The sequence below is a fragment of the Hyaena hyaena genome, unplaced genomic scaffold (assembly GCF_003009895.1).
Source record: "Hyaena hyaena isolate Hyena2069 unplaced genomic scaffold, ASM300989v1 scaffold_457, whole genome shotgun sequence".
In the NCBI taxonomy this organism is placed as follows: domain Eukaryota; kingdom Metazoa; phylum Chordata; class Mammalia; order Carnivora; family Hyaenidae; genus Hyaena; species Hyaena hyaena.
The window spans coordinates 23,152-95,240 of NW_024081088.1; the positions used below are offsets into that span (position 1 = coordinate 23,152).

The window sequence follows — 72,089 nt, forward strand, 5'->3', positions numbered from 1 at the left end:
TATCCTTATTTTTCTCCTAAATATCTTAGATAACTTGTGTTTTGATAGCTACCCTATCTTATATTTATTGCTTTTTTTCCCATTTTAGTTTTATGTTTAACACTCTGTTAAGATATTTCTTCATGGTTCTATGTAGTCAATTTTTTCCTTAAGTATATATATTTTTTCAAAGCTTATTTATTTATTTTGAGAGAGGGAGCATGAGCAGGGGAGGGACCAAAAGAGAAGAGAAGAGAGAATCCCAAGTAGGCCCAGCACAGGGCCCAACAAGGGGCTCGATCCCATGCAACATGAGATCATGACCTGAGCTGAAATCAAGAGTTGGACACTTAACTGACTGAGCTACTCAGGCACTCCCATCCCCCACCTTAAGAAGAATTTTGAAAACCTATGTATCCTTCACATATTTTTTAAGGTAACATCTAAATTTCAAATATATGTTGAAATACGATATATAGTACTTTTTGACACATAATACATTTTGATATATCACTTTTTAGAAAATGTAACTGCCAGAGGCGATTGGTAATGCTATAACAGAATACTATACACCAAGTGGCTTATAAACAACAGGATTTATTTCCCAGTTATGGAAGCCAGGAAGTCCAAGATCAGGGTATTGGTGAATTCAGTGTTTGGTGGGAGCCCACTTCCTCGTTCAGAGATGGCCATCTACTTGCTGTGTCCTCACATAGGGGGAGGACAAGGGAATTATCTGTCTTCTTAGATAAGGACACTAATCCCACTCATTAAGCTCCATCCTCATGACGTAATCACTTCTCAAAGTCCCCACTTTCTAATGTCATTACACTGAGAACTAAATTTCAGCTTATGAATTTTAAGAGAATGAAAACATTCAGTTTCTAGCCATAACCAATGAATTTTAATACTACATAAATTTGGTATCCACCATCATTAAAAATACATTTTAAAGTGCTTCCTAAATTGAAATTTTACATCATTTTCCATCTACGTGAACTTATACTTCCAGTATACTTACTCTCCCTGACAACTGAATTTTATAACACATTTTTGTATTCACAAGTTTTTTATCACCTTCACACATTTCCCTGCAACAAACATGTATATAAACTGAAGTTTAATGTAATTTTTTATATTTTCTTTGAGCATAAGGCTCTAAGTGTTGAAATTTTTCTTCCAGATTAGTTGCCATTATATTTATTATTAATAACAAGGAACTAAAATAATTTTCGTATGTTAAAAACTTAACCAAAACATAAATATATTTTAAAATTCGATAAGTAACTCTTAAACACAAAAACTAACATTTTATTGAAAGTTCTTCTCTTTAAGGCAAATGAGAAGACTTTTTGTCAATTATTTCATCCATAGGTAAATGTTACTTATTCCCAGATTAAGTTATAGGAAATATAGGCCATTAATCATATTTTTATTTTTCGCCATTATACATATGTATTAAGAAAACTTATTCTCATAACTAAGTAGATAGAAAGGGAAGAATTTTAAAGCAATGCCAGTCAGCTCCTTGAACTCCTTATGAGTTGAAAAGTAAAAAAAAAAGAGTCACATAAAGACTGATCATAAGAAACATAATTATCATATGACAACTCAATTTATTAGAATCAAAGAACTAGAAATTTCCTAACTTGCAAAAGGGATTTTTTATCTGGTTATTAGAATCATTTTCCCCCTTCAATTTCTGGGAAGTACACCAAAAAAGCTTTGCCAAGACTTAAATGAATATAAATTATACTTGCTATTCTTTCACTTAGAGGAATTTTGTTTAATCCAAAATATCCAGAAAGAAATTTAGAAGAGTGAATATTATTCATTTAATTACACCTTTGTCTACACAATATGTTTGATGAGATGCTATCTAATCATGCTTTTTTCATTAAACTTCTTATTTTGAGGTAACTCTGGATACAAAATGGAGTTGTAAAAAATTACACAAGTTCTCCTCTGCCCTGTATTTGGTTTCCCCCTCTAATCACATGTTTTTAATATGTTTTCATCAGCACCTCCAAGCTGTAGATTTAGCTCCTTCAGTACATGGAGACAGTCTTCCACACAATCCAACTGACAAAGCCAGTACTGAATGTCAAATCAAGCAACAGAATCAGAATTAGTTTCTTTCAGAAGTTGACCTCATTTTAAAATAATGCCATATATGTATTTTTAGGATATTATTAAAATATGAGAAAAATTGCAGCATGTTTTGTCAACTAGATTTCTTGCTTCTGCAGATGAGATTTTTTTTTTATTTTAAATGTTTTTATTTATTTCTGAGAGCTTACAGCCCAAGTTTTTCACCTTAAATATCTTGAAGAATCACTAACCTTAAAAAGCATTCCACTGATATTTATAAGAATCAACATCATAAAGCTATTCTACTTTATTTATTTCTGAGAGAGAGAGAAAGAGAGCGTAGCAAGGGAGGGTCAGAGAGAGAGGGAGACACAGAATCTGAAGACAGGTTCCAGGCTCTGAGCTAGCTGTCAGTACAGAGCCCCACACAGGGCTTGAACCCACAAACCATGAGATCATGATCTGAGCCGAAGTCGGACGCTTAACCGACTGAGCCATCCAGGTGCCCCTGCAGATAAGATAAGATGCGGTAGAATTAATATAATTATTTCATGATCATTTCTTAGTCAACTATAATAAAAACAAGATAATAATAACATTGTTTCTCAATATTTATTTTTAATAGTGCAGTGTAATGATTAGCTGAAATGGTAAGTTTTTTATGACATGAGAAATGTGATAAAAACGCATGGCCCTCTTTTGGTAAGTGAATTGCGCACATGTGTTAAGCTTTGTGTTTAGTCTTTTCGGAATGTTTAATGGAAAATTAATATAAAATCAGAAATAACTCTTTTAATTTTATTAGACACAGTTATCTTAAATATAAATGAATTTATTAATGGAAAAAAATACATATTGCAAAAATCTCACCAGTCCAGCAGCCAAAATATAGTATTATTTTTTGTTAATAGGAGGTAGAAATCATCAAACATTTTATAAGATGAAATAAGATGAATATTAACAGTAACTGGAACACACATTTTGCAATTTGCTAAATGATTTATTTTTAACTATCTTACCAGAAAACACACATGAGCTTACAGCCCACTTTTTTCATCTTAAATATCTTGAAGAATCAGTAACCTTAAAAAGCATTCCACTGATATTTATAAGAATCAACATCATAAAGCTATTCTACTTGGGCAGTTCAAAGGTTCTTTTTGTTTTAGCAAATAAAAAGTCCCAGAAATGGGGGGAAAGAGTTGCTTTCCAGGGAAGGGACCTGACAAGCACTACCTGAGCCAGGTGATCAAGGTCGACATCAACAGTGGGAAGTCATGTTGATTGTACACACCGTGGATATGTGATAAAAATGGCATGTTACCTCTACAGCCTTCCTCCCCAATCCCTATAATTCCAGTGTAATTATGAGAAAAACATTAGAAAAATCCCAACTGAGAGACATAGATGACCAGTGTCCTCAAAACTGTCAAGACATCCAAAGCCAAGAAAGAAACTATCATAGCCAAGAGAAGACTAAGATGACATGATGATGATTAAATGTAATGTGGGATCCAGGAACAGAAAACTAAGAAAATCTGAATAAAATGCGAGCTTTAGTTAATAATCCTGCATCAATATTGGTTCATTACTTGTAAAACTATGCCATAACAATGTAAGATGTTGATAACAGGGGAAAGTGGGTATGGGTATGTATGAGAACTCTGTACTATCTTTGCAATCTTTCTGTAAATCAAAAATTGTTCAAAAATGTAAAAAAAAGTGTACTTCTTAAAAAAGTACTAGGGATAAGTATCTTGAATCCCTAAGGTAAAAAAAGATTAAGTATATAAAAAGTATAAGTGTATGTGTTTAATTTTCAGCATTTTCCCCCTTGCTTTGCTCTTCTACAATTCCTCCTCCAGACTGATAACAGACCAGAGGTAAAAGTGGCAGAATCATTAAACAAAAGTCGTTAATACCACCACCCCATTTCTATCCAATATCTGACTTCAGGACATCCCAACGTGGCACATTATTTATACTTACCCTGTTTATAAGACCATGTTCCCCATAAGCCAGAAACCAGGAAAATCTTACGAGTTTTAATTATTTTTTTAACTTTCCCAAAATTAATATTTTGATTTATTATTTTATTTGGTACCCTAAGGTTTTACAGTCCAGTTGAACACACCCTAGTAAGATTTGGGATTAGTGAGGTATATGCCTTTCTCATGTGTAGCAGGTGAAGGAATATGATAAATGCCTGTGAGTTCTCAGGTACATAAATTTAAGAAATATAATCAATACAAAGGTTGATGGTTTCCTTAAAACTATCTCCGAACAAGCCTTTCCTTTGGGAAATCTTGTACTTTATCGCCACCTGCTTTGAAGACCACTGGAATGACGAACTGTGGAATCCCAAATGCATAAGGAGGGAAATACGGACGAGAGGGTGATTATCAATGGAGAAAAGCGGTAGTCCACTGGTTTAAAGGGCTTGTTCGAGTCGAAGTGGAATTCCTGGCAAGGTTGGAAAAGGACAACACAGAGAACAAGAACAAGAAGATGAGAAACAAAATCTGCTTTAAAAAAAAGAAAGAGGAGTGCCTAGGTGGCTCAGTCAGGTAAGCCTTTGACTCTTGATCTCAGCTCAGGCCATGATCTCACAGTTCGTAAGCCTGACCCCCCATTGGGCTCCACACTGACACTGTGGAGCGTGCTTAGGATTCTCTCTCTCTTCCTCTCTCCCTGCTAATGTGCTCTCTCTCTCTCTCAAAATAAATAAATGAATGTTAAAGAGAGAGAGAGAGAGAGAGCACATGAGTGAGAGAACTCAAGCCAAGAGTTTCTGCATGCTATTTGGATAGGAGAAAGTACCAGGACCACCAGCATGTTCTGGAAGGTCTGTTTTCTCAGACATCCTCATGATGACCAAGTCCACTCCTACTCAAGTCTATCTTGTTCATGACTGTGTACAAGTTCCTGGCACATGGGAAATGCTCAGAAATTATTTGTCGGCTAATTGAATGGATTTAGGAAGTTTACACTGCAAGGCATTATTCAGGGAAAATTTTCTCTACCTAGTTGCCTTGTATATCAGTGCTAGAAGTGGAAATAAGATGACCATAGTTATAGCTTAATAGCACCATTTTCCAATACATATTAATTACATGTACTTTGTATAGAAATGCCTCCTTGGGCTTTTCTAAAAGACATTTTTAACATGTGGAAAAAATAGTTAATCCTCCAATAGTAACCCTATTGGGTCTGCTCCTCTTCCCTCCCTTTTTCCTGAGGGGCTAAGGGAAGTCTCATGCTTTATAATTCTGCACACGAAACACTCTGCTCATATTTACTGTATTGAAAAAATCAAGGTCCAATTCTGTTTTCTTCTTTTCTTGACTTAAGAGCACATTTGCTCAAGATGCATGTTTTCTCTGGCTACTGATTACCGATTCATTTTCACCTGGATGTCGGGGGAGGAGATGCCTGCACACCAGCTCTCCACCTGACAGTCAGTGCTATTCACATACAACAATCTTGATAAGAATTCCTCTGAGTAAAGTCATAAAATAAGGCAAAAGATATAGCAGATGTGCTTAGCGCAGGAACATTTCAGTAACAATCTCTGTTTTCTTACAGATGGTCAACTCTAGAATTGTTAAGCTAGACTGCTGCTTTTTTTTTTTTAAGGTAGCTTCCACACCCAACGTGGGACTTGAACTCACCCCGAGATCAAGAGTTGCATGCTCCACCAACCAAGACAGCTACCCCAGACTGCTGGGTTTTTAGCTGTTCTTCCACAAGAGCAAATATATTTTAGTCATGCTGAAGGTTCCTGCCTAAGTAGATGTTCCCAATAGTATTTGAGGGTTGCACTGAGAAATGGATAGCAAAACTATTTTCCCAGGCACTGGGAATTCCCAGTGCTAGATATTATGGGGTAGAATTCAGCCTAAATATTTCACACACCTTTAACTCTTCCCCAGCTCAACACCCCCCTTCCCCCAATTTCTTGCTAATTCATTCTAAGTTAGCTTTTCTATCTTAATACCTCCAGTTGCCATTTTGCTGCTATGAAATTCTAATCCACGTCAAGGAAAACCCATCTTTGAGAAGTACCTAAGTGGCACATTATGAACTGCAAAGCTCCCACAGAGCAATTTAAAATGATGAATATCCTTTTCAAACATCCTTTTCAAAATTGCACATGGACTTCAGCCAGTCACAAGACAGAGATGTGGAGGATGCATTAAACTCCCCATCTGCTCCTCACATTGCTCATCATTGATTTATAACCCACAGTAAGTCATTTGGCCACACAAACAGAGCTGACGGGCAAGTGCAACACCCAGCAGCTGAGGTGCAAAGCCCATGAAAAGATGTGCTCGTGGCATTAATATTTTTTCCCTCCCTGCACCCTGATGTGACACATTGCCATTCCAAATACAGTTCTACCCACTGTTCTCAGAAAAACAAACAAACCAACCAACCCTAGGCTACATTTTAGACTTTGAGAAAATAAAGCTCTTTAGGGATAACTTCAGACTTCTGCTTTCATTAAAGCAGCTTCGACACATTTTCTCTCCCTTCAAACACAGCAGCAAGTGTAAATTCCTTCCTTCCTGTGTCATGTCTTATTAACAGTATTTTTTTTTTTTTTTGCTTTCTAGACTGTGTACCATTCACTGATTAGGTGAGACATAAAGATATTTCCTTTTTCACAAGCCATGAAAGGGCACCGTATGTTGCAGGAGATAAAACAAGGTCACAGATTCATGCAAGTAACTCTAAGGCGTAATTAATCTTGGTGTAGTTTCCGAGCATTATCTCCAAGTAGGTATATGCGATGACCATCTTCTTTTGCCACTTCAGCCCTGCCCCATCTTCTATAAGAGCTGAAGGGTAACAAAAACTATGCAAGGTCATACTGTGGAACTGACAGAAGGCTGACTATGAAGTGGGATGTTTGGTGTTAGTGTCCATCTTGTTGCATGGCTGCCAATTTGGCCCCACCGTCTCTTCACGTTGGCTGCCACCAAGATCTTTCCTTTTGGGAATATTCCATAGGACAGTCCTTCAGAATGTTCCAGGGACCTCTCAGAATGTTCCAGGGACCTCTCACTGCCATTTTCTATTATCTACTCTCCACCCTTCCCTCCCTGTGCCCAATCTGTCTGCTCTACACCTAGCTTCACCCCTAAATCTCAGACCCCTGAGAGTTCAAATTTAAGAATGAACTCATACGATCTGCTCAGATGCTAATGGCTAATATAGAGAGAAATACCTCTGGCTTTTCACTCCCACAAGAAACAACAGTACATTTTAAACAGGGGCTTCTAATAAACCATTAATTTTAAGCCTAGAGAAAGGTTCTCCTGCTGGAAATTTCAAGTAAAACAGGAAAAAAGAAAGTATATTTTTGGAGAGGAAGGTCAGTGACTTCTGAGATATACTATTTGACTATTGTTTCCTGGTTCCTAGCCGTATCATGCCTGCAATCGTTGGAACCCTTTGATCATAGAGAACAGAGTCTTATCCTGGTTACTTCAAGTAAGAAGGGCGTTACTATAAGGATACATATCACAATAAGAGCAACTGGAATTTTGAAGGATCCCAGAAATAGCCAGGGTTAGTTGGCTTCACAGAAATAAAAATGTAGTTTGGAAATTGGAAAATAGTTCAGGATCCAAGGCAAATCCAAGGACTGGGTTAACCTGGAGTCCCCTTGAGAGCAGGGGTTCATCTATTCCCTCACCATCATGGGGACTCAGTTCCCGTTGGCTTCTGTTTCCTTGCTGCTCTGAGCCAACCACCTCTTCCTCTCCTCTGCATGTATGTAGATTTCTGCTAACTCATTACTTTTGCTTATTCATAACTTCTGCTTACTCATAATTTCAGCCTACACACGGTCCTTGCTGTTTCATAGTCCAAGGGCTGTGTTGTTAGCTTCTGCTCTGGATTCCAGTTGACCAATCTAATATTTCCAGTTTGAATGTCCTAGCAGGGGAAGTTACCTGAACCAGATAATTAGCATTCTTCTTATTGAGGTGGAGCCTTTATACCAAGCTTCAGCCAAAGTATTCTTAGTAGCTAAGAATCAAGTTGGCTGGTTGAAGCAAAAAAGGAATTTAATGAAAAGATACGGATCAGAGAGATGCTCAGAGAATGAACAGATGAACAGAAACAGGGAGGCTGAGGACCCAGAATCCCAACCACTCAGACCTACAGATCAGACATGTGGGAACACTACTGCCATCACCAGACAGTAGGAGCCACAACGTGTAACTGACACCTAAGCACTGGAGACCCAATGTCACTGCTTGTCCCCCTTCCCCTGCTGGCCCTGGGAACTGGATGTTGTTGCAATCACTGCCACAAAGCGCTCTTATCTCAGCTCCCTTGTAGGACCAGTTTCCAATTCTATCTCTAAGGAAGGTACATTTGATGGGCCAAGTCTAGGTCACACACTCTTACCGTAGCTCCATTGGGGGTTGGGGTGGAGATGAAAAAAAATGAGAATGTGTATATGGCTTTTTTGGCTTCACCAGTTAAGCCCATCTCATCTGCTCAGGAGGCCGAACATGGCTCCTCACTCAGCAGAGGACTGTGGGTAGGGTGGACATTTTGATTGGCTGGTCCAAGAGAACCTCATAACTGAAAAAGTAATGGAAATTCTTTCGCGTGTACTATTGGCTTGAAGCCCCACACAGCACACTCAGATTCAGTGTAGGTATTTATATGTCTGTCTGCCTGATTGGACCATAAGCATTTTAAGGCAGAGACTGTCTTCTTTATTTTTATCTGCCCAGTGCCTGGGGCACTGCTTGACGTATAGCAGATGCTCTAAAAATGTCTGTTGAATTTAATAGTACTTGTGGTCCAGGAATTCTCCATAGCTTTAGATAACATAAATTTCTCCATGTTTTGGGTAAGACCATGATTTAACAAACCCACAAACAAAAAAACAAAGGACTTATGGACACAACATGAAAATGCAAAAGAAGTAAGAATTTTTATGACCTACCCTCTTCTCAGAGTTACCTCAGTTCCTCTACAGGGCAAAGAGCTGTGAGATTGTGGAATGTGAGAACCTCTTGAAAGAAGAGAGATTAAGGCATGAGAGAAAGGATGGAGTTGGGGGAGGGAACATCAAAAGGGGGCAGAGATGAAGGAATCAAAAAAGGGGGCAGAGAATTAGTCTAGAGAGTATTAGAAACAGAACACAAAGCCTTCCTAGAAGGAAATTTGAGACTGGACAAAGTAATTCTGAACGTTGCTTTGATGACAGCATTCAGAAGGAAAAGACAGAGGCAGAGTTTTATGCACTTATTACATACAAGACAACAGCTAGGAACTGTGTGTGTGTGTGTGTGTGTGTGTGTGTGTGTTTAAGCTTCACAGCAACCTATAAGAGTGGGAACTATTATTTCTATTTTATACATAAGGAAAATGAAGACTCAGAGAGGTTAAGTGATTGGCTTAATCACACAGATAATAAGTGACAGCATCAGAATTTAATGATTCTCTGTCCGATTCCAAATTCAACAACAGCAACAAAAACAAAACCAATCCATCCATCCCTGCGTAAGACAGAAAAGGATCAGATCAGAGGGGCAGGTGGGATGACCCTTCTCACTAAAATCTAGGACTGTGTCTCCAGACTGCCTGCGAACTCCCAGTATGTAAATAAATCTGACAATAAACATTTTTGAGATATTTTATATATAAAATTAAAAAAGGAATAAAGACAAAAGAAATTTTACCTCTCATATTAGCTTTTTTTTCTTCATAGTTTGTGGTCATTTGCTTCAGCAGCCGTAAGCCATTAAGTTCAGGAAATGTCAAGACAAGCCTTACAGATTACGTATTTATTACTTGCTTCTTTCGTATTGAAACACAATCTGTATACAAAAACCAAAGATTTCTTGGATATTACTACTTATGATGAGGCTAAGTAAAGATCTAAGGTGAACCGCTAAAGAATAGATGGATGTAACAAAACTCATAGGAGTGGCAGGTGAATGGGTCAAATTTAGAATGCAAAGGGGGCTGCGCCTGGGTGGCTCAGGTTAAGCGTGGGACTTCAACTCAGATCATGATCTCACCGTTCGTGGGTTCGAGCCCGCCGTTGGACTCTGTGCAGACAGCTCAGAGCCTGGAGCCTGTTTCTGATTCTGTGTCTCCCTCTCTCTCTGACCCTCCCCAGCTCACGCTGGCTCTCTCTCTCTCTCTCTCTCTCTCTCTCTCAGAAATAAATAAAACATTTTTAAAAATTAAAAAAAAAATAGAATGCAAAGGGAAGTGTGTTGGGAGAAAAGCAGGTCTCCGGATCTCTTTTCCATTCAGCTCATTGCACTGCGCTGCATTTTACATGATACAAAAGATTCACACAGAGATGATGAACACAAACTCACAATTCCCCTGGAGAAGGAAGAGGGAGCCATCGAGCCTTTGCCCACTTACCAAGGGAGCCTCAAGAGTCCGTCTCTACCCAAAGAACCACTGAACATGGGCACAGCCAACCTCATCCTAGAAGGGCCCTGGTAAGTAGGAGTGGCTGTGCACGTTTAAATGGTCACCAAGACTAGCCCATCATCCTTCTCTATTGATTTGCACGATTCATTTTCCTAGCCGCAGGTGGACCCGGCTCAGGGTGAGAGCAGCAGACAGGAGGGGCAGGGGCTGGAGGCTGAGAAGCCATACCAACATGCCACAGGGGCTCAGCCCTTCACCGAGCAAATGGGTCAGAGCCAGCTGGACTGTTGAACGTCAGAGCAGAAGAGACCTCAGACATCTTAAATGATCGAAGTAACAGTTTCACGGTAGTCAAACGGGAGTCCAGAGTCTTTAAGTGGAGATCACGAGGCTGATTGGTAACTGAAGTTGGTCTTGTCGGTGAAAGGCTCCCTGCCCAGAGTTCTTTTAGGGTCTATGACTCTCTCTAAGCCAGTTACCCGGTAGGGGCTTTTGTGGTCGCCGGTTTCCCGGCAGTGATGGAGGCTGCAATCCTATTCATTTCATCCGGTGGTTTGGCAGAGGATTCAGAGGGGGAAGAAGGGAAAGGCGCCGAAGGAGAGACGCGTAGGGCGAAGCCCAACACAGGCTGGGGCGATGCCCTCCCGCAGCTCAGAGCTGGGCTGGCTGTGACCGACCCCGACCGGGGCTCGTGGTTGGGAGCGGGGGCTGCGCGGGACTCATAATGATATTTAAGAGGGTTAAGAAACTTGGCAGAAAGTAGATGCTTTCGCCTGCTGAGAAGTCCCTGAGCCCCCCCCAAAGAAACTGCACTCCCCCACGTACCCCCCCCCCACACACACAGAAGTTAAGGGCACCACACCTGCCTTCCCCAGATGGGGCTCCCTGCGCGAACGCCTCCTCGTCCTCCAGGATTTTCCAGCGCGGGCTCAAGCTCCTCCCTCGCGGGAGCGGGGCTGCTGTCCTGGAGCCAAGCGCCAGCCAGAGCCGCGGCTGGGGGGCGGCGGGGAGTGGGCCCCGCTCGCAGCCATTGGTTGCGCGGACCGCAGGGGCGGAGGGAGACCCGCGGTGCCGCCGACTGGGCGGCCGGGGTTTCACTCCAGCTGCGCGCGCCGCCCGCCCGTGCGCTCCGGCAGCTCGCCGCACGCTGCGCGCGACGTTCCCGCGGACGGCTTCGCGGGCGCGGATCGCAGAGACCCGGGGGCCGGAGAGGAGCTTGGCGCGCGGCCCTGGTCCCACCCGGGGCGCCGGAGCGCGGCCGGAGAGGTCGGGGCGTCCGCACCCGCAGGTCAGTGAGAGGCTCCCGACGCCGCCCGCGCGCGGAGGCAGAGCGGGGAGCGCGAGACGCGCGGGGTGCCGAGCGCTCGCCCTGGGCGAGGAGCGCCCCGACTCCTCGCCTGGGGCGGCCCCGAGTTGCGGAGCTTCCAGTCCCTCCGGAGCCGCCTCGCAGACTCTCCCCGGCTGCCCGAGGTTTGGCTCCTTCTCTGGACACCCCAGATCTATCCCACTTTGCGGCTAGCCGTGTCTTTTAGGGCCCCCAGCAGCCTCCGCAGGTTGGCTTTCCAGATTCTCGGGGTGACCCCGCTGGGCGACGTAATGCCCATGGCCCCGGGAGGACCTGCTTCTGTCCCGGACCCAGAGAGCAGGAGGACCCGCCCTCGCGTGCGCTGCTGCAAAGACTGACTCTGTGCAAGTGTAGACAGTTCTACACTGTGCAGAACGTGTTTGTAGGTGCATTGTTTGCTTTCGCCTTTGTGGTGCGTGCGGTCATTTCTGGTTGTTCCGCGCCTCTCTGGATTTCCAGGGTCATCCGTCCATTTCGCCACGCGCACGCTGCCCGCTCTGCATCTTACTGTGCTCTCGGGAGTCCTTCCACCCATCTTGGGTGGCTTCAAATCCGGGGAAGTTTTACCTGGTGCTGAGCACTTGCGTTCCCCAGCGGCGGCTTCCGAGTTCCCGAAAAACCTAGTAGAAAGCCGCGCCAGCCACTCTCCCCTTTTCCCGGGTCTGTGACATGCTGGAATCCTGTGTGTCCCTGTCGAGGTGCGTGGCGTATGGGCAAATGGAATTCTAAATGATTTGGGAGAGCGGTGTGTGCTGTGCCCGACTCCGAGTAGCAGAAAGGTCCATTCATTCACAGAAACATCTCGTTGAGGACCAGGTTTGTTGCTGTACCTGCGCGCTCTCTGCCGCTGGATGTCTGGGGCCCGCCAGGCTTGGGTTGGTGTCAGACTCCGGGGACAGAGGTCTGTTTACTAACCTCCTTCGTGTCCTCTGCCTGCTAAATTTCCTTCGGATTTCTCTTTTCTTTTTCTTTCTTTCTTTTTTTTTTTTTTTTTTTTTTAACTAAAGCGTGTAAGTACTTAGGTGGTTCTTTGTGGTGGATAATAGGATCCTGTGGTTCTGGACATTCTCAAAGCCATCGCCTTTGGTCCAGTTCACGCTGTAGGTGCAAAGGGCGAACCCCCTGGCGATCACGTCCTGGGGCCAACCCCAGGGCCACTCTTCAAGATGTTTCTCCTCGGGAGCTCTTTGCTTTACATTTTCTAAATTCATTGTCAGAACACAGCCGATCAACAGGAAAAAAAAAAAAAAAAAGATAAGTGATACTATTTTCGTAAAAGGTTTCTCTCTTAATGCAGTCTTGCTGCCCAGTGCAGCCCCCTTTAAAAAGGGGGGGGGGGGCGGTATTTAATTAGCTTAAAGTATGCAACGCGTCCGACTGTTTTGGCTTACTTGTACTCTAGCTCGTACAGATTTTAAATCTGTTTCGTGACTAAAATGCTCCATTTCGCTAAGTACAGAGGCGTCTGGTCCCCCTACCCAGCCATCCCACATGTACACACTTCATAATCAGCACCTAGTTGATCCTTTACTGCACATCGCTTTTTGAAGTGTGTATTAGTGAGTCCACCTCGTAACCAAGTTGCACTGCCACGACTCCCACAGGGCCCATCCTTCAAATGCTGGGCACTGTGGGGACGGAGAACCATCTGCCAGTCTCCCAAGTATTCTGGGAATATGGAGCTCCAGAAAATGGGTGGGGTATTACATTTCTGTGTCTTGATTTTGAGGCTTATTACTTATTTGGGCTATATATTTATTATTTTTGATTCTTCTACATAAGGCAGAGGGCTCTGAAGAGCTCGACACATGTTCGTGGTTCTCATTAAAGAAGATTCATGTAAGGTAAGATCCATTCCATTTTCCCTGCTGTTAGTACAATTCAGATTTTGTTGGATGTCTGTGATGTGTACAAGCTTGTCAGGAGTTAAGAGATAAATAATGATGACATGTGGCATCAAATCCATCAGAGGGTTTATTTGCAGGTTTCCTGTGACTTTTTTTTTTTTTAATGAGGGCAGATGAAGGATGGCAGTTGATTGTTAAGAATGATTCATCATGCTAATCATTAAGTAATGTGGAGTCATATTTATTCTTTTTTTTTTAAGTTTGTTTATTTTTATTTTGAGAGAGACAGAGCACACACATGCACACGAGTGGGTAGGGGCAGAGAGAGAATCCAAAGCAGGCTCCACACTGCCAGTGTACAGAGCCCGACATGGGGCTCAAACTCATGAACCATGAAGTCATGACTGGAGCCAAAATCAAGAGTGGAACGTTTAACTGACTGAGCCACCCAGAAGCCCCCATTTATTCTGAAAATGAAAGATTAACCCATCACGAGCAAAACTCTGTGATTTGACCTCTATGTAGAGCGAGTCCCAGCCCATTTGATAATATCCATTCTTCTCTAGGCTTGCTCTTCTCCTTGCACTTGTATGTTAATATCCCCTTTTTTAAGTTGCAGATTTTAAGCATTTTTATATTTAATTTGTTATTAGGGAGAAGCAAAACTCAAAATTATGATTGACTTTTTTGTATATTGCTCATTTGGGTTTTTTAAATAGTAATTTAAAAACCTGGAAAAAATACATTCCTAAAAGGCCCTTGATGCCAGGCACTGTATAAGGCCCGCTTGCCTGGCTTTTGCAACCCATGAGCCATTCAGTAAACATCTGCTAAATGAAACCAGAACACAAACAGTAGTGTTGCAGAAGAATGCCGTTTTCTTCAAGTAGACATGTGTGGAGCATATTGTATTATGATATTACTACACCAATATAAAGCGTCACAGACTTTAACTTTTATTATTATTATTCCTAGTGACAGCTAAAAAAAAAGCCTTTTAACTTAGTTAATGGAATAGGGAACATAACAAAGAAACAGCTCAAACTAAGTGCATGAGTTGGCAGGACTCCTTTTAGCTAACAGATGGACCTAGAGAAATCAAGCCAGAGGCATAGGTGCAAAAGTCTGAGATACGTATACGTGTGGACCAGCCTTTGATTTAGAACGCAAGGAGTCTATCTGTGCATTCACTGACCATTTCAGATACAGGAGGGCAGGCTAATGAGCCAAGTTCTGGGACCCCTTCACTTCTGATTCTGATTTGTCGGGGGCTGTCTATGGTATATAGTGTTCTCGGTTGCTCAGCCTCAAGACACAGTATGCCTCCTCAGGAGTTCCTTATGTATAGGATCCGTGTTCATGTTCACATTTGGAACCAGGAAGTAATCACTGTTTAGTCTAATTAAGTGTTTTTGGCAACAGAACAAAAACCATTAAAAAAAAATGGAGATTCTGAATAGTCAAGTAGCCATATACAATGTAAAAGTATCTCTAAGCATGAAATGGCACAATCCAGCCAAAACAGTGCCAATACTCCAAAGCTCTGAATTTATATCAGGAACAGGATAGGCTGTCATTAGTATTTCCTGAATCCCTAACTTTTAAATTCTCACCTATTAAGTTATATTAAGATGGGAAATCAGTTGCCCAGATTTATAATTTGCATTATGGGCTTGACCGTTGATGTTGTTGATATTTTTAACTGTTTGATAGTGTTATAGACAATAGTGAATGGGTCTGGGAATTATAAGTCTGTGATACTTGTTAAACAGGGTAACTTAAAGTAACAGCCCCATGCATAATTTTTGATGGGAAACAAAAGGCTAGGTGGCTGTTAGATCCCATGTCAAATTCAGAAAGACAGGAAGATGATTTACACCACAGTTAAAACACTAAGACAATTCACTCAACATATAAATTTGCTACTTTGCCGAAGTAGCAGCTTTCCTGATTAATTTGCCACAGTGGTCTCGTACTGATTAGAAGTGCCTGATAACCTATTAACTATTGCCCATTAAACCGGTATGGTTCTTTAAGCACTTTCAATTTCCCCTGTAACCAGGATTATAGCAGAGGGATCTACTCTTCTTTCCTAAATAAGACATTCACAGGATCCCATAAGATGCAACTGTAATACAAAGAGCAGTTAAGCCCCACTGGGCAGATTGACTTTTTTGTCTAAGCCTGAGAGTCTTAAATTTGGAAAGAAAAGGTACATATGAACCATTTCAAAGGTTTGTGTTAAGTATATGCAATACATAAGAGGGGGGGAGGCAGGAGTAGGGGGGAAGGCAGGAGTGGGGGCGGAGGGAGGGAAAATGGAAGGGGAGGAGAAAGAGTTCCGGGCTTAAAAACCAGTTGCCTTTTCACTGCATATGCTGTCATTAACTTTTATTTCTAATTTTTTCTAATGAAAATATCTTTATTGGTTTTTTCCTGATTATGAAACAATATATTTTCTGTGTACCAAGATTCACTTACATGCACAAAATAGGATGTAACCAGACATACCCACATTACCTGGGCTAACAAAAAAATGTTAATAACTTGGTGGATAATCTCTTGTTTAGTTGAGTTTACTTTTGCAGGGCTCTGATATTGTGTATGTATGCCTGGACTAGTAGTAGCAGTGCTAGTAGTTGTTATTTTGTGAAAATGGAATCATACAATGCACATTCGGAAGCTTACTGTTGACTTAGCTATACGTGTTAGCCATACATCCTTCAGGTTAGAAAATGTAGTCCTTTTTATTATATCAGGGTCCTCCATTGCATGAGTCTTCCATCATGTATTTAACCAGGTCTTGACTCATGGACATCATGGCAGCTACAGAATACATGCGCCTTTTAAATTTGTCTAACTTTATCCCATGGGGTAAATTCTCAGAATGTATTATTTATACAGCTAGCCTACAATGCCATACATTTTGGGGTGAAATGGGAAGCACTCAAATAATTCATCCAACAAGGCTGGCATAATTTCCGCCCTTAAAAAAAGCATTCTAGGGTGCCTGGGTGGCTCAGTCAGTTAAGCATCCAACTTTGGCTCAGGTCATGATCTCGCAGTTCAGGAGTATGAGCCCTGTGTCGGGCTCTGTGCTGATCCGCTCAGAGCCTGGAGCCTGCTTTGGATTCTGTGTGTGTCTCTCTCTCTGCCCCCTACCCCATAGGTTCCCTCTCCCTCTCTCAAAAATAAATAAACAGTAAAAAATTTATAAAGAACACAAAAACATCTTTACTGATGTTTGACATTCACATAGAGGAGTACTCAACGTGAATATTCATGTGCTCAATATGAAAACACCCAGGTAAATGGAAACCAGGTTAAAAATGTATATGTATTTACTAATACTTTCCTTGATGACCTTCATATACTTTGGCAACCTGTCATTCTAACAATTCCTCATGAGAAGGTCCTTAGTGAGCTTGTTGACCTCGATTTCTATGAATCAAGTGCAAGGTTAAGGGCGTTATGCCTTTTAGAGTGACGGTGGAATATTGACAGATTTTCAGACCTTCAGAAGGACTACTTGCCAAAAAAGTTGGTCTGATTCACTGAAATGAGTTCCAACATCTTTCCATCTGTCTCCTATCTCTTTATTATCCTGATCATTTTTGGTCTCAGGTTTGAACCTGTATGGCATATATTTTGATTCAAATGAATTAACCTCTGGATGTCAAAAGAAACTTGAGTAACATGTTTTTCATCTAATTTCTTCCTGTTGGCCACCCGGCTCAGCTCTGAGTATAGAGCGGATGTGGAACCAGAAAAGGATCCTAGGCTATCTCCTTCTGCCATCCTTTTTCAGAAGGCATATAAACAATGGCCTTCAAAATTTAATTTACTTAACTTTTGGAGACCTTGGCTTCCTGATTTATAAGGACTTCTAGTTACCCAATTTGTGGTTGCTTATTTACTTTTTGTTTTGGTATTGTTTGATTTTTTTTAATAGAGGAAAATTAATATCAAGAGAGATCACAGGGAAAGAAGGAATAACTTAATACATGATAAATGTCTTAAGTCAGTTCCAGAATGAATGGAAAGGAAAAAAAAATTGCTTCTTTTCTGCTCATGTGTTTCCATTCTTTTTATTATTTTGCCAAGAGACTGAGGTCTGGATTAGTTTGCTAGCACAATACTGCTTAGGAAATCACTGCTCATATCACCATGACTATAATCTAGATGGAGTGCTACTCAGAGTATGGTCCATGCACCAGTGCCAGCCCTTGAATTGTTACTCAGTCACCATGAGATATGGAACTTGAAGCAGAATATAAATCAAATAAGACACTAAGCACACTTTTTAGTTTAGCTTTCTCCTTTCCTCCCTCCCTTTCTCCCTTCCTTCCTTCCTCTCTTTCTTCCTTTCCTTTCCTTTCTTTCTTTCTTTCTTTCTTTCTTTCTTTCTTTCTCTTTCTTTCTTTCTTTCTTTCTTTCTTTCTTTCTTTCTTTCTTTCTTTCTTTCTCTCAGTAGTAAGACATCTTGGATGCAGGAAGCAGTGCTTTACAAGTTCCTCAACTCACAGGGACTCATAACTACATATTCCTGATGGAGGCAAGTGGCTACTTTAAGTAGCAATGATCTCCAGTGTGGAGCTTTGCAGTTAAATTGAGAAATTTATAAAAATGTAAACATTTTCCCTTTCTGTGCTGATTTTTCTGTTGAATTTTGTTTTGTTCTTTCTTGGCTTTTAGGTTCTTTTGGTGGGGTTGGGGGGGAGGTGAGTTAATTCTTGAGACAGAGTAACTAAGAGAGTACCATGGCATATGATGTTCCTGAATGTAGTAAATTGAAATTGTCTTCCTCTGTGGTTATTAGAAAGTGGGTATTGTCCTTGACCCTTTTTATCTCCACAGATAAGTACAATGCCAAGGGTTGTGATTGTAAGGGACTTAGTAATTTTCAAAGGATGGGATTATCATGAAGTTTAACTGAAATAACATTTTAAATTAAAAACAATGTGTTCTATTTTACATCTAGTCAGGTCTTCACTGACTCACTATGGTGAACTGTCATGATTTTTATTGTGCTCTTCAAAATACATTTGTTACAATCCTTTATCTGTGTTCACAGTAATGAATTTCAATATTTATAGCAGATCCCTCCGGCCTTTCCTTGGTTATCCTGGTGGATACTTGATTAAATAAAATTTTTGTTGAAGGACACAATTGCTTGGTAAAAAAGTATGCTCAGAGTTTGCTCTGGAACTTTAAACTATAAATTTATTGCCATAACTAAAACACGTAGGGTGTGTTCAACATTCTTTCCTATTTGAGTACTTACCCTTTGAGTATTTGATATGATTTTATACAAAATCATTCATTCATCTGTTCGATAAATATTATTGCACATCCAAAAAACAGAACAAATATGGAATATCTCTCCAGGAAGCTTCAAGTTTCTTCATTCCCTTACTTTTCTATTCATGCAACCATCCTACAAATGCTTGTTGACCACATGTATGCAAGACACTGTGCTGGTTCATGGTTACAAAATTAGTGAAATGGTATCCTCTATTTAAGATTTCATAGTCTATCAAAGTTTTAGACAGACAGGTAAACAAGTATAATAAGTATAATAAAATGTAAGGATTGTTAGTGTAAAAAGGCATAGAAATTATCAGTGGAACTCAGAGAAAGGAGCCAGAAATTTGCATAGAGAAAGTAGGCGGAGATTTATATTATGAGTGAATAACTAGATGAGACAGAGGAGGGAAGGGTGAGTAGTCTTGAAGATGACAAATTGGGTTTTGGGTGGAGTTAGGGAAAAGACTTGTAAATATAAGGATTACATGCATATAATGCTTCTATAAACATATAATTGCATATGCATTTAAAATAATGTGGGAAATGAAGAACAGTTTGATATGCTTGCACCACCAAACTTAGGAACAATGGGAAAAATTAGGCTGGAAAAGTAGCAGGTAAAAAAGAAACTGATATGACATAGCACAGGTAATATAGGAAATGTCTTTTAGACTGTTACTCAAGATGGTCACTATAAAAATTGTATGTGCAATAGACTCATGCATATAATAGTAATATTTAATCACTCTCCTTTACATAGTTAACAAGTATTTGTTGAATGAATAAATAAATGCACCAGAAAATGTAGTTTTTCTTAGCCAAAGGCAATAAATACTGCTGCCCCATTACTTGTATAATGAATTGTTTTTTTCCCATTAGGAGTAATGAATTAGTCTCAACATCTTTACTATCTCTTACTTGTTCCCACTTGAAACCATTGTGCATATTGAAGTTATAGCTGGTCAGGGCTGTCCTTACACAATATCACCTGATCATGCTTCAGATTGTTAGAGAATATGTTTTTGGCTGTACCAGTAGCTAATTCTCATCCCTTTAAGCCTCACTCTTCATGAAATTAAAGTTCACCAAAACATCCTCTGTAATCTTCTTGCTCACCAGTGCTATAATGGGGTTTTAACATATTACATAGACAATTCATGCAACTCTAAGTTATATTCAGAATTTGACTTCTTTATAGTTAATTTCTTGAATACCCAGCATAAACTCTGCTGTCCTAGCATAGCAAGATCTTCTGGTAATCAGCAGAAGGTAGACAATGGCTTAAAACAACAAGTGTCAGGGGGCAGCTGGGTGGCTCAGTAGGTTGAGCATCCAATTCTTGCTTTCAGCCAGGTCATGATCTCACAGTTCTGTGAGTTTGAGCCCTGCCCTGGGCTCTGTGCTGGCAGGCCAGAGCCTGCTTGGGATTCTCTCTCTCACCCTCTCTCTCTGCCCCTCCCAACTTGCACTGTCTCTGTCTCTCTCAAAATAAATAAACTTAAAAAGTATTTTTAAAAAACACAAAAAACAACAAGTGCATTCACTGCTCACACTAAGTATTAATATGGCCAGCAAGGGGTGAAGGCAGTCACCCAGTGCACCAGGGACGGAAGCTGTCCCATACTTAAACAATTACTGCAGCAAAGGGAAGGGATGTGGCAAATCTCACACTGGGCCTTACGTTTTCTAACTAGAAGTGATACGTCACTTTTTCCAAATCTCATTGGCCCAAACAAGTCATCTGGCCACCCTAAATTCAGAGGGGATGGGAACATGCAGTCCCACAACATGCCTAGAAGAAGAAGGAACAGCAGAAACACGTGAATAGCAGGAATGACCACTGGTCTTGAAATTATCCCTTTTGCCCTCAGGCTCCCCAGGGAGAAAGAATGTAGTGAACACAGCATTTGGAGACACAGGGATACAGATTTGAAATCCAGCCCTGCCTCTAAGTGGCTGGGTGACCTTAGGCAAGCTTATAAATTCTCTGATCCTTAATTTTTTCATCTGTTAAAGAAAGGTGAGGAATGATAATGGCTACCTTAAAGAGCTGCGAAGATGAGAGAAAATACACATGCATGATGCCTGTGTACACATGAACACACGTACAAAATTAGTATATGCTTGTATTTAATAACTAGTGGCTGCTGCCATTCATAGCGTTATTTCTGTTTTCCCAAACTGGTGTGCTGGACATTCTCCTACATACCATGCTGGGTGTACCTTCTTCTGCATATCACATTCTGGAGCCATGTATATTCCCATTCCACAATTACTAGGGGATGCTCTAGTAATTATGGAATGGGAACACTCTCTCTCTCCACTCTACTTCCTCTAGTCTTCTGGCACGATATGCCCCCTGCATTCCAGCGCACACCATTGGGATAAAATGGAAATAAGACTAGATATAAGGGTAGTGAGGGGCGCCTGGGTGGCTCAGTCAGTTAAGCGTCTGACTCTTTCAGCTCACATCATGATCTCACAGGTCATGAGATCAAACCACATGTCAGGCTCTGTGCTCACAGCGACGAGCCTACTTGGGATTCTTGCTCTCTCTCTCTCTCTCTCTCTCTGCCCCTCTGCTGCTTGCTTGCATGGTCTCTCTCTCTCAAAATAAATAAATGAACATGAAAAACAAAAAAAGAGTAATGAGTGATGTGTGAAACAGTGCTTCTGACCAAAGCTATTCCTACAACTGAATAAAACACACAGAGCTCACAACCTTACAAGTAGACAGCTCTACCCTGATAAAGGAAAAAGTCAGTTAAATCTCATATAAGAGATATCCATGGTTCCCTTGAATAAAACAATATTTATTTAGGGGCGCCTGGGTGGCTTAGTCAGTTAAGCGTCCGACTTTCGCTTAGGTCATGATCTCACCTCGACGTGGGTTCGAGCCCCGCGTCGGGCTCTGTGCTGACTGCTGGCTCAGAGCCTGGAGCCTATTTCGGAGTCTGTATCTCCCTCTCTCGCTGACCCTCCCCTGCTCACGCTGTCTCTCTCTCTCTCTCTCTCTCTCTCTCCCCTAGAAATAAATAAAAATATTAAAAAAAACAATATTTATTTATATTTTTAAAAGAATATATAACTATTTTGGTGGTCTGTTATCTAAGTAATTCCTAATAATTTTTCAATTTCACCTCCTTATATTTCTAAGTTAAAACACAAAATAATACCTAATTGTTTTTCAATTTCTCCCCCTTTTACATTTGTAAGTTAAAAACACATTCTGGGAGAATTTGAGCCTACACTTGTTTATTGCTTCCCTATTGTCTTTGACAGATTCTTGAGTCGTTATCTAAAATGACAACAGACTGCTACGGACTTGATTTCCTCCTACACTTGATAGCCTGCCATATCATTTTGTTCCATGTTACAAGGAACATGTAGACATTCTCTTTGTTAGCCAGACTTTTGAGTTCACTGTACTGCCTGAGAGAAAGAGACAGAGAGACAGAAAGAGAGAGAGAGAGAGAGAGCATTAAGGCAAGTGCTGCTCTTTGGTGCACACCAAGGATTAGCAGGACCCTGGGAAATCCCTTGTGGGAACACACTTTCCTGATGAAGGACATGACATCCTCTTTTCTGTCCCCTGCTGTCCCTGGTGTGCCTGAAAATCCCAGTAGATGAGTAATTTCAGAGCCATAAAAGAGCACTTTGTCTCCTTATAGTGGTGTTTTACGTAACCCGTGTCTAAAATCTGACTCATCTGGTACTCATCATTTTAAGGTACTTACCTGTATTCACAGTCATATGATTGGTGATGATTGGCAAAAGCACTGTTAATATCAGTGCCCTCTGTTTTTTCATTTGTAGCTGCATTTTGCAATGACGATTGATGATTTAATCAATCGTGCCTATGTAATGAAGCCTGCATGAAAACCCAGAAAGACGGGGTTTGGAGAGCTTCTGGGTAGGCGAACACTTGTACGTGCTGGGAGAGTGGCACTCAGCAGGGATCTCTGTGCCCTTTCCCCATGCTGTCTGGTTGTTTCTGAGTTATATCCATTTACAATAAACTGGTAACCTAACAAGTACAGTGTTTCTCTGAGTTCAATGAGCTGCTCTAGCAAATTAATTGAAGCTGAGGAGGAGGGCTTGGGAGCCTCTGATTTATCACTATTCAGAAACACATGTAACAACCTGGGGCTTAGGACTGGTGTCTGAAATGTCCATATTGCGAGGGAGGGTGTTGTAGGATTGAACCCTCAACCTGGGGCATCTAATGTTCTCTCTCGATAGTGTCGGAATTGGGTTGAATTACAGGACACTCAGCCAGCATTCCTAGAATGGCTTGTTGGTGTGGAGAACACACGCTGGAATTGGTACCAGATCCTATTTAACCTGAAACTAATATAATCTTATATGTCAATTATATCTCAATTAAAAACAAACAAACAATTCTTTCTTGACCCAAGATGCCTCCAGAGTCCCTATTATCTTTGGGTATTTAAATTATAGGACAGATATCTGTGGCTGCTTCTGAAGATGACCGATGATGTAAGACGAACAAACATAACCATGTTCCATGATTCTGGAGGTCCAGATTGAGATTCAGACCAGTGGGTGATGACAGAAATGAAGTCATGAATAAGGCTGGCTGGCTGGCGAGTCACCATTTCTGGTCTTCAGGCAGCATCTCCCACCACCATGAATCCAGTTTCTCTGGCATATTAAATTTCCTCTAACTCACCCTCTCATGCTTCACCTCCAGTAACCATGGATTAGTGGTCATAATGAGCTGATGGTAGCAGCAAATATTTGAACTTTTCCAATGTCAACTGAAAGATTCCTTTGCAGAGTCAGGCTTCTATCATCATATTTTTTTAAAGGCTCCAAACATTTTAGCTGACTGACTTGAATGTCATACCAAGCATATTTTCTTAATAGCCTTGGGGACAAGTCATTTTTTCCCTGAACTTGTATGTTGGGAAATTCCAAATCTACTGAAAGGTTGCAAGAATAATAACACTGCACACCTATATATTCTTTAACTAGACTAAACCAATTGTGAACATTTTGACATATATGTTTTATATTTCTTCCCATATGTGTATATAAATGTGTGTACTTGTTTTTTGTTTTTGTTTGGTTTGGTTTTTTTGGCTGAAACATTTGAGTGTTATTTGCTGACATTAGGACACTTTATGGCTACAAACTTTAACATGCATTTCCTAGTAATAGAACATTCTCCTATATCACTTAGGAAATTTAATATTTGTATAATACAGTTATCTAATGTGCAGTCTATGTTTAAATTTCCCCAGTTGTCCTAATAATGTCCTTTATAACAAAGCCATTTTTTCTTCTAATTGGTCCAAGGATCTTGCATTCCATCAGGGGATGGATCTTGCAATCTGCATCCTGTTTCTTTTTCTGAATATTCATCTGACTCCTAAATAATATAATATGGCCAAAACTGGCTGAATCCAAAACAGCCTGCCTAAGCTGCCAATTACTAATCATTCTTTCTAAATACCCATTGTACCGTGGAAAGCGTCATCATACTTTGTCAGCTATAGAGAACTGGGAAAAAGGGAAAACTTATTTAGCAAAATTCATATATATATTATGCAAAATTCATAGTATATATTATGCTAAATACTGGGCTAATATCCAGAAGGGATGGGCAATTTACACACTATGTAATCAGCTAAGGTTCTATTTGTAGTTATATTATGAGGGACAATGGTTCATTAATTCAAGTAAATGCTGTGCCTTCATTAAAAATGTCATCACGCTGAAGACTCTGTGAGCTTGAGACTTAAAATGTAAGAGAAAACATTTATATACAGTTGTGATATTCCAATCTATTCTTAAGGAATAGACTACAAAGCACCTTAGTTTAAACAAATACATGACTGTAGTTGTCAATAAAGGTAGATATAAATAGTGGCTTGCTTAATTAATTTGATAATACTGAAGTTCTTTTCAGACAACCTGTGTCATCACTTTTTTTTTTTTAATTACATCTGTACATGTGATTTTTTGGGTAGAGGATAGATACTAGTCTTTGAGATAGTCTTATGTGCAAAACCAGAGAACTGGATACATTATATAATTTATATTTCTTTCTTCTCTCTGCTTCAATTATCAAGATATTTTAAGCAGAGATGAAGTTTTGGGTTTAATTTATGGAGTGAATGAGATATTTACTGTATATCCATTCTTATAAACTGAAAGTTTATGAGATGATGAGAATATACAAGAAAATGTATATAAAACAATAGGCATTTACAGAAAGAGGCAAACCTAAAAGTCCTCATTAAACACATTAGCTTGGATGCCTATCAGTGGGAGATGGAAGGAAATGGAATGAGGAATCAAGATAAAAAAGAATCAGTGAAGACAATAAGGTATAAACTGAGTAATATGTATATTTAAAGAGGGAGGCAGGGTCACCTGGGTGGCTCAGTCAGTTAAGTGGCCAACTTCCACTCAGGGCACGATCTCACGGTTTGAGTTGGAGCCCCGAATCGGGCTCTAGGCTGACAGCTCAGAGCTTGGAGCCTGCTTCAGATTCTGTGTCTCCCTCTCTTTCTGCCCCTACACTGCTCACACTCTCTGTCTCTCAAAACTGAATAAACCTTAAAAAAAAATAAAGAGGGAAGGAGCAGTAGACACAAACAAAAGTACTGGTAGGGAGTAATACACTATCACGTTTTCCCGATGATAGTGAGTGGTCCATGGCTGCCCACTTGTGAGGAATCTGCTTAGACTTAGAGTAGACTTCATTAAATGGCTGTTGAAAAACCAAATTTCCAGGCTTTTCCCTATTGCCTATTTAGAGGAACCCACAGTTCCCTGGAGCCTGAGAGAGTAGATTGGCGATACTTAGTGGTTTACATGTAAAGGTTTAAAGAAAATTGTAACAATCACAAAATTAGGTTTACAGGAACAAACTTGCACAGTGTCTGTAAGGGGACTGTTATGAGAACTTCCTGATTAAACAAAAAATATATTAGATCTAAGTTATTTTAACTGTAGAGGGAGAATGCGAGACAATGGAAAAGGAGAAAACACCATTCCATTCTTCTACCAGGGGATGGTTCAATGAGGCTTTTTTACCTGAATCCAATCTTAATAAAAATGAGTAAGAGTTTTAAGTATACTAATGCTATGAGTTAACCAATTCTAGCTGCTGTCCTAGCTGTTTTTCTTCATATCTGTGCTGCTGAAGAGAGCACTAGCTGTTTTTCTTAATATGCTTCTAAAATACTGGAAATGATCAGATCCGAGTGGAGGGAGAAAACCGACTTGAAAGTCCTTGCTAAAAATACTGTTAACATCTTGAAAGGCCAGTCTTGCTTCCTACCTTCTTTCTTCACACTGATTCATTTGGACCTTGCCTGTGATCCTCAAGTCATTATTTCTCTGGCTATATTTGCTTTTCCTTTAAGTCAAGTGTGTTTAAGCACAGAGACCTTTCCTCCCTCTCCCTAGAAGATTCATTGTTCTGCTGCTTCCTAACTGCCGGGCTTTCTTCAGCCTTCAGGTTGTTACTTTTCTCATTCTGATTTGGATTAACTGTGTTAGCCTAGATGGGTCCAGTATTCCTGAAGGGTAGGACCAAGCCCTTCCTTCTCTTTTCTCCACACCAAAAAAGAATCAGGAAAATGCTGTGCCTACACCCGGTTTTGTATTTGACCTGTTTTCTAACCAGAAAACTATGCATTTAAAGTATCTTATTCTAAAAAAATGTGACATTCTTAAATAATTATTCTTAGGAAGGCAGTATTTTGGTCATACAATCCTCACATGGAATATAAATATAACAAAAATTCATCAAGAAGAAAACTTTGATTTCTCCAGAAAAGCAGAGCTATATAAATGCAAGGGAGGTCATATCTATAATTACATTTTAGGTTGTACAAGATGGATGGTCAGTCGTGTTCATATCCTCTTTTGAAATACTTTCTTGTATATGTGGTTTCTTTTAACTTCAATCTACGCTGTTTTGTATGTCAAGAGAGGCATATTCTGGATATTTTGTGAATTATACTCCATGTGGATAACTAATTTTTAAATAATTAGTACAAAATAATTGATGTAGCATAAGAGCATTTTGAATATAAATTAATTATTTTGCTTAGGAAATATTTTACTAGGCCTGAGGGTAATCCAGATAGACCAAAGGCATCACCAAGATAAGAGAGAAACAGGAGACTGGTCTGGATCTAAAACAATGACCTACCCTAGAAATTGATTTTTTTAATATTTTAAAATAAATTTTTAGCTGATACTAAGCTATTACTTTGTCTTTTTTTTAATGTTTTATTTATTTCTGAGAGAGAGAGAGAGAGAGAGAGAGAGAGAGAGACAGCGTGAGCAGGGGAGGGCCAGAGAGTGAGGGAACACGGAATCTGAAACGGGCTCCAGGCTCTGAGCTAGCTGCCAGCACAGAGCCCAATGCGGGGCTCGAACCCACGAACCGTGATATCATGACCTAAGCTGAAGTCGGACGCTCAACCAACTGAGCCACCCAGGCGTCCCTTACTTTGTCATTTTTAAAATTTTCACGAAAGTACTATGAAAAATCTCTGACTCCATATTCTGATGTTTCATTTAAACAGTAGATAGAACTGTTCATTTTAATTTTCTGGTTTACATTATCAGTCCAGCTCCATGAATTACAGTGTATTATTCAGAATCTTCATCTTCTGTATTTCTTCTCATACGATGGTCTTTGAATTCAGTATTTGATAATACTTAGACTCAGTCTTATCATTTGGTTTTATTTTTTATTGGGCTGTTACAGGGAATCTTAAACAGAATTCACATATCATTCTACACTCCTAAGTATTTTACTGATACGTAAGAGCAGTTCTCAGACAAATATATGGTTGGCTGAATCATCTTTGAATAATTATAGCACACAAGATAGTAAACTTTATTTTCATTATCCCAAGTCCAAGGGTAAGTATTTGCAACTGCAAGTGACAGTTGACATTTAGAGAAGAGTGGGTAGGGAGTATGGATGTCAGCACCAACCTTCTCTCATCTAGCGTGACCTAAAAGGCCATCAGCCAAAGAGAAAGCATAAGAGAGAAGATAATCGTCCAAATAGCAAAGGAATGGCTCGGGGGCTCATAAGAAGCATATTGTTGTCTAAGTAGAACTAAAACCACCTTTGCTTACATGTGATAAGTTCCCTACTAGATTTTGGAAATGATAGTTTCTATGTGTTCTACAGAGAAAGAGATCAAATATATCATTACATCATAATATCAAATTTTGCATTTGTAGACAGAAATAAGCATTTTACCATGTCATGTTAATAGCTTACAGATCGTTGCTAATGGTTTGGGAGGGCAGTCTTTTGGAGAATGACATAGCAGGACTTGAAAATGATGAAAAGCCGATTCCGACATCCTAACAGCCAGGGCCCCCTTTACGTCTGCAAGGCAACAAAGCAGCTTATCCCAGTTTTACACAATAAAAAAAAAAAAAAACAACCTTTCAAATAGTTGTTATTCACATGGAGGTGTATTGGAATAAAGGTCAGAAACTCAGCAATCGCTGTGCCAGATCTGAGGTGACTGTAAGCTGAGTTTTGTACACCATTATGTTGTCGAAGTCACGGCAGGGCGTCGGCTCTACCCACATGCTGGCCACCAGAGGTCTTGGCCATGCTTGTGTGCGCAGACGCAGAGATGGGGGGCTGCCAGCTCCTTTTCCTTTTACCAGGCATGAAGTACACGTTAGAGAGTATGCTTTCGTCCTTCTGAAACTTGACAAGTCTCATGTTGACCTGGTGGGAAGGAAAGCTTCCATTCTTCCAGAGGACTCACAGAGGCATGGTGCTGAGTGTCTCTGGAACCAGAGACCCCCAGGTCTGCCATATCTCTACCGTCTCTCCATCTCCCCACCCCACTGCGCTCATGGGGACATTACACGTCCGCTCTTCCTCACTTCATTCAGTAGGTGACTGCCTTTTGCAGATTTCTCCCCAGCACAGGTTTTTATTCCAGGAGACGAAGGGAAAGCTGGCTGACCGTGAACCAAAACATTTACGCAAATCTTCACTTATAATGTTGTGATTCAGCGGTTTCATTTTCCTTTCTCAAATATCACTTTTTGAGGATGGCTCAGGAAAAAAGAAATCATGATAATGCCCACGTGGCTGTAGGTACCACCGGAAATGAGAGGACACTGCTGCTGCCCTGACACAGGTCAAGGCTATGCATTTAAGATGAAGTCTCTCCTTTTCTTTAAACCTAATGTGTTTGGGAGAAACAGCCCAAGCAGCAGCATCTTGAAACACTTGTTTGATTTCATTTTCACAGTGCCACCTTTGGCCTCATTCACACAGTCACAAGGCCTGAACATGTACAACCTGCTTCATCTTGGACATTTTACACATTGTCAAGACATTCGCCAGAGAGAAAGAAGATGTGCCCACTTTTTAAAACTTCAGTAAGAAAATGAGAACGAACCGATGCAGTCAAAATTAAAACGATCTCTAACAGTGCGAATACTTGGTGGTTTCAGAGTAGGGCAGTGAAATGAAATTTGCCTATCTGTCATTTAAAATTTAGAAGTATTCTGGAAATGATATTAAATCTGAAATATTGGGAGGAGAATATTTAAAGGAGAAGGTATTTAATTGTGAAGTGTCAGGCAATGACAGCAACTTTTTGTTCATTTCTCCCATTCTTCCAAGACCACCTGGAAGATGAGATGCTTTCCCCAAATCTTCTGAGCCCCATTTCCTATAAACCTTTCCATAGACAGTGGAGGCTCACAAGGCCCCTTTTGTCTGAAAGTAGAAGATCTTCTGGATGTGTAAGGTATTCTTGCAATATTCACAATGTAAAGAGATGCCTTTGTTTTAACAAGTGCTCTGGCAGCCAGCTGTGAGCTCGGCCACTGAATTGCTGATTCCCGAGTGGCACTGTCTGTGCCTCCAGCCCACCCCCAGAAAATGATAGATTTGGGTAGCGAAGGTGACTTTAGAAAAATCAGCCATTTCCGGTTGAACCTATGACCTGCACTTATCATACTTTGAAAGCTCCTCTAGATTTTTCTAAGCATTCTGAAAGAACTATCCGTCTACTGGGACTTTACGTGGGATGGCCTTTTATAATTTTCTAAGTATGCTTATGGAAATGTTATCACATCCTAGCTCAGGACTTCTTGGTGAGGTGGGAAAGGTGAGTATTATTGTACCAACGGGAAAACTGAAATGTCCAGACTAAACAGCGAGCTTGACCAGAGTAAGTGGCAGATAGGAGCTAATGACATAACTCTGCGTCATTTTTCTCTTCCCACCACAGTTGATAAAACTAAGAACACAGTTCAGGTGTGGGGTCTAGTCCCTAGTCTGTCGCTGTCTAGCTGTGTCTCCTTAGTAAATCATGTCTTTGTGGCTCAGTTTCCTCATCTACGAAGTGAGACTAATAATTCTCGCTTTACCTGCTCTACCAAGTAGCTATGAGGAACACACACTGCATGATCCCTCTTCACCTAGGAAAATTGGATGTAAAATCCTTACTACTCAAATGACAGGAACATTGAGACCGGATGGTATAAGGAGTGAGGATGGGCAGAAACCCAAAGTCCTGGCTTATCTTCTAATGAGATGTTTCTTTTGTCAGATCAGTTAGCTTCTTTGCCTCTCAGTTTCCTCAGCTAGACTTAGGAGGTCTTTCCAGAACACTAGGAATATTTCTTCCTATTCATTCAGCCCCTAAGGTTTCCATCCTAGGTTTCTTTCCTAATCATCATGCTGCCTCCGAGACTCTATTTTCCCTAAAGATGAATGGCTAGGACATTTACATGCTATAAAAAGGCAAGGGATTGCCAAATCAGTGTGACACCTTTGAGTCCCACTGTGGCGCTCTCTCTCTCTTTTTAAGGATCATTAGGAGCCTGTAGCAGCCTAATGGAATTAAAATCACCAAGCAAAGTATAATGAGGAGTAGGAATCAAATTATTTTAGGAACTACTAAGACACTGTATGTGGCCTACTCAGAGGAACTCACTAAGATCATTAGCCTGCATGACGCCCAGCAGGAACAATCTTCTCAGAAGTGTCCCCTCCTTCCCAGGGATCATTAATGCTGTTCAGCTCTGGCCACAGTGGCCAATGTCAGCCCCTCAAAGAATCAGCCACTTAGTTAGATCTGGAGTACAGAAGGGAAAGGCAAGTTTTCAAGATAAAATGCAGGGCAGAGTTTAGGAAAAGGGAAAGCCAGGGGCAGAGTGGATCTTTTCACATTAGCATTTCACTATATATCTGACACGAGGAGGTTTAGAAACTTAAAGACAAAGGAATCTAATGCCACAGAGAGCTAGGAAGAGCATCTTCTCTGGGCGTGAGGAGTCATCTGCCCGGAGGGATCACCGCATTCCTCGCCCCCACGTGGACTTTGCGGGCTGGTGGCCGAGGCAGAAACTGGCCGCAACTTTTCTAATCACAGAGGAGAGGGTGTCTGAGACATGCTGCACCCACACTTGGAGCCTGGGGAGTCCTGCAGTTTCCTGCCTGTCAGTCTGCTTTGCTTCTGTGTTCCTCACAAGGACCACGTCAGGAGGGAGAACATGGTGAAGGGCATACTCTGCCTCCCGGCCGAGAGAACACCACTCCTTCTCCGCACCCAATAAACACACACACACACTACACTATAAACTCATTTTGTCCCAACCTTGACCATTCACAGAGTGCTCCCATGCCTCTTTTCTTGATAACACAGTGAGGGGAAGGGGCAGATGCTATATACATTTTACAGATGAGAAAAGTGAAGCTCACAAAACGAGAGGCAATTTGCCCAACTTCCCAAAGGTAAAAGGGAAATTCAGACCTCAAACTTAAGTCACTTGACAGCAAGTCTTGTACTTTCTGCCACTTGGAAGGAATCCAACCTTTTTTCTTCTCAGTTAATCTGAAGTTTTATTCAGTGCTAAAGTATGCACTAGAACATACACGGGTAGATTGCAAAGAAAAGAAATATGAAGAAATGGCCCCTCATTTCAAGGAGATGAATTTGTATAAACAAATCAGAAAATTATAAATATTCAACAAAAAGCAAACTTACATGCACGGCGTGATTCTCCAAAGCGTGGTAGAGATAAATCCTGGCCGGGAAGGTGCTAGTGGGCTGGAGGTGTGCAGAATTAATTTTCTGGAGAAGGGAGGTTTGGCACTGACTTTCTGGGTCCTATTCTCAGAGCATCCACTTGGAGCATCTGTTGAAATCACAGCAGATGGAACACATCAGAAATGTATTTTCCTTTTTGTTTATTTTAGTTCCTTGGAGAATCCCGGTACCTAGGGTACTGTGGAGGTAAAATGAAATAAAAGTTTATTTTTATATCATCATTTGCAGTATCATGACATAAACATTACCTGTTCCTGGAGAAGTAATTTCATTTCCTTCCCTTCTTGAAGGGAAAACTAGAAATAAGGCTGAAATGTGATATTTTCTGAATAACGCATTCAGTTGATCTCTTATGTTGTTTGTCTGTTTGTTTTTGCAGTGCCAATGGACACTTGATCCCGTGGCTGCCTCTCTTTGAAAAGCAAGACGTTTTGTTGTGCTGATCTAGCTGCCTGCAATCTTTGCTGATGCTCTCATAAAAAACCAACATGCTGATTCTGTCGATGTTAACCCCTGTGTGAAACGGACTTTTAACACACCTGTGCGTTCCCTGGCCCTCCATGAAAGATGTCTGAACCTGACTCTTCATCTGTATTTTCCGGTAACGTGGAGAATGGAACTTTCCTTGAGCTCTTTCCTACATCCCTGTCCACATCGGTGGACCCTTCCTCGGGCCACCTGTCAAATGTATACATCTACGTGTCCATATTCCTCAGCCTTTTAGCATTTCTGCTGCTGCTTTTAATCATTGCTCTCCAGAGGCTCAAAAATATCATTTCCTCCAGTTCCTCCTACCCAGAGTACCCGAGCGATGCTGGTAGTTCTTTTACCAATCTGGAAGTCTGTAGTATTTCCTCTCAAAGGTCCACTTTCTCAAACCTTTCCTCATGAAGAAAACAGAAGAATTCCTGAAGGCTGCAGCAGCCTTGGTTTTCCCTTGCGGGAAGTGTCGCATAAAGTAGTTGCCTCGTGAAAGAAATAGCCCCTTTCTTTTCCAGCCGATGAGACCTGTCTCTCCTCCTTCACCCCTCACTTCTCCTTCCACTCATGATGCTTTTCATTTGTGAATGTAGGCGTTGATGCTGACTCAGAGAAATGTGTGCAAACCTTGAGGGGCAGAATTTCACAAAAACCACCTGACAAATCCGGAGCGGACTTCTTCAAGGTGGATCGGTCATTTCACTCTGCCGGACACCGGAGGCGGAAATCACGTGAGGCGGCCTCACAGTGAGTGCTGGATATGGACTCTTGCACTTCATTTCTCTCACAAAACCGTGAAACCAACGGAGCCAGCAGGAAATGGCAAAATTAAGTCCGAGCTATTTGGAAGACCTATTCCATATTTAAAAGATAAAGTGGAAACATCAAATTAAAAAAAAAGAATCCATTTAGATTTAATGTATAACATTCCTAAAACCGGAGGCAAAATACGCTAAATGTCTTATTTTCACTTTAACAAATGAAAATCACATTTAATGATGAATTAAGTCATTATGGAAAAGTTTTGGAAGAGTTTAGCTTTTACTAGCAAGACAAAGATGTGTCACGATGCAGTCTGTAATGTAGTTTTGCCTCTTGGTTTTTTGGTTTTTTTCTACTTATGTTATAGTTCATAATACACCGACTGTTCTACAAGAGTAGAATTCTTTGTGATAATTGCTGTTACTAAGAGAAACACCCTAAGAGACACTACGAAGTTTTTATTTCATAGCTATACTTTCCACTAGTGGAAATTAAGCATATGGAAAAATATTCATTTAGTTCTGTTTTCTGCAGTAGTAACTCCTAGCAGTCATGTGAGCATGTTCCTTTATTCAGTTTCAGAGTCTTTATAATTTTAGTGCAGAATTTTGTTAAGGCTCCCAGATGTCAGATGTTTGTTCGCCCACATTAGATTGCAAAACTTAAGGAACTAAATTGTTATTTCACGTATTATTATATACTCCGTGAATGTTACATGTCTCTGATAATTAGTTGTTCCATGTTAACAAAACACTTTGCATTAGAACCCCAGGATGTGGGTTTTTATTAGAAATTATAGACATTCAAGTTATGTAGCTGCTGAGAACTTAGCGATCCCAGGAGCAGCCATACTGTGGTCACCCAGGCTCTGAACTTGGGGGCTTTGTCAGTGAAGTGTGGCTTACATGTGAGCACAGACTTAGAATATGGAAGAAATCAAGGTCCCCCTAAAAACAAAGCAAATAAACTACAGCTTCTTTAGAGTAAGAACTTTAATTTAAAAATTAAAAAATGGCCCACAGCATAAACACTGAACCTGGTCAGCCTATGGAGCCCACTGCATCAACATGCCCCATCTTCCCACGGCACCTGGATCGTTTCTTGTTCAAAACGTTTTCTAATCTTCAGTAGTGGAGCTTCAGTACACTCTTCGGATTGATTGTGCAGGTGACACTGTCTGGTAACTCGAATGGGATTAGGAATCCACCATTTTTACAAAGTAGATCTTGTCATTTCCAAAATGCTGAGACAGATGAGGACTAGTAATGAGGATCTGAAGGTTGCTTTTTTTTTTTTTTTAATCCACATGCTTCACTTAAATCAGACTACACTGAACTATTTGTATCAAAAGTGTTCCCAGACACCATAAGACCTGCACAGAGTTGCTGTCTTAAAATGTGTAACTCGTGAAAACTTTGCATCTGCTGCCATTTAAAGCATGGCAGTGCGCTTCAGTATTATCATGTAGGGTAACTGCTGGACTAGAAAAACTCCATTACTTTAGATCATTATCAGCGGTCTCTGTGTGTGGATGTGTGTGTGTGTGTGTGTGTGTGTGTGTTAATGCATATATATTTTTTCACACACTCCCAATTAAAAGTTGGGTGAAAGCTATAGGATTACAAGAGGCATCTGTGTTATCACTTTTGCTTTTTGATTAATTTTGTGCTATTTTAATTAAGTAGGAAGAAAGGATATGGATCAAGTGATTTAAAAAAAAATAAAGGAACAAGTTTGCCACACAATAGGATAATCTGAGTAGATCTGTTCTAAGGGGCAACTTTATATTCTTTCCTTCTGAAAGAGATACAAAGGCTTCTGAAGGTAAAACTGCTTTAAAAAAGAAATTTGCAGGTAGACTCCCCACCCTCCTTGCTGCAATGGTTCTTGCTCTCCAGGTTAAGAATTAGAAGCAACTTTCACAAATGTGTACTAGGACTAGTCAAGCTTGCCAAGGTAACAGATTGCACAATTTGAGATGAATCTGTGTTGTCTAAGAAGTTCAGAAAGGTTGGAAGACTGGTTTATAAATAAAGAAGTAGAGCCCACGGAGAGCCTGGTTCTTCTCTTTTTGTTTTCAGTGAGAAGGTCCACAGTCTTCCCTCCTCGGGATGCTTTTCCATCACTCTTTGTCTGCACATCCTCTCCAAAGCAGGGTCAATAATGAGTGACCCTGATCTCGGCCTCCCCCCACCCCTGCAAAAGTCCCCTCGCCTTGAGGCAGTGAGTCGCACACCTCTCTGACCAGAAAATTCACCTGGACTCTTGGAAAGTACCCTGGTTTCCAGGCCACAGTCCAGACCCCAGGAGTGGAGCCGGAAAGCTGGTATTTATAGCAAGGGCCCTGGGTGATGCTTGTGATCAGTGGGACACATCGTGGCAAAGGAAGGGTCACATATATCGATTTAGTGTATTTGTGGAGGTCAAGAGGTCTGACCTCTCATCCATGGCCTGAGCCAACTGCTGTATCTCCAAGCTAAGTTCCCCTCCTATGCGCAGTTTTACAGCACCCCTACCCCAAACCTACTCACTTTCCTGCAAGGGCCTGGAGGCCTCCCTCCTCAGTGGAAAGCTGTGGTCATCATACTGGGCTCAGTGCAAGAGGGACGTGAGGAAGGCCACATCCCTTCTTCCCCATGACACCACTTTCATAAGTCCATGTGCATATAACAGAGGAAGGTAGATGACTGGGGGCTAACCGACGGGATTTACAAAATGAGAGAAAATATATTTATGGTGTTATTAGTATACTATTCTCACAATCCAAAGGAAAACAATGACACAACTAAAAAATGAAACATTCTCAAGGAGAAATGCCAGTTTCTAGAATTGGCTCTGTGTCAAGTCTGCCTTTCCCCACTGGAGAGGTGGCCACTGCAAGCCAGTGCCAGGTCCACTCTGCTTTGGAAAGTCTTCTAGGATCCATCCCCGTTGGTGCAACACATAGACCCAAGGCTCCAGTACCACATTCCCCAGAGCCTGAGTTACTCAGGATAGAATGTTCCAAGGGTGTGTGTGGATGCGGTGTGGTGGGTGCTGGAGGGAAGGCTGTGGAGGAAGAGTGGAAGGGAGCCTCCGCGTCTCCCAGGACCATCTCTCCTCAGAATCTCTCCATCTGTGAGAGAACAGCTGTGCTTCTCCTTCTTCCTAGCTCTCCAGTGGGCAGCTCTTAGAATCCCACACATGTCTGTGTATGTGCACAGACTCATACACACAGAGACTCACACGCATATACTTTCTTCCACACACAGCCCTCCTAGGAACGAACAACATATCTCAAGGCACACCTCAGTTTTCAAAGTCCGTTAACCTCAGTTTAACCCTGCCTTCAATGTCAAGCAGAGTACAGTAGTGACCCATGTTCCTCCATCTACTTCAAAACTGTGTCTACACATCCACCATTTTAAAAGAGAGAATTACTAGCAATACTCTTCTTATTGCAACAGAGCTCACTGACCTTTGTAGTCACATTTGACTATAAGAAGACCTCATCAAACCACTGCAAGTACTGACTGCTTTGATATATACTCAGATGAGAGCATTCAGGAGTAGGGGCTTTGCCACCGAACACTGTGAGGAGACATAAGTCCCTTGTCACTAGACACAGCAAGGAGATATGGTTCCTGTCCTCATGAAGCTTATAGTCTACTGAGAAAGACACAAAACAAATGAACAAAAAATATGCATAATTACAACTGCAATTAACACTATGAAGAGAATAAAATGGTTAAATGATAGACAACAAGGGGAAATCATTTAAGATGGTGGTCAGGGAGAGCCTTTTTGATGAGATCCTATGTAAGTATTGACGTGTGGTGGGAAGAATATTTTCTCAAAAGGAGTAGCATGTATAAAGGCTCTGTGGCAGGAAAGGTCTCAGCTTATGGGCATAAAGAAGTCAGAGTGTTTGGTGCAAAGCAGGGAGTTGAAGGTGGGCAAGGGTAGATTATGTAGGGCTTGGGTTATAGGAAGAGTTTGGGTTTTATTCTGAGTGCAGTGGGAATCCACAGAAGGATCTTAAGCAGAGCCGTTAAATAACTGACTTTACATTTAAGAAATATTACGCTAGCTGTTTTGTGGAAAATAGACTAGAGATGGACGAAAAGCCTTATTCAGATCCAACCTGGGTGGGGTAGGCGAGTGGGTGGAGAGTTGTTCTCCCAGCTACAAATATCATATCTGTTCATCTTCTAGCCATGGAAACGGTCTTAGCTTAGAATTAGTGTTAGCTCACAACTCCCTTCCCCCTCCTCCTCCACCACACACTCATCTCCCTCCCTCCTTCTATCCCTCTGTCTCTTTTACACACGCACACGCACACGCACACACACTCCTACCATTTCCCTCCTCTCCTGACTTGTCCGCATTTGGCCTTCGCTTACATTCTTTCAATCATTTTTAGTCCTTGGTAACTCTTATTCCAGTATCTTCAATACAATGTGTGGCTAAGGTTCCAATAAAACGATTAATATTCTAATACTGGAGTAAAGTTGAAGCATTAAAGCATTAAAAATTTTGCTCCTTTCAGAATTCCATTCTTAAAAAAGCTATCATTCTTCATGCACTATATGGCTTATCCTTTATGATTCTAACCTCTTGTGAATAGTTGACACTTCTGAATAGTTTCTCCTCAGTCATCTGCCTGCCCTGTTTAACTAAGCCTACTCACCATAGAACCCAGGATGTAATTTCAGACAGTTTTGTTCAAACCCCTAAGTCCTAAATATCACCTCTGTGACCACAGGCAACCTTCCTGAGCCTTCAGATCTTGGTAACCTAAAGAGAATAATTATTTCCTTATACGTTGTGAGGATAAGTAAAAACTGTATGTAAACTGTCTACCACTACATTGAGTTTTAGGTGGTAATATTACATATGCAAATATCAAGCAAACTTGGTCCCTGAAGGATCAACTTCTCCCATTTTTTTTCTGCTTACCATCTAACCCTCCATGCTGTCATGAATTCAGTCCCTCTTTCAGTCTTCTTTACTTGGCCACTACTGTACTGCTTTTACCTACCCCCTATCTAAGTCTCCTTGTAACCTCGGTGAAAACCCATGAAGGGAAGGAGTTTCATGGCACTTTCCCTCAACAACATATTTACTTATTTAGCCTTTCCTCTTCCCGAGGACTCTGCATGTTAGGGACAGGGTATTGTGTCATAATGCAAGTAATAATGGTGGAGAGAGAGATCAAGAACAAGACCGTTGGTGAGCACCATCTGATTTATGAAGCAGAATAAAATACGCTGGAGGGATTTGGGGTTGCGATCAGATGATTGATTTAGGAAAATCAGATTGGGATGAGTCAAGCAACGCTAAGGCCTCTGTACATCTGCCCAAATCATCCAGTGTTGGCCTGGCTCACTAGCACCTCTGGACTCCCAGTACGAGCTGCTCAACCGCACGGCATATTGCTGGTTCCCAAACTGTCATTTCCTTATCTTTAGAGTAGTCTTTGTACCACTTATCCCTTACCTTCAAGAATGTAAACTTACTTGGATATGAGGGCGTTCTGGCTGCGACATCTGTCACCCCATTGATAGCCAGGGTTGATTCGGCTGATCTGGCTGGCTAGGCAGGTGTCCCCTTCCTCCCTCACCGCTCCATGTGCGTCCCTCCGGAAGCTGCGTGCTCTGTCGAAGAGGAAGACCTTCCCCGATAGAGAAGGACTGTTTTTCGGTCAAGGGTATACGAGTAGCCGCGCTCCCCTGCTAGCACCTCTCAAGAATGTAAACTTACTGAAGAATTTTTGCACGCTGCTACTTCTGGATTACTACATTTCACAAAAGCAGTTTCTGGTTTCTTTTTAAAATAAAATCCACTCAAGGCACCTGGGTGGCTCAGTGTGTTGGCCATCTGACTATGGCTCAGGTCACGATCTCGTGGTTTATGAATTCAAGCCCTGCATCGGGCTCTGTGCTGACAGCTCAGAGCCTGGAGCCTGATTCTGTGTCTCTCTTTCTCTTTGCCCCTCCCCTGCTCACTCTCTGTCTCTCTGTCTCTCAAAAATAAAATAAACATTAAAATCCACTTGACCCCAGAGCTGTAGTAACTGATAATTCAGAAGATAATTCAAGATCTCCCAGTGACCCAGACGTATTATAAACATCATTTTTGTGGTCTACACGCATAAATGCCAGTCCAGAGGGAATCCTGGTTAATAAAATACCAGATTCATTTACTATAATATCAGGTCTAATAATATTAAAAGCATCTAGACATGCCTACCACTAGTAATAAAAGTAAACTGGTTTAGCTCAAGACCATTATTCAAGCAGGAATACTACTACTAATAAATAACATTAATTGCAAATACTTATATAGTCATTGTGTGTGAAATAATCTTTTAAGTGCTTTGTATGCTCACTTATAACACTCCATAAAATAGGTACCATTACTATTTCCATTTTACAGATGAGGAAACTGAGGAAGGTCACAAAGCTAGTGAATGGCAGAATCAGGGCTTCAACTAAAAAGAAATCAGGCTTTAAGTTCTATAACTTCATTATTATGTTTTACTCCTCTCTTCCTTTCATTCAGAAATAGTCATTTTTAATAGAAATATTTGGGAAAATGTTTACTCACAAAGGCATGTTGAGGAATAAATAAATAACCAAATGTTAAACTATATAATATGTCCCAGACCAGTATAAACACGTACTTGCTAAAAATGGAGAATAGATCATAGGCTATTGCTCTTTTACCTAACCATAGCACCAGGTTTCACACAGTCTTTTTTGTCACTGACATGCCTGAGACTGACCCTGTAGATACTGAGCAAGGGCTCTGCTTCTGGAATCTGGACACAAAGACATCTCAGCTCCATGGGCAGCCTGGTAGCATGAGACCATACATGCAAGATGCGCAGGGAAACCCTCCTTGCAGTAGATTCATTTCTGATGAAAAGAAGAGGTGTTCATTCATCTAGCAAATATTTACTGACCATGTATTATCTATGGCAGGCATTGTTTTTTGGTCTTGGGATTCCAGAGTAAACAATACAGACAAAAACCCTTCAAGAAGTTGATATTCTAGTGGTGGACAAATAGTAACAAAACAAATAAGTAAAACAGATAATAGCTTTGATAATTTATGTGAAAAGGAGAGCAAATAAAGTAGAAAAAGGGAATAGAAAGAATTAAATGTGATTGAACGTTTAGAGAGGGGTAGAAAGGGTGACGTTTCTGAGAAGATGCTATTTGAGTTGCAAAGAGGAATTTTTTTGTGCCCCTTTCCCCCAAAACTAAATTATAACCCAAAGGATGATCATCTGAAGATGACAGAGTAAAAATGTTGTTGAACCCCCATCATTTCAATCACTCAGAGTCAGCCAACATAAAACCATAACCCAAAGCTTTCACAGATTTACATGGGGGAAAAAATGGAACAGGAAAAAAACCAGATTTCTCACACACTGAATTGACCCCTTGCTCTGTCTTCCATCCACTGATGTGGTCTACACGCTCTGCTTACTCACACAGAGAATAGATGCATGAAAACAGCTTGTTGGAGAGTTGAAAATGATATTAACTGCTTGCTTTTGCTATCCAATTCCAAATGTTTTGGTGACTACTTTCACTTAATAGAAACGAATGCACACTTGGGTGTCATGCCAACCCAGCCTCAGCTAATTGGCTAAAAGTGGGAACAAACTACTGTTAGAACTTACTAGCTATAAAATTGGCTCTAATGAAAGTAAATATAAGGTACAGCAGACACACAAAGAAGGAAGTCTGTTCCCAAGTGGAGGACACCAGAGCCAGCTGTTTGCTATATGAAACGCTGAAGAAAGCATTCCAGTAGCAACACCAAGTCCAAAGGCATGGAGGTCTGAGAGGGCTTCAGATGTTTGAGGAAGCACATGGTGTCCCATGTTGTTAGCACATAACACATAGGCAGGAAGGCAGACCACCACAGGATCGCCTTTCAAATGTCTCAGCCCTCCACTCCCGGTACAACATCTTAATTCTTGGTGTCTTGGTGTCTAAATAGCACTTCAGAGCCTGTAGCTAGATACCAACTGGGGCACTGTTACAGAGCTGAGAGAGGGAACCTGAAATCCAAGATCAAGGACAAAGAGTTTGCTTGAAGAGGCCACTCCTCCTTTCCATCTTACCCCATACACCTCCATCTCTGAGGGTCTGAGGGTGAGCGTCTTGCTGATGACCCTGCAACAACAAAATTGCTAGCTATAGCTCTTCCAGGGACTGGTGGGAGACAGCCCTAGACAGCCAGGGCTTAAACCTAATGCCACATTAGGTTCAGGCATTATGCTATAGCTGGAGAGTGCTCCTGAGCGCTCCTAACCAGGGAAATGACATGATCATATGCTTCACACGTTTATTTTAAAGTTGGAATAATAATGCATTTGAAAGTGCTTTGCAAACCTTAAAGTCTTATTTTTCCTCCCAGTTCTTGGCACATAGGATGACTTAGTAACATTTGTAGAATGAATGAGGGAGTGAAAGACAGACCAACCTCGCAGAAACAAATTCCCTCTACTCCCAGGACAGCTTTAGAGACCTTACGCCTGACAGGGGAACCGATCCCCAGTGATTTCACGGGCACCGCCTAAAAACTCAATGGGAACAACTTGAATTGGAAGGCTTCTGAGGATCTTTCCAATGTTCTATTTCATCATAGAAGCTATAACAAATATTCACTTGCTTAGAGAAGTGAGCGGAAAGAAGTCAGGCTGGAAGATATGTAACCACAGCTTGGATCACTGAGTTTTTGAGTTAAGAAGTTTTGATAAAGCAGGGCATACCATATGCCATGAACATGTTCACGAGGACATGAGGAAAGTAGGAATAAGCCAGAAAACCAAATAAATTGCTGAACAGGAAAAAGGATCCTATTCGGTTCAGTAAACCCGGCATTTATAAGACTTTAAACTTTCCTTTCTGTCCGTACTATTGCAGCTCTCAATCAGCCGTTCCATATAAATATCAAAGTATTTCTAGCTTATTTGTACTCTTTGCTTCAGTGACCATGCAGGCAATTTATCCTACACTGTTTCCAAGGCTGAATGAAATCCACAGTTCTGCCTGAATTCCTTTCTCCCTTTAGAGATTTTGCTGCCTCCTGGTTTGGGTTCCTTCCAACTTGTGAGAATAATGTGCTTCACCACATTGTCTCTCCCCCTCCCTTATGATGTTATCCTTCATTAACTCCAAAATTTCCTCTTCTCCAGGGATTCCACTGGCTTCTTTACCTTTCCCCAGGGACAAGCAGCCCTCTCACTTAGGGACCTGTCTACCTTGGCTCAGAATTAGCAACATCTGCTAGCTTTTTCTTCTATACCCTGGGTGACTTAAAACTGTCCTGATTTGTAATCCCAGCAAAATTAAGGTCCAGGGGACATTTATGCTCCAATCTACAAAGAACTTCTCCATAAGATATGATTTACATTACACTGCCAAGAGAAAGCACAGAAGGAGGAAACTGACTTACGAAATCAGTACTCATGTTCCAGTCATTTGTGACAGAGCTCACTGTCTCATCATAAACAAAAAGAACATTTAGAATGATCAGATTTGCTTTGGTGATGGAATGACTTTTTCTTACTCTTAGTACTACTTCTGTTCTAAAGTATAGCTAAAATATATAATCATATTTCACTCTAATTTTAATAGAACTCTTTTCTTCCTACATTAATGCCACATTCAGTACCTCAAATTCAACACAACAGTTTAGTCAAAGAATGTCATCATATATGAAGAGTAGCATTTTTAAAAGTGCTCATTTTCTTATAATATGCCCTGTTATTCTCTGGATAGGCCTCCCTTGTCCTATCTTGACTTGGGGGAGAGGGGCGAGAGCAAGAAGAAAAATTGGAAAGACCTTGGGAGCATAGCTCACGAAGTCAGGGGAGGCCACAGGAGCCAGGAACAGGCAAAGCAATTGAGGAAGGAAATTATCCAGTCCAGAAAGGCTGGTCCTTAGAATTGTCCAAGGCAGCAATGGGAATGTCAGCTCTTACTCTCTCTCTCCTCCTCTAGTGAGCTAGACTTTATTGAAAGGGTTGCCTCCACTTACTTCCTCAGTTTCATTCACTTCTCTACATATGCAGTCTGGTTTCTACACACACACACACACACACACACACACACACACCTTTGACTGAAATCATTGTGCTCTTTGACAGTCACCAACGTTTTGGTCATTAAATCCAGTGGACAGGTCTCAGTTGCTCCCTAATCTGAATGCCCTACAACACTGACACACTATGGCACATCCCTACCGCAAAACTCTCTCTTCCCCATGCTTTATAACCCCGTGTTCCCTAGACATTCCTCAGGTCACTGCTTTCCCATACCTTTCTCTGCATCCTTTGAGTCTTCTTTTAAATGTTAGTATCCCTCAGATACTTGCCATTAGTCTTTTTTTTCTTTTCATTCTACATAATCACATCCATTTCCATGGAATTCATTTCCATTTTCCTCCTGATGACTCTCAGCCAACCCATAATCCAACTACCTCCTGACCCAAACTCAGCATATCTAAAGCTAAATTCCTCCTCTTCTTGCCGATGCCCCTCACCTGTCTCCTCTCTTGTATCTGTCATGCTGCCTCCTCCTAATACCTCACTGGCACTCAAACACTCACAAAATCCTGACCATCAGACCTACTGAGAGCTTGAATTCAGCCACCTCTCCCTTTATTCCACTGTTCTCTTTCAGGCCACTTTTCTCCAATCCTTCACTGGTCTTCCAGCTTTCTCTCTCACTCTCCTCCAGTCCAGTCTACAATCTGCAGGCAAAGTCATCCTAAGAAAATACAAATCTGATCCATCATTTACCATCCTTAAGTGGCTTTCCATTAAACTCAGAATAAAGATAAATTTTCTCTACTGGTTATAAGACCTTCAGGCATGGCCCTTCAGCTCCTTATTGCTTACTCTCCCAGTCTTCTCTCTGGATCCTCCCACACAGTCCTGTCCACATGCTCCACCCCCCTCAATATGGAAGGAAAGACTTAGAGTCTCAACCAGTCAATCTCCGTCTCTCCTTCTCTGTCCCTTCACAGATCTTTGCACAGATTACCTTTTACTTAGATGTCAGGTCTTCCAAGGGACTTCTGTGACCCTCCCAGGAGAGGTCAGTCACCTCCTATGTGTTTCACACCACCCCTTTTTCCCTTGTTGGTGGGATTCATCACGGTCTTGGTTCATGTGTCTTCCCTCACACATGATACACAGAGCTCCTTGCACGCAAAGCTGCAAGTTATCCTCACAGCCCTGGCCCTGGCACATAACATACCTTCAGTAAAGGGTCCACAAATAAATGAGTGACAATCTAAGAAAACAGAATTAAATTTTCCTCATGCACATTAATATTTCCATATAGAATTCATTGAGAGTAACAAGTCAAATAAAATTCCCTTTTTTTGAAGTTTATTAGGGGTGCCTGGGTGACTCAGTCAGTTAAGTGTCTGGGTCTCAGTTTCGGCTCAGATCATGACGTCATGGTCGTGAGATCAAGTCCCGTATCAGGCTCTGCACCAAGAGTGGAGCTTGCTTAAGATTCTCTCTCTCGTGCTCTTTCTCCTTCTGCCCCTCTCCCCTGCTTGCACTCTCTCTCAAAAAAAAAAAAAATTATAAGCTATATAATACCTCATAAAACCAGTGAAAACAAGAAAAAAAATCTAACTTTAAATGGCCTTTCCAAGTCATTTATCTGCATAAAGCCTTTTTCAGTGTTTACACTTTCCTACCTGTGAGCTGCCCAAGGCAGGTCCCATTCCTTTTAGTTTCTTTTGAGACTAGAGAACTATTATACACTCCACTCCATGCCCTTGCTGTAGACTGTGTGTGCCACCAACTGTCACTAATTCTCTTGGACCTACTTGCTCTTTGTCAAAGGAATCTCTATGACTCACCAGCTTTTGACCTGCCTTCTTACACAAGTGGGCCTTTCTGCTCAAAGCAGATGAACACAATTAACCACTACATATCACACAACAACTGAGTAAAGAAAACACTGAACAGACATATCTCTACATAATCAGAAAATATCTGCTTATAAGCTGCAGGTATTTAGGATCATTTTTTTTTCAGCACAAAGTCACAATTCAGTCACATTGTCTGCATTGTCATAGTGAATGCTAAAATACAACAAATAATTCCTTGTGAAGGAAGTATGCTTTTAGGGCTCAGTGCTCTGATTTTTTCTCCACAGGAAAATGGTATTTTACCAAAAATAATTTATACCTTGGCATCTGAAGTAATGCAAATTGGTGGAAAATATAAGACTCCGTTAAAATTAAGGATATGAAATCCTTTGGCTCGCACAGTATGCAGATTGAGAAGTTTGGTGAATGTTAGAAATGTGGGCTGCACATTGTGTTCTGGATGTACAGGTGGTCTGTTCCCAATACATGTAAAAACACACCCTAACTAAAACCTTTAATGAATATTTACTGCAATGACCATATAGTTTATTCTAAATTTGAACTTCTTTGTACTTCTGACAGTAGAAATACAGAAGGCTGAAAGACTGACAGCCTCAAAGATGTTTAAATACAGAATTAGAGGGTCTATTTTTTAAGGTCCTTGTTATATCTGTGATTCACCAATCAATTACTCCTCGTCAAAAATAAGAAAGGTACAGACCCTGTCCTCAGGTTGCTCATGGTCTGATAAGAGAAGAAGGAGAGGAAAAAAGAAAAAGAAGAAACAAACATATGTTGAGTGTCTGCTATAGGTCAGATACTATATGAAACGTAAAATTTCATTTTATCTCCATGATAACTCCATGAGGTTGGATTATTAGCTCTGTCTGTCACAGAAAGAGATGTTCAGAGAGATCTTCTTTCCAAGATTATCCTGCTGGGAACTTGCTGCAAAGCAATGTGGTAACAGCAAGAGAAGCCAGAGAAGGAGGCAGGTCTGTGTAACTGAGTGGTTAATACTACCAACTGACATAAGAAATAAGAGAGTGGGAAGGAGATTTGCATGGCTAGATGTAAAGAATTTGGAGATCCCCATTTTGATGTCTTTGTTCCTGAGCCGACAGCTAGAAATGTCAGTCTGGAGTTCAGGGGGATTCAGGGCTAAAGCCATAAATGAGATGAATAGGGATTAGTTACACATCTAGTAGAGAAAGGCTAGGGACTGAACTTTGGGCTTAAAAGCCAAACAAAATGAAACAACCACAATAACAACAAAAACACTGCTTCAGAAGAGGAATTCACCAAAAAGGCTATGAAGGAATTGTATGAAATGCAAAAAGAGGAACAGGAGAACACAGTGTCATGAATTAAGGACTATGAAGTAGAAGCAGATGTTAACGGAGGGCTTCATAGATGTTTATGTCCCACTTGGGGGTTGCTAGTTGAGTTATGGGCTGAGGAGGAGCCTGCTGAGGTGGAAACAGGGAAGATGGACCAGAAAGGAGGTAATTTGTTGACTTGCAAACTGGCCCCCATACAGGAAGGACAAGAAAAGATCAAAGTAAGAGGCAGACTATTCCAGATCGGTAGGTAGCAGCTTTCCTAAGCAATAAGAAGTAAGCAAGGGAACTTATGAATCTTGCTGTAGAGGCTATAGAGGAGTAGATCTCCACACCTGCCTGTAGAATCTTAAGAGTTTATACAGAGGCTTTAGCTGGGTTCAGTCACATATACCATCCAGATGGTCTCAGTAACACTTTACTGTCTCAAGGCTGTGTCCTTCAAGCAGCTTCTAGTACAGGGAAGGCAAATAGAATGCACACTCCATGGAGAGCCAAAGAAGTTAGGGTCCTCTGATTACCTGAATCCAACTCTCAGGTCAACCACAGGTCATATCCTCCTCACGATGACCTCCTCCAATGCAGTTTTCTCCCACTGGGTGGGATCCTACAGACCCAGGAGAGGGCTGCATACAAAGTCTTAGAAATGTTTTTTTTTTAAATGACTGAATGAAGTATTTAATTAATTAATACTTGAAGGACTCAAGAGAACATGAGGGGAAATGAGATCCAGAGTGCAGATGATTGAGATCAACCCTGGAGATGAGGCACATCACATCTTCCTTTGAAACTGGCATCACCAATGATAAGCATGGTGGTTGAATAGAGGAGACACTCAAATGTTTGTGGATAAAAGGAAACTTTTATAATAGAAGGAAATTATATTAAGGGTGCTATCAAAATATAGTTCATCGGTGTTCCTTAATTTCAGTTAGAAAATTCTATTCTATTTTATTTTTTTTAAATGTTTTTATTTATTTCTAGGAGAGAGAGAGAGACACAGCGTGAGGAGGGGAGGGTCAGGGAGAGAGGGAGTCACAGACTGAAACAGGCTCCAGGCTCTGAGCTGGCAGTCAGCACAGAGCCCGACGCGGGGCTCGAACCCACGAACCGCGAGATCATGACCTAAGCGAAAGTCGGACGCTTAACCGACTAAGCCACCCGGGCGCCCCAGAAAATTCTATTTTAAAAAAGTCTGTTGGTCAAAGTCAAATTTTGGTAATCAACAATAATTTTGTAATAGGCATGCTAAAATGGCCTTCTCTTGATTTTTCACCAAGAGTGACACAAGCCTTTCACTGTTGATAGTTTAATACTACACTTGAGAAAGGAAATCGGTTATTGAGCATCGTAGAAATTAAGTTATTTTCAAATATGATGAGTATTCTTGTGTTGCTATAATATAGGATATGTTCATGGATAAAAACAAAGATGGGATGCATAAAAATAAGAATGAGATGTAGAAATCTGCTCTTCTAAGTTGGTGTTTATCCAGTGAGTAAGGACAGAGGCCATAGGAAGAAAAGATGTTAAGAAACTCTAAAAAATATACCCGTACAGGTCTACAATCCTATGGCTATATCAATAGAAATGTAAGTGTACAGAGAATTTAGATACTGCTTATGAGGGTTTATCTTTTCTATTCATGTCCTTCAAATGCCAGCTGAGACAGCACTGGGACCATAGCCCCTAGGTAAGAGCAGACTCTGCCACACGAGTCTCACAAAGCCACCTACTTTCCCTTTGGATTTGACTTTTGTCCTCTACCTTGGAAAGTCTGCATTTCCATACTACTGACTCCCTGTCTAGGTTTCCACTGACAGGAACGCAAAGCCAACCGTTTTCAAACGATGCAGGTTATAGAATGCCAGAGAATCGTGTTATCTTCCCAAGCTGTTCAGTGGATAAACTTATTTAGTTATTCTCCAAGATTCCTAATGAGACACCTATTTTCTCCAATGCTCCCCAACCAATATTAATGTCTGCAAGCAGTGATATTTGGATCATGAGAGGTAGTAAACTAATTTCCTTTCTGCCCCATTCCCATTGCCACCACATGGTCAACTGGAATTGAATAACTGCAGTAACTTCAAAACCTGCTACAATCTGCTTTCTCTCGGGTGTTGTTTATTGTCTACTACTCTGCCAGATCAATCTTGCAGACACATGCACAAGTTACCATGTTGAGGCCCTGTTGAAGAATCTACGTTGGCTCCTATTTTCTGCCACATTAAGTCTTAATTCCTTTGTGCAGTGTTTAAGATCTTCAGAATTTGGCTTATACTTATAAGCCTACTTATACTCCTACTTATACTACTTATACTCCTGCACTCCAAGGCACCCTCCTCTTGAACAGAACTATCTCCTTTCTGTTCAGGGCCATTCTCATGTCAGACCCATGCCTATCCAGTCCTGTCCTCACTTCTCTACCGGATGGAATGCTTTCCTTCTCCTTTCATCCCCCTCCCAACTCCTTCTCCAACCCTCCTAGACCAGGGTAAGCTCTACACCTTCCAGAGAGCTCTCCAATTCTTCTAGTCCCTGTTGGATACTCTTCCTGTCAGTGGCAAGCAAAGTCAATATTAGGTAATATTTGGAAAGGAGACAGTACACTTAATTGTTCTTTGGTGGGGCTTCTTTGGAAATATATCTTACATTTATTTCTGTATTCCCTACATAATCTAGGAAAGGGCAAAACAAGTAGTAGACCTAAATACTTACTAGGCCTTGACTGTAGAGTATGTACCTGTCCTCTAGCTCTGAGGCCACAGTGGTTTACCTCTGGTTAAATGTCAGCAGCTGGAGAACTAGTTACTAACATTCTTACTACAAACCCAGTTCTCACATTACATCTTTAGTAAATGCAATTCTATAACTGGATGAATCAGAGAGAAACTTCTATAACTTCATTCAATGTTAACCAAAATGAAATGTTTGCCTCTGGCTAGTTTTCACCACTTTCTCAGAGAGGTGCAGTTGGTTTGGAATCAGAGCTCGATGTTAAGTGTGATAAGAAGCTAAAGAGGAGAAATGATGTGAGAGCTCACGGCTATGGAAACTTTGAGCTTTGATTGTCCCCGACTCTTTGATGTCATTTGCGAGCTTAGTTCTTGTGGCCATATTGCCTGCAAGCTCCTTCCGTGACTTAGAATGGCACCATTTCAGGGCTACTGATGTTCAGTGCCTGTCTTAATACTTTTGACTCATTTAGGAAATATATGGCTGATGTGAAATGAAATGAAACCTGGGATTCTTGGTTGAACTCTTAAAGTCCTGTTCATCAGATGCTTAAAGAAGATGGAGGCTTTTCCTAGACTCTCCTCAATCTGTTTCCTCAGTCATTTCAAATATTAGAATTAGCTTTCCCCTGGATTATTATTTTAAATGATAATTATATATTAACAGAAGAACCAGAATAAATAGCATTTATATTTTTGGTTTTCTGTGATTATTTATGTCTCTGCCTTCAGAATGAAATCACTTCCTTCCTGACTAATCAGAAGGCTGAATTTAGGTAACAGAGTATAACTATGGACCTAAGCTAGATTTCTAAAAGAAAAATAATCTCATAGCTGACGATGCATGTCTTAGTTGAATGCCATTCTACACCCCCTGGCAACTACATATTCATTCTTTAGGACCCAGTTCAAAATGTCTTTCTCTCAGCCTAAGTGTCCATCAACAGACGAATGGATCAAGAAGATGTGGTTTATCTATACCATGGAATACTACATGGCAATGAGAAACAATGAAATCTGGCCATGTGTAGCAACATGGATGGACCTTGAGGGTGTTATGCTGAGCGAAATAAGTCAGGCAGAGAAGGACAAATACCATATGTTTGCACGTATAGGAGGATTAGGAGGAACTTGACGGAGGAACAAGGGGGAGAAGAAGGGGGGAAATGGTGGGGGAAAGGGAGAGAGGCAAACCATGAGAGACTCTTGAATGCTGACAAAAACTGAGGACTGATGGATGTGGGGGGGGAGGGGGGGATGGGCATGAAGGAGGGCACTTTGGGGATGAGCACTGAGTGTTATGTAGAAACTAATTTGACAATAAACTATTTGTAAAAAAAAAAAAAATAAATAAAAAAATAAAATGTCTTTCTCTCTCTGAAGCCTTCTCTGGCTTCCCCAAGCAAAGTCTGGCATCTCTCCTTCATATTCCAATGGCACTTTTTTTTTCAATTCCTTGAAGTCACAAATATTTACTGAGTACCTACTTTCTATTACTCAGTCTCTTATACCCTTGCCATGAGTTTATCAGTTTCGCCCATCTGTCTCCCCCTCCTACTCAGCCTCCAGAGGGTGAGTACTATGTGTTACTCATTTTCCTACTCTCAGCACAATGCTTGCACACAGTATATGCTCAACGGGGTGATTTACAGCATAAACTACAGGAGGCACTGGTTCCTGAGCAGCTCCATGAGTAACATCAGAGACGCACAGACCAAGTCATCAGGTCTGGGGTTGTGAAGTAGAAGAGAGTGTCTGGACTTCTAGCCTTAGGCACCCCAGGGAAAGGATGGGAAGATGGAGTTTAGGCCTGAAAGTGTGAATTGTCAACAGAAGTCATCTATAGAGCTCCTGAATTTGCCTCCTACTATCTTTCTATTACCACGGAATCTGACTTTCTGACATTCCTGGTTTCTTGCCTGAATTTCCTGATGACTTCTCAATTTGTCTCCCTAACTTCACAGTATTCTTTTCCTCCCTCATTTCTTCTAATCCATCTTTAACATAACCCTTAGCCTGATCTTCCTAAAAACAAATACTTGTTTGCCTAACATTCTTACAGTACTTAAAAATCTTTCAGTGATCATATACACACAGACACACATGCACATGCACACATTGCTTTCAGCTTGAAATGTAGTGCCTTGTGATGTTCAAACTCCATCCATGGTCCAGCCCTTCCTTTTTCATCACTGTTACTCCTCATGCACACTCTCTTCTCCAATTATACTGAACTACTGGAAACTCTCTGGAAGTTCTAAACAATCACACTTTTATGCATTGGTATATGATGCTTCTTTTTCCTGGATTGAAATCTTTCATATCCTTTATCTTACTCAATTCACTCTAACTTTCAGGTTACATCTAAGGTGGTTCCTCATCTGAGATGCTTTCCTTAACTGTCCGCCCCCCCCCCCCGATCCCAAATGGATTAGGTGCGCAATGCATGAACTCCCATACCACCTGTACCTTCCCCTAACACAGAATATCTCACAGTGGCACAACACTTGTCTGACTTGTCCAGGACACTGAACTTCTTAAATATAGGCACACTTTCTTACTTGCAACTGTCACTGCCTCAGTGGGTTCTTCCCTGATCAGCCCGTTTAACATAACACACACACACACACACACACACGCACACACACACACACGCACAGATACACACACACACACACAGATACACACACAGGCAGACACACACACACACACGGTTTTCTATTTGCATTCCCTGCTTTATATTTCTCTCTGTAACACTTAGCACCTTCTAAAAAACTATATAATGTACTAACTTATTCTGTTTATGCACTACAGATAAATTGCATGAGAACAAGAATTTGAAAATCTGTATTTTACAAAACTATCTTGCCTCTCCCTGGTCTCATAATGGTTTTTTCCTTCTACCTGGCTCAAAGTCATGGTTACATTGCTAGGAAATAACCACTTGCACTTTTCTGAGGGAAAGTGCTGGAGTCCTTTTGTTCTTACACGTGCCTACCCATATCACCAATATCCTGTTTTGCTAACATCTGAATGCCAGAATGCTTGAAACTTCGCTCTGGTTTATTGTCAAAATTTCTGATCCCTGTTCATAGACTGACTCCTCCTATAACACTATAAAATTTTGTCCCTGCTTAATCACTTCAAAGCAGCTACTTTAGAAGGTGTCTTCCCTGATCCCAGCCAAGTTAATAAAGAGAAGCTTTTATCCTTCTTTTCCTGCATTTTGCTCGTGTGTTTGTTTTTTGCTTGTCTCAAAAGATTTTGTCAGTTTCCTTCATTGCTAGATTCTGAGAGTCTAGAACAGTGCCTGACATAGAGCAGGTGTCTATGAAATTTGTTAAATGAATGACTTTGTACCTTCAGTGTTTACTATGACACCTGGACATAACAGACCCTCAATACATGTTAAATGAATAAACTAATGGCAGACGGGAAGAAACAGGGATGCAGAATCACATCAGAGACAAAGAGGATAAAAATGCCATTCTAGACTTCTCCTTCCCCATGTCCTAGACTTCTCCTTTCCCATGTTCTGTATCTAATCAATTGCCACACTGTGATTCACTTCTCAAAAGCCTTCCAAGAAAAAAAAAAAAAAAAGCCTTCCTAACGCTTTCTTTTTCTGCCACTTCCACTACTTCATTCATGTCCCTGCTATCTCCATTACGGACTATTACAATATTCTGCTGTTAGTTTCCACAACTTCAGTCTTGTTCTTCTCTAAACAATCCTGCTCTAAGTGTTGTTACTCAAATGTGTCCGGGAGCATCAGTCCCCTGATGAACTCCATTATCTGGGGATCAAGTTTAGATTCTTTTGCAAGAATGAGGCCCTTCATGCCCTGACTCCTCCCCATCCTCACCTTCTATCCTGCTCTACCTTACCCTGTGTGTGCTCTGCACTCCTGCCTCTCTCAACTATTGCAATTCTTTACACGTTTTTCTTTCACGTTTCTGTGCCTCTGTTCTCTTTGCTTGGAGCAGCCCTCATCTATTTGGCACACCTGATGAACTTTATCTTCCAAGGCTTTACCTAATGTTGCTTCCTCTTGAAGTCCCCTTTAATCTCCAAGTCAAATTGTTGCTCCTTCCTATGCCTCCCAAAGCACTCATCACCCGGTAAACTATCATTATTTTATCATGTGTCTGTCTTCTTCTCAGGACTATGTCTTATTCACCTTTGTATACGCAGAGCTTCACCCCATCCAGTAACTGGACTATAAATATACACATAAACATAAACATAAATATAAATACATAGTTTACTAGAAAGACTCACACACTAAGCTAAACATCGAAGTCTTTGTGCTTTGTGGAAATTAGTCAAGTCTTGAGTCTTTATGAAAGCCATCTAGAAACCCACCACATCAGTGCTCTGACAATTCTCCTGGGCTCCCTGTTACACTGAAGGGCAGGATAAGGATTTGAGCATGAGCTTTTTCTAAATTATAGGGAGGTAGGCTTAGCAATTTTTAAAAGCATCTCAGCCTTTCCTACAAACTGATATTACTCCATCCCAGTCTCAGTTTATGACATAAATTATACCTTTTGCAGTCTCTGCAACTATTGTAACTCTTCATCCTGCTTAAAAAACAAAATGAAAAATTCAATTGGCCTTAACAGTAATTTACCAAAAGGGAGTTGATAATATTAAGCAAAGAAGGCAGGGTTAGATTTGGTATTATCCTAAGAGTTATCTATAAATACAGAGTCAAGGAAAAAGACAAAATTATGTTCAGGAGGGCGAGACAGGGGCACTGGTGGGCAATGAGGATGGTGGCTTAGAGCACCAAGAAAATAAAGCACAGGCTAGCGTAGGTGAGACTTGGATGTTCAGGAAATTCAGTCATAAATGTTTCACGTTCCAGGTTCCTGTCTAGGCACATTCCTTCAAAGGCACCATACCAGACTTCTCACTCTCTGTGTACTCAGGGTAGCATGCTAGTCAGGGAAAGGCTAGGGTTTCCTTAGGTTTCCTTGGTAGGTTTTGTGAAAAGTCTGTGGGTGCGCTACAGGTGGGACACATGCCTCCCCTTCAGGCCACAGCACTGGTGGGGACAGACCCCTGTACAGCTGGGCTTCCAGGCCCCAAGGGAGCTCCCCCTCCTTGACTACTGCTCAGAGCCCAGAGAACTCATGGTCTAGGGAGGGTTTCAGCTGTTCCAGGCTTGGCAAGGTGAAACAAAATGCCACATATATAGGTTTTTACAGATGAGGGAAACCAGAAACAGCAGCCCTGTGATGAGCCTGGGAATCCATCCTCTAGTTTTGAGCAGGGCCCAATGGTGTAAGTTGGAGAATGGAAAACCTCAAGGCTCCGTACCAGTCCTTATGTGCCAGGAGTTACCTTGTAGGTACCCTGTACTATGGGTAGCATCTTGGTGATAATAAGAGTAAGACTGCTTAAAGGCATTATACCAATCTGACGCACAGAAGGGCAGAACTCAAATGACCTGTGTACCTGAAATGTTAGGGCTGGGGCCCATTACAGTGACAACTTCTCAAAGCCAGCTTCATTCATAGGAGATCTCAAGGCTGAGATGTCTCCTGGAATATCCCCATTTAGAGTGCCAAGTTTGAGGCCCTTGACTTCCAACTCTTTAGCCAGGCTCACTCTGGTCACTGGCACAATTATATCTTTCAGGGAATATATTCTATTCTTTAAACTACTTCAGTTACATAGGTGCAAATTTCTCATGCCCAAGCTTCATTAGAATTCTTCCTTCATGAATTCCTCTACTATAACCTTCTTCCCACTTCTAACTCTTTTAATTTGGTTCCTATGAGATTCTTTTTTTTCCCTTTTTAAACTTTTCTTAAGTTTATTTACATATTTTGGGAGAGAAAGAGAAAAAACAGGAGAGAGGCAAGGAGAGTGGGAGAGAATTCTGAGAAGGCTCCCCACTGTCAGCATGGAGTCCGATGTGGGGATCAATCTTACAGAGGTATGAGATCATGACCTGGGCTGAAATCAAGAGTCAGACACTTAACTGACTGAGCCACTCAGGTGCTCCGAGATTATTTTTTCTTATCATCCTGAGATGAAGGGCAGTAGAAGAAGGGAAGTGTGTATCTTAGAGTAGAAAAGTTTATCACTAATAAAAATGGCATAGGTCAATAAATACTTAAAAGCCAGAAAGTAATTAAGCAAGACTCCTGCTTTTAAAACCTCATTTTCTAGCCCCAAACAGGAAAGTCATAATCCTAGGTTTAAATTCCCTTTTCATCATCTTTTTTGGTATGGCCAGGCATTGAGAGAGGATCCTGGAGGACAGCCGGTAAGGCTGAGTATGTATTGGTTCTTTTTCTCCCCGAGGAAAAGAACTTGAGGATTCCTTGGTCTTGGAATTTACTTCATTCGAGGCACATTAAAGCTGGAGCAATTTCTGAACTATGGAAGGGAGTTTCCTAGTCACACTCCAATCACAGATGGGTAGACTGGTGAATAGGGCTGTCCCAGATCAAAATGTGAATCTGGAGAAGTTTATGGTCTCTTTTCAGAATGTGAATCCTCACCAAACTCCCTCGGCAGGCTTCTCATGCCACCCGGGCCCAGTCCTGTTCTTCTACTCCCTCTCACAGACCTTACCTGTCCAGCAGGTACATACTTATCCTGGACACTCTGGGTTTGCCAAGGAGAAGAGTTAGCTAACTCGGTAAATTAACTTGCCCTCTGCTAACAGACAAATGGAGGAACCTAAAAGAACCCCAAAAGACCAGGCCTCTTTGGAGATCATTTTGCTTTGTTAACAATGACCACCTCGAGGCAATGACTTGGAAGAGAAGCAATTCTGATGGCGAAGTATTTCCAGCTGTGTAAAAGGGACACTGGAGCCATAAAAGATAACGGGACAGGTACTTTGGGGCAGGAAGGTCCTTGTAGAGCTCCTCGGAAGTAAGCTCAGCATCTGATGCCCTGCCCACATGTGGAAACCTGACAGAGGAATTCTGAGTTCTTCACTTATTTACTCACACAGTCATTCAACAATAGTAATGAAAGGCCTACTATGTGAGGTCCTGTGCCACAGAAATACAAAGGTAAATAAAAGAGCTATGTCTTTGCCCACATGGAGCTTATAGTCTAATGGGAAGACAAACCAAAAATAAATGTAAACAGACCAAAATCTGTAAATCAGTTGGAGTTGTATTTTAAACAGAGAATGTCTAGGAAGTCTTCTTTGAGGAGGAAACATTTAGGCAGTCTCAAAAATGAAAGGAGCCAGCCAGGAAGAGAAGGGGACCAGTGCTCCAGGCAGAGGGAACAGTGTGTGGTGAATATTAAAAGAGCTTAGCATATTCAATAAACAGAGGGAAGACCAAAGAGGTTGGAGCTTGCTGGCAAGGGGAGAGTGACACAAATGAGGTTAGAAAGAGAGGTAGGAGTGAGAGCATGTTGATAATAAGTTTTATCAGAATTTATAGGCTTGCAGTTTATTCAAAGTGGAATGAAAACACATAGAAGGTATTAAATAAGGGATTATGCTTTGGTATGCATTTAGAAAACTCTTGCTACTCTGGAAAATAGATTGTAGGCAGACTAGAGAGGCCAGGGAGAAACAGGCTGAGAGTCTGTTATATTTGTCCAGGAAGGAGATGATGGTGGCCTGGACTTATGGATAGATGTGAAATGTATTTTGGGGTGGCTGGGTGGTTCAGTCAGTTGAGTGTCCGACTTGGGCTCAAGTCATGGTCTCAGGGTCAGGTCCATGAGTTAGAGGAGCCCCACGTGGAGTTCCACACTGTCAGTGGATTCTCTCTCACTCTCTCTCTCCCGTTCTCTCTGCCCCTCCCTTACTCACGCTCTTTCACTCTCAAAATAAATAAGGAAACGTAAGAAAAAAAAGATATGAGGGGCGCCTGGGTGGCTCAGTCGGTTAAGCGTCTGACTTCGGCTCAGGTCATGATCGCACGGTTTGTGGGTTCAAGCCCTGCATCAGGCTCTGTGCTGACAGCCAGCTCTGAGCCTGGAGCCTGTTTCAGATTCTGTGTGTGTCTCTCTCTCTGACTCTCCCCTGCTCATGCTGTCTCTCTCTCTCATAAATAAATAAAAAACATTAAAAATTTAAAAAAAGAAAAAAAGATCTGAAATATATTTTAGAGAAAGAATCAATAGAACCTGCTGATAAAAGGTATGTATGCACTGACAAGAGGGAAAAGAATCAAAGATGACTCCAGCACGTCAGAGGGAACGAGGGCATGTCACAGCCCATTTTCACCGCTGGCTGTGATTCCTGAAGCCTTCTTAAGTTTCTCAGAACTCAGAGGTCTTGAGAAAAAGCTCTTGTTTGGATCCATCAAAGGCCTCCTGCACCATGAGCAAAACCATCTAAGAGATCAATTTAAAGTTTCCAACACGAATTAGAAATTCTTTCTGAGAAGGCACAGAGAAATAAAAGAAATGTATGAATCTTATTGAAATTGGCAAGGTAAAATGATGCCTTGCTTTGAGATTGTGGAAGATTCTTATTTAATTGCCCAGAACAGTTAACAAAGGGTTTAAGAAGTCCAGTGGAATCTGGATGACTGGGTGAGAACTCTGATTCTAAAATGGGGCCTAATTTCTTTCCCTGATGAACCACAAAATATAAAAGTATTTAAGTAATCTCTTCAAAGATTACATTATAATGGAATAAATAAATTGTAACAGCAGAAAGCATATAGTGGTATTCTGGCACTTTGTGTTTTTTTTAAATTGAACATTACCTATTCCTATAGATTGCCTTAGAAAATATTCACAAATGAATATGGACTCTCTTTTCTAGCATAATCACTATCAGTGGGACATATGGTGCATCTCTAAAAGTAAGCATTTGTCCCCACTTCCTTTGAAAACAATGCTGTTGCTAAAGTTTGGTGAATAAAGAAAATATAATCCTATTTTGTAACTGCTTGCTAATAGTGTACTTTCTTCTCTCAAAACTGTTAAATGAAATCTATTTATATCCAATAGTCAGGCTTTCACACACTGAAGTGATTACTTTGGCTTCGAATCCTCAAGAAATTCCATTGCTGTGCTGAATAGTGGCTGGTCAAGAAATAAAGGGGGGGGGTTAAAAAGGGGCATATCTCCTTATTCCCACCATTGAAAAAATGACAATAGAAAGTTATATCCTGGTTCCCAGATCCAGAAATGCCAGTGTAATCAATATCACTATGTTAGTGGCAAGTAAGAACCCACTGAGAACAGAGAAGGGGCAGGTGGTAGAATGCAGAGAGGCTTAAGGGCTGGGGAATGCACTCAGGGAGTTTACAACTTCTTCCTATCACTGCAGTCAGCCTAGCTCCTTCCTGCTTCTGGACTTTTGTCCTGGTCATTGCTTTTATCTTCAATAGCTTCCCCAGACCTCTGACTTGGCAAACATATCACTGATCAACATGTCACTGATTCTCAGTTTAAACACCACTTTACCAGAGAAAGGGGTTTGGGATTGTTCCCTTGTACCTCTAAGACAAAATCCTTCATTTCCAGCACCCTGTGCATTCCTTCATTGCCTCTGTCACGACTGTCATAGAGATATTTGTGAATTTTTTGGATTCATGTAATTTAATGATTATCTCCCCAGACACACTGCAAAGTCCATGAAGACAAATGACCTTGCATCCCACTCTACTCTCAGCCCTAACAGCACATGGCACATAGTAGGATCCCAGTAAATATTTGTTGAGAGAATAGATTTATTGATGACATGAATACAAGTTGTCGAAAAGCCCTTCATGGTAACATGACTGAGGTCCAAAATAGCTTTCTTGTGAGATTAAGGGAGAGAATATCCAACCTGAAGCTGAAATGGTCACTATTAAGGGAAGAACTGGGATGGAGATGGATCTAGAAGAAAGAATAAGATTTATTCCAGTGAAGATATGGGAAAGTGCCTGTGGCTGGACAAACAGAATGGTGTGTATGGCAAATGGGAGGAGCATGAGAACACTGGTATGGCTGAATAGGAGGGTCTATAGGAAAGTGGGGGGATTAAGAAGTAAGTTACATTTAGGCAACTATAGGCAATGATGCTCCCATTAAATATTTTGAGCTAAGTGATTACTATACAAACCTAATATTTTGATATCTAAACTACAAAGCAGTTAAAATAAAGGGTTTAATTCCGCTATCAAGATCTCTTGGCTTTCCTAATGGATTATGGAAGGATTATTTTGGACAACATCACTTTGGATATGTTGCAATATTTGTTTACAACTAAAACAGAGCTAGAGTTGTGAGAAATTAATAATTAATGAGCTGAGGGGCTAAGTTAGTAACCACTGCTAATTGAAGACCATTTAAAAATTAAGGTAACCTTTCAATTCTGATCATGAAAGCTGACATTTCTGATTTGATTAATGAAATTTTAATTTATATAAAACTTTCAAAATCACATCTACTGCATTTGGCAACATATCTTTCAGATCCTAAAATACCACTTGCTGAAGAAGATTCCTGAATATTTTCAAAAACACAGTCAATTAATTACTCTGCTAACTGTGGAAAAAAAGAACTGCAGCTCAGATGCCACTGAGGTACCTTGCTCTCAAATAAAATCAATAGTAAAATACCTGGCTTCTTCTCAGTTCCCATGGGGATGAGAGGAGATGGCTTTTGCCTAGTGACTTCTCTCTTGAGTATCTCTTATTGTCTGACAATAAGTTGTCATTTTTTCTTAAATAGTTTATTGTCAAGTTGTTTTCCATATAACACCCAGTGCTCATCCCAACAAGTGCCCTCCTCCATGCCCATCACCCCCCCTTCCCCTCACCCCTACCCCTATCAGCTCACAGTTTGTTCTCAGCATTCAAGAGTCTCTCATGGTTTGTGTCCCTCCCTCTCCCCCACTATTTTCCCCCTTCTTCTCCCTCATGGTCCTCCATTAGCTTCCTCCTAATCCATCTATACGTGCAATCATATGATATCTGTCCTTCTCTGCCTGACTTATTTCGCTCTAGTTCCATCCATGTTCCTACAAATGACCAGATTTCATTCTCATTGCCATGTAGTATTCCATTCCATAAATATACCACATCTTCTTGATCCATTCATCCGTTGATGGACACTTAGGCTCTTTCCATGTTTTGGCTACTGTTGAGAGTGCTGCTGTGAACACTGGGGTACATGTGCCTCTACGCATCAGCACTCCTGTATCCCTTGGGTAAATTCCTAGCAGTGCTATTGCTGGGTCATAGGAGAGTTCTACTGTTAATTTTTTGAGGAACCTCCATACTGTTTTCCAGAGCAGCTGTACCAGTTTACATTCCCACCAACAGTGTAGGAGGGTGCCCATTTCTCCACACCCTCACCAGCATCTATAGTCTCCTGATTTGTTCATTTTAGCCACTCTGACTGGCATGAGGTGGTATCTCAGTGTGGTTTTGATTTGTATTTCCCTGATGAGGAGGGATGCTGAGCATCATTTCATGTGTCTGTTGACCATCTGGATGTCCTCTTTGGAGAAGTGTCTGTTCATGTCTTCTGCCCATTTCTTCACTGGATTATTTGTTTTTTGGGTGTGGAGTTTGGTGAGTTCTTTATAGATTTTGGATACCAGCCCTTTATCTGATATGTCATTTGCAACTATCTTTTCCCATTCTGTTAGTTGCCTATTAGTTTTATTGATTATTTTCTTTGCCATGGAGAAGTTTTTAATCTTGATGAGGTTCCAATAGTTCATGTTTGCTCTTGAATCCCTTGCCTTTGGGGATGTGTCAGGTAAGAAGTTGCTGCGGTGGAGGTCAAGGAGGTTGTTTCCTGCTTTCTCTTCTAGGGTTTTGATGGTTTCCTGTCTCACATTCAGGTCCTTTACCCATTTTGAGTTTATTTTGATGTATGGTGTGAGAAAATGATCTAGTTTCATTCTTCTGAATGTTGTTGTCCAGTTCTCCCAGCACCATCTGTTAAAGAGGCTGTCTTTTTTCCATTGGATACTCTTTCCCGCTTTGACAAAGATTAGCTGGCCATACATTTGTGGGTCCACTTCTGAGTTCTCAATTCTATTCCACTGATCTATGTGTCTGTTTTTCTGCCAATACCATATTGTCTTGATGAAGACAGCTTTGTAGTAGAGGCTAAAGTCTGGGATGGTGATGCCTACCGTTTTGGTTTTCTTTTTCAGTATTACTTTGGCTATTTGGGGTCTTTTGTGGTTCCATACAAATTTTAGGATAGTTTGTTCTAGTTTTGAGAAGAATGCTAGTACAATTTTGATTGGGATTGCATTGAATGTGTAGATTGCTTTGGGTAGTAATGACATTTTAACAATATGTATTCCTCTGACCCATGAGCATGGAATGTTTTTCCATTTCTTTGTGTCTTCTTCAATTTCCTTCATAAGTTTTCTATAGTTTTCATCATACAGATCTCTTGTATCCTTGGTTAGGTTTATTCCGAGGTATTTTATGGTTTTTTGTGCAATTGTGAATGGGATCAGTTTCTTGATTTCTCTTTCTGTTGCTTCATTGTTGGTGTATAAAAATGCAACCGATTTCTGTACGTTGATTTTGTACCCTGCAACTTGGCTGAATTCTTGGATCAGTTCTAGTAGGCTTCTGGTGGAGTCTGTCGGGTTTTCTATGTAGAGTATCATGTCATCTGCGAAGAGTGAAAGTTTGACTTCCTCTTTGCCAATTCTGATGCCTTTGATTTCCTTTTGTTGTCTGATGGCTGATGCTAGGACTTCCAGCACTATGTTAAACAACAGTGGTGAGAGTGGACATCCCTGTCGTGTTCCTGATCTCAGGGGGAAAGCTCTCAGTTTTTCCCCGTTGAGGATGATGTTAGCTGAAGGCTTCTCATAGATGGCTTTGATGATGTTTAAGTAGGTTCCTTCTATCCCAACTTTCTCGAGAGTCTTTATTAAGAAGGGATGCTGTATTTTGTCAAATGCTTTTTCTGCATCTATCGACAGGATCATATGGTTTTTTTATCTTTTCTTTTGTTAATGTGATGTATCACATTGATTGATTTGTGAATACTGAACCAGCCCTGTAACCCAGGAATGAATCCCATTTGATCATGGTGGATAATTCTTTTTAGGTGCTGTTGGATTTGATTTGCAAGTATTTTGTTGAGGATTTTTGCATCCATATTCATGAAGGATATTGGCCTGTAGTTCTTTTTTGCAGGGTCTCTGTCTGGCTTGGGAATCAAAGTGATGCTGGCTTCATAAAGAGAATCCAGAAGTTTTCCTTTGATTTCTATTTTTTGGAATAGCTTGAGAAGAATGGGTATTAATTCTGTTCTAAACGTCTGGTAGAATTCCCCAGGGAAGCCGTCGGGCCCAGGGCTCTTATTTGTTGGGAGATTTTTGATAACTGATTCTATTTCCTCACTAGTTATGGGTCTATTCAGATTTTCTATCTCTTCCCATGTGAATTTTGGTACTGAGTGTGTGTTTAGGAATTTGTCCATTTCTTCTAAGTTGTCTAGTTTGTTGGCCTATAATTTTTCATAGTATTCCCTGATAATTGCTTGTATTTCTGAGGGATTGGTTGTAATAAGTTCATTTGCATTCATGATTTTGTCTATTTGAGTGCTCTCTCTTTTCTTTTTGAGAAGCCTGCCTAGAGGTTTGTCAATTTTGTTTATTTTTTCAAAAAAACCAACTCTTGATTTCATTGATCTGTTCAACTGTTTTTTTGGTTTCTATATTGTTTATTTCTGCCCTGATTTTTATTATTTCTCTTCTCCTTCTGGGTTTAGGGTGCTCTTATTGCTCTCCCTCTAGTTTCTTTAGGTGCGCTGTTAGATTTTGCACTTGCATTTTTTCTAATTTCTTGAAAAGTACACATGGTGCAGAGTCCCAAATACCACTATGAGTAGGGAAATAAAACAACCAAAGTCTCAACAAGAGAAACCAAGAGACACCATTCAAAAAACGCTTCCTGAACGGACTGGCCCTGGACATTCAAAGAACCATCTTTAATACAGTAGCACCTGCAGGGGCAGAATGCGTAACAAGTTTTTAAAATTAACAAGAGATAGAAAGTTAACCAAAATGATGAAATGGAAGAACTCTCCTCCAAAGAAATTCCAAGAAAAAATGACAGCTAAAGAAGTGCTCAAAACAGATACAAGCAACATAACCGAACAAGAATTTAGAACAAAAGTCATAAAATTAATCTCTGGGCTTGAAAAAGGCATGGACAACATCAGAGAAACTATTGCTACAAAGACTATGAAGCTTAAAAATAGTGATGAATTAAAAAATGCTATAAATGAGATACATAATAAAATGGAGGCATCCAATGCACAGATTGAAGAGGCAGAAAGGAGAATAAGTGACTTAGAAGACACAATTATAGAAAAAGAGAAAAGCTGAGAAAAAGAGAGATAAACTGATCCAGGAACATGAAAGGAGAATTTGAGGGCTCAGTGATACAATCAAATGGAACAATATCCGTATCATAGGAATTCTAGAAGAAGAGAGAGGGAAAGGTGCTGAAGGAGTCCTTGAACAAAGTATAGCAGAGAACTTCCCCAATCTGGGGAAGGAAATAGACATTGAAATCCAAGAGGCACAGAGAACCCCCCTCAGACGTAACTTGAATCAATCTTCTGTATGACATATCATAGTGAAACTGTCAAAATATAAGGATAAAGAGAGAATTCTGAAAGCAGCTAGGGAGAAAAGGGCCCTAACATACAAAAGGAAACCATCAGAGTGGTTACACACCTATCTACTGAAACTTGGCAGGCCTGAAAGGAATGGCATGAAACCTTCAATGATGAACATAAAAAATATGCAGCCAAGAATCCTCTATCCAGCAAGCCTGTCATTCAGAATAGAAGGAGAGATAAAAGTCTTTCCAAATAAACAAAAATTCAAAGAATTCGTCACCCCTAAATCAGCCCTACAAGAAATCCTGAGGGGGACTCTATGAAGGAAATGTTGCAAGGAACACAAGATGCCAGAGAAACCACCACAAGCATGAATCCCACAAATATGACTCTAAACCCATATTTTTCAATAATAACACTGAATGTAAATGCGCTGAATGCTCTAAGCAAAAGACATAGGGTAGCAGAATGGATTAAAAAAAACAAAATCCATCTATTTGCTGTCTACAAGAAACTCAGTTTAGACTGGGGGACACCTTTAGATTGAAAGTAAGGGGATGGAGAAATAGTTTGACAAATAGTTTTATACTGCAGCTTTATCATGCTACTGGCTGTCCATTTTTTTTTAAAAAATACTATATTTCCCCAAATGTGGAACATGTGGCCAACTCTTTTTAGGTACTGATGAATAGAAAATAAGTGAAACTATGCAAAGGAAATGATCAACATCCACCCAAACTCTTGATTCCGAGACCAAAGCCCTCTGAAGTGCAGTTCCCTCTTCTAAACCCCACAGGACATGTCACCACTCACACTGGAGAATAGTAGTTTCAGATGGCTCAACCTAATATCATCTTTCTCTGATAAGCCATGTGTCTGAAAAATGCATACATGTGGTCAGTAGTTCCGACAGAGAAAGTCAGAGATACGTTACATGCCATGTCTCTTTCTCAACTAATGATATGACTTCAGTGATCCCACAGCAAATCCAAAACATCTGACATTGAAATAAACTCTATGAAATATACGACTGAAATATAGTCACCTTTTCAAACAGGATTTCACAGCCTGACTGAAAAACTTATAAAATACAACTATTCTGTTATGGAACCTAAAACCTTGGCTGTGGAGAGATAAAATGGAAATTATTTTCAAGCTGAGATGCTTACAAAGGTAATGTATCATGGATTAAGAACTACTTGAGCAGAAATTAATATAGTTGACTAAAATAAGTTTCAGTGTTGTCTGAATGCAAATTGTGAATTTACACTGAGCATTTTCATTAATTTTGTACTCAATCACATCCGCTATGGAAATCTCTAAGGTTGGTAGGCTTTCTTATCCCAGGCACTGCCTTCCTAGTATGAGCACTAGAGGCCTCCATATGGGAAAAAGCCAAATTGGAAAAGAGTGATTCTAATCTACATTTGTGGCAATTTGCCTGGAGATTTCTATTCAAAATGGTCTCCTAGAGTCTCTCCTAGGAAAAAGGAAAAGCAGCTAATTAATGCACCACTCTTAGAGTTGACTGGAATATCAGATCAACGTGTATGCTATGAATTTAACTTCAAGGAAGAAAAGCCTAAATTTGGAAATGTGAATATATTAGGAGCATAACAACTGATATCTAAGCATGTTTTCTTTGCCTGGTGAAACATAAGACTTTCTATTACGGTATCCCAGACCTGGGCCTTTCATTGTCTCACAAATGGGCACGTGGCCTTTTGAGAGGCTGTGCTACTCTTATGACAGAAGAATCTATAGCACAAAGAGCCCAGTAAACTCTAAGAACACATAAAGGGCAATCCAGATCTCTTCAATCAAAATAATCTAAAATTGTGCTGTCCAGGATAGCAAAAATAATCTCAACTTTTTACATTGATTGCGTGTTAATATAACAATATAGTATCATATGATGATATTTTAGGTTAAATTAAATACATACGATAATTAGTTTTATCTTTTAAAAAGCATGGCTACTAGAAAATTTTAAATTATGTCTGTGTCATGCATTATATTTCTAGTAGACAGTGGTCCTCGAAAACTGTGAAAAACCATCCTCTTCCTAACTACTAGAGTTGGATGGAGCCCAGCAGACATGCCAGCTTTGAAAACCTCAGCTGTAACTCTTGAGGCTAGATTCTGAAATGAAGGTTTATGCAACAGTGCAGTAGAAGGATTTATCTTGGTAAGCAAGGTGATGGGCAAAGAAATGGTCTACTAGATCATAAGGGTCAGGTTTCTATGACTGTTTCAGAAGGGAAGCTGTGCTTCTCAAATGGTGATCCTCAGACTAGAAGCGTCAGCATCACCTTGGAACCTGATAGATATGCAATTCCTCAGGCCCATCCTTGACCTGCTGAATCAGAAACTCTGGAAGTGGGTTCCAGCAAGCTCTGTTTTAACAAGCCCTGCCAGGTGATTTTGATGCACTCTCAAATTTAGAACCACTGTTATATCTCATTTTTAACATCCTACCTGCTTTGGAGGTGGGGTGGAATTAGTTACCATCCTTTTTACCAAGTGAGGGAACTGTGTGACAAAGAAATTAAGAAATGTACCCCAGTTATATAACTATGAAATGGCAAAGAAATCAGGCTTTCAATTCCTGTGTTTCTAACCTTAGAGTGGATGCTTTTAATCAGATGTCAAATCAGTGAGGAGATGGAAAAGAAGAGGAGAAGGAAAAGGAGAGAAAGAGGAAAAAGAGGAAGAAGAAAGTGGGGGCAGGGGGAGAAAAGAAGGGGAGAAGAAGAAGAGGAGGAAGAGGAACTGGGAAGCTAGATCAGTTGTGGTTAAACTTTTTGGAGTAACCAACCTAAGAATCTGATGAAACATCAACAAAAATGCACTTTTACACAACACCGATATAAAGTTCAGGAGGCTACTTGACCCTTGAGGGCTCTGACTGCATCTAATTTTATAGCCCCTCATCTAGAGCCCCAAATATATATAATGTTTCCTGATACATACACTGAAGGGAAAATTTGGTCTTTGATGTTTGATGAATAAGAACTGTGTTTCTTTTTTTAAAAAAAATTTATGTTTTATTTATTTTGGAGAGAGAGAGAGAGCATGAACAGGGGAGGGTCAGAGAGAGAGGGAGATATAGAATCTGAAACAGGCTCCAGGTTCTGAGCTAGACGCAGGGCTCGAACCCACGAACTGTGAGATCATGACCTGAGCCGAAGGCGGACACTCAACCAACTGAGCCACCCAGGTGCACCAAGAATTGTGTTTCTTAACATAGGCAATAAACTCTTGGACATCAGCCTTAACAACAAATATACAGATCTGTCTCCTCAGGCAAAAGCAACAAAAGCAAAAATAACTATTGGGGCTCCATCAAAATAAAAAGCTTTTGCACAGCAAATGAAACTACCAGTAAAACAAAAGGCAACCTAGTGAATGAAAGAAGCTATCTGCAAATGATATATCTGATAAGGGATTAACAACCAAAATATATGAAGAATTTATACAACTCAATACCAAAAAAACAATCCATTTTTTTTAAAAAATGGGAAGGTGACCTGAATAGACATTTTTCCAAAGAAGACACACAGATGGCCAACAGACACATGAAAAGATACTCAACATCACTCATTACCAGGGAAATGCAAATCAAACCACTATTAGATATCACCTCACACCTATCAGAATAAATGGCTAAAATCAAAAACTCAAGAAATAACAAGTGTGGGTGAGAATGTAGAGGAAAGGACCCGCATGCACTGTTGATGGGACTACAAAAGGGTGCAACCACTATGGAAAACAGTATGGAGGTTTCTCAAAAAAAGTAAAACTCAGAAATACCATATGATCCAGTAATTCCACTTACTGGGTATTTACCCAAAGGAAACAAAAACACTAATTTCAAAAGTGACATGTACCCTATGTTTATTGTGGCATTATTTCCAATAGTCAAAATATGGAAGCAACTCAAGCGTCCATCAATAGATGAATGAATAAAAAAGAGGTGATACACACACACACACACACACACACACACACACACACACACAGGAGTGGACTATCTCAGCCATAAATAAGAATAAAATCTTACCACCTGTGACACATGGATGGACCTAGAGGGTATTATGTTAAGTGAAATAAGAACAGAGAAAGACACATACCATATGATTTCCCTTAGATATGGAATTTTTTTAAAAAACCAGATGAACAAACAGACTTAAATACAGAGAATGAAAAGGACAACATAGAGAATATAGTCAATTATATTCTAATAACTTTGTATGGTGACAGATGGTGACCTGTATTTCCTCCACTGGTTTAACTAGGAACAAAATGTTCATTTGTGGTTTATAATCCCAACTGCCTTTTAGCAGAGGGAGTAGCAAGCATTGAACTGATCTTGAAATCTGAAAGGGGCAGGTTCTTGAGGGAGGAGAGCCAATGGACCTTGGTCACCTTTGGCTGTAATGTCAAAGCGCTGCTACAAAACAAATTAAAAAAAAAATACTTGCTATAATGTCTGTGTTTTCCACTTGAAGATAACGTTAATGACAGGAATTTCTAGCTGTGTTGGCTTTGGGAGCAAATGAGGCTGAAAAAATGGACGTACAATGAACATGCTTTGTTGTTTGTGGTGCAGAAGGTATATGCAGAGTCTGAAGCTATTTGATAAGCACAAGACAGCTCGTTTTTAACCTGGCCTGGAACTTTTATAATTTATTTCCAGACAATGGTGATCAAGTACTTGGAAATGGTGAAGAAGGGGAGGCTGGTCTTCTATTAACCTGAAAAAATAAAGCTAAACATTTATTCTTTCATAAAAGTGAAAGCAGGCTATCTTGAACTGTATTGATAAATCCTTATTGTTTCTTTAATAAGTAATTCTGCATTTCAGAAGACAGGAAAATATTAAGGGTGAATACATAGCTCTGTTCATTTGGCATTTATTTAATGCCTTGAAGTAACAGGCAATCACTGATATAAACAGATTGAGACCTGAAAGATTGTACTGTGGAAAATTTTCAATAAAAATATAAATGCTATTATAATTATATATATTATTGTAATCATATACATAATTACATTAATAATGGATTATATTTATTTTTCTAACCTCAAAAATTAGTAAAAATACATGTTTTTGGAATCAACCTGCAAATAATCTAACCATTATTTATGGCACTATTTCCATGGGTAAATACAATTAATGTTAGAACCCTATTTAAACCTACCAATGGAAAAAGCAGAGACTTTTAATACCTTCTATGACTCTGGAAACAACAGATCAGGAATTTTTCTTTCGACTGGCCCTGATGGAAGAGCTTTCTCCTCGTTGGCAGCTAGTTTTGCAAAAGGAAGGGAATTCGCCCCCTGGTGGTGATCACATACATGCATGAAATATTCATAAACAGGTGTTTATATATTACAAACTGCTTATGTATTCCTTTTCTCCCCCACCATGAGATTTTTAAAAATACACCTTTATATCTCCCAAAATTTGTAGGGCATTAGCTTGCATCTGGCAGACAATCTGCAAGTTTGCTGAATAATTTTTAAGGATACTGACTTTCCACTAACCATCAGACAAGAGTGAATGACTTATTCTTGCAAGCTCTTAGCATAGACTCATAAGCAAAATTATTTTTCTTCCAATATGAGGGTACTACCATAGGAATTGCTTTAAAACAGCTCCTAGTGGAACTTGACGGAGGAACAAGGGGGAGAAGAAGGGGGAAATGGTGGGGGAAAGGGAGAGAGGCAAACCATGAGAGACTCTTGAATGCTGACAAAAACTGAGGACTGATGGATGTGGGGGGGACGGGGGGATGGGCATGGAGGAGGGCACTTGTGGGGATGAGCACTGAGTGTTATGTGGAAACTAATTTGACAATAAACTATTTGTAAAAAAAAAATAAATAAATAAAACAGCTCCTAGTACTATTAATAAATTTCTAACAAACTAGTTGCTAAGTTGAAATTTCTGTGCCCAGATTTTTTAAGCGCCACCGTGCCACCAAACACAAACACACACCCTACCTATCAAATTAATGTTTTGGTTAAACTGATCCTTTTGTCATTCTCCAGATGCAATTTTCATTGACCAACCCCCCCTCACCCACTGCTTTTATGTATAGTTATCCTTTGGCCCTACTGTCTAGGAAGGGATTCCTTTTTTCTTTCCATATTGGATTAAATCTCATGGTCTAACACTCTTACCCTCTGGCAATATGAACTGTCATTGTTTCTTTCCTGAGTATTGAAAACCTAGACCATGCAATGCTGGAGGCTGTTATCTCTCTCTCTCGTATTAAAAAAAAAATTAAGAAAAAAACCTCCTATCTGAATTACGCTACCTGGACTATATAATTAGCACCTTCTTATATATTACCTTATCTTGAATTTTTTAACCCACACAATTCAAAACTTTATTATACAATGTTGTGTTCAGATGTTTCTAAATTAAATTATAAGCTATTGGGTAGAAAACTTTTCTGACACTTCTACATTTATTCATTCACTTCAGGAATTACAACATTTGTTCATTCATCACATAATTCCCTCATTTGAATAATGAGTATCTATGAAACATGAATGAGACACTATTGATGATGTCACTGGGTTCACTTCATCTAGTATGGGGCTGTTATACATCATCTAAAAGCTTGTTGTTATAAAAAGAAACACAATGAAAAAAGTAACTGCAAAAAGATATTTTCCAGTTTTCTGATATGATGATCATTTTTCTGCCTCAGTTTAACACAACCTTCTAATGTCTAGTTGAGACCTTACTCTGTGTGTCAACCAAGTGGTATAGTGGGGGGAAACATGGACTGTAAGAAATAAGAGTAGAGGAAGCCGCTGAAAAACTCCAACTTCTCACTGTGAAACATGAGTCATTGTCACCTGCTGAGAAAGGAGGTCAGTACTCACAGAAAAGTGAATAATCCCATGCAGGAAGTCAGAGACTGCTTGCTAGAATCACTTTGAGCATCGCACTCAGATTTGGGGACCCAAACTATGCAGTGATTTCCTCTAGCAATACTTAGTACCGACGTGTAGGGCAGAAAAGGTCCATTTTACCTTTTAGACAAGGTCAGGACTTGGGAGGCTGATACCATTGGAGGAAAATAAGGCCCAGGCAAGAGAATACTTGGAGAGACGTTTCTAGCCAAGGAAGAGGGGAAAGCAATGAGGGAACAAAGTTCCCTGGGAAACTCAACAGGGCATGGTAGGTGAAAGAAAGTTGGATGACTAAGAAGCTACAGTCAGAGACGATGTTTAAAATTTTTTTTAATGGTCGTTTATTTTTGAGAGAGAGACAGAGTGTGAGTGGGGGAGGGGCAGAGACAGAGGGAGACACAGAATCTGAAGCAGGCTCAGAGATGTCAGCACAGAGCCTGACACAAGGCTGGGACTCAGGGACTGCAAGATCTTGACCCGAGTTGAAGTCGGATGCTTAAGTGACTGAGCCACCCAGGTGCCCCTAGCGACAATGTTTATATTGGAGTTTCCAACTTCAGAAATGATTGGTGAAGATGAAGTTGTGGCTGGGGTGCTGACATAGAACGAAGGTAAGTTTTGTTAAGTTAAGGAGGTCAAGTTGAAGCTTTAGAGACTGCTCACCAGAACGTTAATGTTATCTATGATTATGGCAGGGGTTCTAAAAGTTATGACTCCTATGAGTTGGTGCCAAAATTTTCAATAAATGAAGGTTTATAGGATGGGGAGAGTGGTAGAACTACATGGTACAAAACTCAAAGAAGAGCCATCAGAAAAGTGCAAAAGGGAATTCTGCCTGCTGGTGAAGTCTGATTGGTTTATAGTTTGTTTCATTCTATGAAGTTGCTTATCTTTCTTATTTAACAACTCATAAAACACAAGTGTGATTGACATGTATTTGAAAAGTATACAAATTCAGAAGTAAATACTTGGAGGGGCACCTGGGTGGCTCAGTTGGTTAAGCGTCCAACTTCGGCTCAGGTCATATTCTCATGGTTCGTGGGTTCGAGCCCTGCATCGGGCTCTGTGCTGACAGCCAGCTCAGAGCCTGGAGCCTGTTTCAGATTCTGTGTCTCCCTCTCTCTTTGACACTCTCCTGATCATGCTGTCTCTCTCAGAAATAAATAAAAAAACATTAAAAATTTTTTTAAAAAAAGAAGTAAATACTTGGAAAAGACCTACAGTCTTATCTCTGATTTTTTTTTAAAAAACTAAGAGCCAATTTACCAGTCATGATGCATTTCCTATCTCATTTAAAAATCACA

General features: G+C 40.6%; 1 protein-coding gene across 3 annotated transcripts; it reads left to right on the top strand.

Annotated features, from left to right (window-relative positions):
• Nucleotides 1–11,612: 11,612 nt before the first annotated feature.
• SERTM1 (serine rich and transmembrane domain containing 1) lies at nt 11,613–35,381 on the top strand. 3 transcript variants are annotated; one of them, XM_039253613.1, is made up of 2 exons: nt 11,613–11,779; nt 32,470–35,381. In XM_039253613.1, exon 2 carries the CDS (start codon nt 32,658–32,660, stop codon nt 32,979–32,981), a length of 324 nt encoding a protein of 107 aa, XP_039109544.1. In that variant the 5' UTR covers nt 11,613–11,779; nt 32,470–32,657; the 3' UTR covers nt 32,982–35,381. The 3 variants fall into 3 exon arrangements, with proteins under 3 accessions (XP_039109544.1, XP_039109545.1, XP_039109546.1); XM_039253614.1 differs by lacking the exon at nt 11,613–11,779 and adding an exon at nt 28,712–28,823; XM_039253615.1 differs by lacking the exon at nt 11,613–11,779 and adding an exon at nt 28,868–28,914.
• Nucleotides 35,382–72,089: the final 36,708 nt, after the last annotated feature.

What these genes read in the sequence shown, in the direction of transcription:
- SERTM1 (XM_039253613.1), top strand. Translation starts at nt 32,658, where the DNA reads ATGTCTGAACCTGACTCTTCATCTGTATTTTCCGGTAACGTGGAGAAT.